This window comes from Falco biarmicus, unplaced genomic scaffold (genome assembly GCF_023638135.1).
Source record: "Falco biarmicus isolate bFalBia1 unplaced genomic scaffold, bFalBia1.pri scaffold_30, whole genome shotgun sequence".
NCBI classification, from domain to species: Eukaryota; Metazoa; Chordata; class Aves; order Falconiformes; family Falconidae; genus Falco; species Falco biarmicus.
The window spans coordinates 2,018,921-2,089,404 of NW_026611861.1; the positions used below are offsets into that span (position 1 = coordinate 2,018,921).

At 51.4% G+C, this 70,484-nt stretch overlaps 4 protein-coding genes across 4 annotated transcripts; 2 read left to right on the forward strand and 2 right to left on the reverse strand.

Annotated features, from left to right (window-relative positions):
- Nucleotides 1–20,322: 20,322 nt before the first annotated feature.
- On the forward strand, nucleotides 20,323–21,387 carry LOC130143471 (olfactory receptor 14C36-like). Its single transcript, XM_056326153.1, has one exon. It carries the CDS (start codon nucleotides 20,377–20,379, stop codon nucleotides 21,385–21,387), a length of 1,011 nt encoding a protein of 336 aa, XP_056182128.1. The 5' UTR covers nucleotides 20,323–20,376.
- Nucleotides 21,388–34,134: 12,747 nt separating this feature from the next.
- On the reverse strand, nucleotides 34,135–35,121 carry LOC130143472 (olfactory receptor 14C36-like). The gene has a single exon (XM_056326154.1). The coding sequence runs from the start codon at nucleotides 35,071–35,073 to the stop codon at nucleotides 34,135–34,137; it is 939 nt and encodes a 312-aa protein (XP_056182129.1). The 5' UTR covers nucleotides 35,074–35,121.
- A 10,847-nt stretch (nucleotides 35,122–45,968) lies between these two features.
- Nucleotides 45,969–49,620, reverse strand: LOC130143473 (olfactory receptor 14C36-like). Its single transcript, XM_056326156.1, has 2 exons — nucleotides 48,701–49,620; nucleotides 45,969–46,047 (listed from the first exon to the last, which is right to left on the reverse strand). The coding sequence occupies exons 1-2, from the start codon at nucleotides 49,609–49,611 to the stop codon at nucleotides 45,969–45,971; spliced, it is 990 nt and encodes a 329-aa protein (XP_056182131.1). The 5' UTR covers nucleotides 49,612–49,620.
- Nucleotides 49,621–53,712: 4,092 nt separating this feature from the next.
- On the forward strand, nucleotides 53,713–54,396 carry LOC130143474 (olfactory receptor 14C36-like; the record flags this gene model as incomplete). Its single annotated transcript, XM_056326157.1, has 2 exons — nucleotides 53,713–54,177; nucleotides 54,361–54,396. Coding segments are annotated over 2 exons (501 nt in total), but the record flags the coding sequence as incomplete, so codon positions are not given.
- Between the last annotated feature and the right edge of the window lie 16,088 nt (nucleotides 54,397–70,484).

Below are 70,484 nucleotides of genomic sequence, written 5' to 3' on the forward strand. Positions count from 1 at the left end.
AGTGTGCAAATTGCAGATGATTATAGACAGTGGAGGTGATGTAACGATTGTAGCTTTTCTTAAGTGGTCTAGGCGGTGGCCTCTAATGCCAGCGGGTACCGGCATTGTAGGGGTTGGTGGGACTCAAGCTACCTTTATCAGTAGAGACATAACTGCATTTATGTTCTCTGATGGTAGGGTAGTAACTACATGTCCCTACATAATGCACCTGCCTGTGGCACTAATTGGAAGAGATCAGCTGAAAAACTGATGATCCAATTTGGATTGATCAGTGGCCGCTAAAGCAAGACCGGCTGCAGATTGTCAATAATTTGGTGCAGGAACAATTAGATGCTGGGCACATCGTGCCTTCAACTAGTCCATGGAACACCCCAGTTTTTACAATCCCAAAGAAGTCTGGGAAATGGCAGCTGTTACATGACTACGAGCAACCAGTGCCGTTATGTGTGATATGGGCGCCTTACAACGCGGGCTACCCTCTCCGGTTATGCTACCGGAGGATTGGGATTTGGTGATTATCGATTCAAAAGACTGTTTCTTTACAATTCCTTTACATCCACAGGATGCTGAAAGGTTTGCTTTTACAGTGCCATCGATAAATAAAGCAGAGCCAGCGAAAAGATATCACTGGGTGGTGTTGCCGCAGGGAATGAAAAACTCACCTACGACGTGTCAATTGTTTGTTGCCTGGGCTTTAGAACCCATTTGTGAGCAGTATCCTCATTTACTTATCTAGCATTACATGGATGATATTTCGGTTGCAGGAAAACAGCTGGATTCTGAGCTGTTTTCTCAGCTGAATTTTATGTCAGCTCACGCATAGTCTTGGAAAAAGGGGGTTGAAGATAGCCCCAGAGAAAATTCAGAAGAAAGGGAGATGGTTGTACCTGGGCTGGATCATTACAAATGGAATGATTCGACCTCAGAAAGGGAAAATTAACACAGCAATAGAAACATTGTCTGATGTGCAAAAATGAATGGGAGATATCCAGTGGGTTCGTAATATCTGCGGAACTACGAACGATGATCTGAAACCATTGATGCCGCTCCTGGGAACAACTGCACAGGCTCAGGAGCGCTGTCAATTGAATGAGGATCAGCAACAGGCGTTGCAGGTGATCACTAATAAGATAGTAACAACTTATGCTCACAGTCGACTAGACAACCAAGCTCTTTCGTTGATGATAATTGACTCAGGAGGTGAGAGAGAACACCCATTAGGGATTATTATTATCCAGCTGGGAGAAGGGAAACTGCATTTACGAATTTTGAAATGGGTTTTTCTCCCTTTCCAGCCCAGGAAGACAGTGGTTACACACCCTGAATTGTTTTCACAGCTTATTATCAAAGGGAGGCAGCGAATTGCAGATATCTCAGGCCTCGAGCCGACTATTACATATGTACCTGTGTCTCAACTTTATTTGGACTGGCCGTTGTCTGCTTCAACAGAATTTCAAATAGCAGCTGCTGATTTTTTGGGAACTCTCACTAACACTTACCCTTCGGACAAACTTTTGCCATTGTTATCTCATCAGCGCATTGAACATTTGCCTTTGCGATCAGAGGTTCCTTTAAAAGGGATAACTGTTTTTACTGATGCTGGGTGAAAATCTCACAAAGCTGCAGTCACCTGGAAAGCAGGAGAAACCTGGGAACATAAACTGCTCCCTGGGGTGACCGGAGACTCTTTACAGACTTTAGAACTCCGAGCTGTTACTTGGGCATTTCAGCACTGGTTTCGAGAACCCGTTAATGTGGTATCAGACTCATTATATGTTGTGGGCACGGTACAGCGTTTGGAACATAGTATGGTGAAACCTGTGCGAAATCCTGTATTGTTTACTCTGTTGTTACAGTTGTTAACGCTTTTGAACCAGCATCGGGATGAATATTTTATTGTGCATATTCGCAGTCATCAGAAATACGGAGGTCTCACGTTAGGTAACGCTCGGGCTGAGCAGCTTGTCGCTCCAGCCTGGACAGGTCCTGTTGTTAAAACCTTTGAACAAGCTAGGTTATCACATGAGTTTTTTCACCAGTCAGCAAAAGTGTTGGCCAGGCAATTTCACATTCCTGTGGCTGATGCTAGGGAAATTGTACAGTCCTGTCCTGATTGTCAGAAGGCAGGAGCTGGCCTTGGTTTGGGGGTGAACCCTCGGGGACTCCGACCCCTACAATTTTGGCAGATGGATGTAACTCATATCCCAGAATTTGGCAGGCTTAAATATGTGCATGTTTCAATTGATACCTTTTCCCTAGCGCCCTGAGCAACGGCGCAAGCTGGTGAAACAGCATGGCATGTAATTAGACATATGCATGCTGCCATTATGGCACTTGGAGTGCCTGCACAAATCAAACCTGATAATGGCCCGGCCTACACTTCTTGGAACTTTACTCTTTTTTGTCAGCTTTGGGGTATATGTCCTATCGCAGGCATACCACACTTTCCCACGGGACAGGCCATTGTGGAATGAGTACATCAAACACTGAAAGCGCTTTTGCAAAAACAAAAAGGGGAGAGGTACTGGGTCCGGCAGAGCATCTTGTAAAAGCGATATACGTATTGAACTATTTATGGTTTACAGGTGATAGAAATGAACCGCCAGTAATAATGCATAGTTTGTGTTTGAGATCTGGGGTAAACCAGTGTGGAAATAGTGTTTTTGGTCAATACAGAGATGTCGCTACAGGAGAATGGAAGGGACCTGCGGAACTAAAAATGACGGGGCAAGGACATGCTTGCGTTTTTACAGATACCCGTGTTAGATGGATTCCGAGTCGCTGGGTGAGGCCCTGGCAAGGGGATCTTAAGAATAAAGAAGTACAGGATCCGGTTGAAGTAGAGGATCAGGTTAAAGTAGAGGATCAGGTTTGATTTCTTATGTTTTACAGGGCATGGGTCAATATCACTGGTAGCCTTATGTCCTGAGGCACTTCAACGACACCAGCATCGACTGAACTTGGTCTTGACCCCATGTGAACGCAGCTGCCCAGCTCAGAACAGATCAAGAAAATCGACACAGCTTGTAGAGAGCGTGGTCTGAACTGTCAACCTTGGGTTTTCATACATTGCACGTGGTGTGACAAGAAGACTTGGAGAGTCGCACGTGCATGTGATCGAGATAGTCTGTTTAAATGTCACTCATGTAATGATCGGGTTGTGTTTTGTTCTGAAGCGAGCAAGTTGTCTGACTTTCTAGGTGTGTTAGCATATTGGTAATGTGCTGTTAATATGGAAAGACAAGCGTGAATACTTTGAGAATAACAGTAGTTTTCTTGAGGTTTTAAGCTACATTAAGGACCTTGGGTGAAGGGTTTTTAGCAGAAATTAGTTTCAGGCTTTTAAGACGCTTAGCTTTGCAGTGTATTAATCAGAATAATAAGATAGTTGACAGGATTTGTAGAATTAGAATAAACGTTCCTCGAAGCTTGCAGTTGCATTGGAGCAGCTGGGAAAAGGAGGTAAAATGATGGCAACACCTCAGACGTAGAGCACAGCTATGTTGATTTGTTTTCCACCAGGTAGTGAGGGGATTTTTGACATTTTACCCAGAACGAATATTTGGGTAACATGGGCAAATTCAGCTGGGGTAACAGATTTTTGTCTGAGCTTGCAACAAGCAGATAACCCTGTTTGAACCTGTGTGATTGGTATGCCTTTGCAGGAGAATGAAACCGACTTTGATGGGTATTGGAATCCACGGAGCGTAAACCTGGCTAACAGAGAAAGCGGTTCTTGTTTAAGCCCCAACAGCAGATATGTTTGGCCCTCTATGCGTGGCGCAGCTTGGCAGAAAGCGGTCATTGAAAATTTAAATCAATTACATCAGTTACCTTTACAGGAGTTAGACTTATTGGCTAGCATTGTGCCTGTCCAATATGATAATGTTACTGCAACCGCAATGCCAGGTTGTAAAAGCATGTCACCACAGCTCCAACCAGTGAATGGTACAGGAGTGATCTGGTTTGATAAACCGCGGCATAGTTGGTTTACAAGGCAAGGGGAGCAGGGCCGGTATGTACGTTATCTAAATGTCACAGGGCATTCCCTTTGGAGTGACTTGAGAGCCGGAAGGTTACATGTAAGCACCACAGGGGGTTTTAAACTTCCTCCAGGAGTGTTTCTGGTTTGTGGAGATAGAGCATGGCCCCGTATTCCCATGCGACCTGTTGGTGTGCCTTGTTACCTTGGACGGTTAACGTTGTTTGCTCCTCACATGAAAGATTTATTCAATGTCAGTAGGGATCATGGGAGACCTATTTGAACTTTTGATGATACATGTAACGACAATGTACAGCTGCCATCAGTAGCACTGCTATAGCCACATCTATTTTTCTTCCAGGAGGAATGGCAGCCATGAATGCAAAAAATATACATAGATTAGCATGCTGGGGTCAGAAACAATTTAATTTGACTTCATGAATGGTAAGTGAGCTACTTACTGATGTAGAGGGTGTTAGGCATACTACTTTGAAGAATCGAGCTGCCATAGATTTTTTATTGTTAGCACACGGACATGGTTGTGAAGATTTTGAAAGGGATGTGTTGTTCCAGTTTGTCTGATCACTCAAAAAGCATAACTCAGCAATTAGCAACACTGCACGACAATATGAAGCATGTTACTGAAGGACATGATGCTTTTTCTGACCGGCTCAATAGCCTCGGGCTAAGGGGATGGTTGCAGATTGTAGTTAAAGGAGCATTGGTAGTGGTAATAGTGTTCTTGATTTTGATATTGTTACTTCCCTGTTTGTTTCAATGTTTGCAACACATAATGAATGGGTTAATTAAACAGATGTCCAGAATGGGGTCTGGATTGCTCAAAAACAAAAAGGGGGATTTCTGGAGTGGCTGGAAGAAAACGGGCATATTATGAGCAACCCAGACCGAATAACTTGGTTGTAATAACAGGCCGCAGCTCTAACAAGCTGCAGGTGTTGTGAAGGACATGTGCAAGGCCAAGGGAGACAAAGAAACTGTGTATTCACAGAGAGATAAGAGAGTTGGACAGAAAGATGATAAAAACAGGATGCCTGCACAAGGGGGGAGCAGCGTGTGGGCACCACACCGGGACCAACCATAGGGGAGGTGGAAGCGTGTGAACAAGTAGTATAACCGATCACCTTTTACATAACAAAGCGTGCGTAGTGTGAGTATTTTTAGCTGTAGAGTATAAATTGGTGTGAGTCTATTAATAACGTGGCACTAACTTGATCTCATTGGTCATATAAGTTGTGCCTGAGCCTACTGCGTCAACAACTACCATCTTCTCAATTCCCCAGGGAATTCTTGGTGCTTCCTTTTAACCAATTCACACATAATTTCCTCTGTAAATGTTAGTTGATGCGAAGGAGTCACCCGTCATCCGTGATTTGGGGTTGCTTCAGTATATTAGCCAACTGATTGTTTTCTGGTGGATCCTGTGGGCTCTTAGGCCCTAATTTCTGCCGTTTCTCTGGCAGGACTAGCAATATTTGACTTTCAGCTGCTTCTTTCCTTGCTTGATCTGCCACTTGCTGTCCTATATGCACCGAGCTATCTCCAAGGTGCTGCACTTTACAATGCATAATTGCCAGCACCCTGGGTCAACTGGTCACCTGAAATGATGGTTGGGTCTTTGCCTCATAATTTGACGGGGGATCCTTGAGACGTTCAGAGTCCTCTTTCTTGCTTTCTTTCCAACAGCCCCATCGGCATGGTCGTTTCCAAAGGCAAATTTCAAATATGTCCATACATTAAAAAAGCCTTGTCTGTTCATAATAATCCCAGTGCCCTTAGTAAGGCTGTGAGTTCTGCCTCTTGGGCCCACGTGTCAGATGAGAGGGCTTTGGCTTCTCTTCTCTCTCTGATAGTTACCACCACATGTCCTGCTCTTTGGGTCCCATTTCGCACAAAACTACTACCACCTACAAATAAGTCCCAGTCTCCATTTTCTGTTGGCGTGCCTTTTAATTCCACTCGGCTAGAATATACCTCTGCCATTGTCTTTAAACAATCATGAGTTGGTTCTTCTTTTCCACTGAGATCATGTCATTTTTGCCCAGGTGTCAGTTCCCGGGCCTCTTGCATCGGTAATACTGTAGCTGCCACCGTGCGCGGACAGGTTGGCCGTCCTTTACTGACACTGTCCAGCTGTTTGGAAAAGCTCCCCACGGCTCTGCTCCATGGTTCCAGGCTCTGGGCCAACACTCCTAAGGCAACGTGTCACCTTTCATGCACAAAGAGTTCCAATGGGTTTTCTAGATTTGGGAGGCCTAGAGCTGGAGCACTCATTCCAGTCCGTTTCCATTCCGTAAAGGCATCTCTGCACTCCTGAGTCCAGACAAGGAGGTTTCCCTTTCCTCCGACACCTTCATATAGAAGTTTGGCAATGAGTCCCAAATTCGTTATCCGTAAGTGACACCACCCGGCCATTCCCAGGGATGCTCTGAGCTCTTGTTTTCATTTGGCTTCTGGGATTTGACAAATGGCCCTTTTCCTCCAGCTCCAAGACTCTGCTGGCCCAGGCAAATTGTAAATCCCCAATTGGTTGCTTCTTCTGGGGTGATCTGAGCTCTTCCCCAGGATAGTTTGTACCCCGCTAGGTGAAGTCGGAAAGGGGGGATTTGTTACTATATTATTTTTTTTTTTTTTCAGTTTTGCAGCTGCATTGCTTCCAGGTATTGCTCTTTGTTTCAGTGGGATCAGCAGTGAGCCATTGCTAACCCACCCTCGCTGTGTAAGTTCATGCCAAGAGGAAAAGACGTCCAGAACTTGCGGTCCCTGAGGAGACCGTTGTGTGGTAACTAATGACACAAACACGGACAGTCCATACAGGGGAAGCACACTGAGCTTCAATTCAATTCAGCCAGCTGTAACCAGAGGGTCGGCTGTGTGTGAGACTCCAGTGTCTGATTGTCCAAACCACTTTTGGTGCTGAAATCTCCGTTTTTAGGCCCAAGCACTGTTTAGGATCTCAACTCCTCTTTAACCACTTTTTTAAGGCACAACTTTTTAAATTTTGGAAAGCAAAGCCTGATTTTAAAAGCCTAAAGCTTCATTTATCGGATAGAAAAGCACATTTATAGAGTTCAGCACCTCCTTCTCAAGCCCTGAAGCCCTGGCTGGCTGACACTTTGTGCAGCCCAAACCTGACAGCCTCCAAAGGGGGGGATCCCAGGGGCTCTCAGGGTGCCCTGCTGCAGCGCAGACCACCCTCTCTTTACATTCCCTCAGGCCTGGGGGAAGCTCCTGGGAGGCAGTTTGTGGCTGCTGCCTCTGCCATGCCACCTGCCACTGCAGCACAGGTGCCTTCAGCATCCCTCCAGGCAGGCAGAGCCGGCTTTTAGGCTGCCCTGCGCCCCTCCAGCGGGCTCAGGAGGCCCAGGTCCCTCAGCCCCTGCACACAGCTCAGCTGCTTTAGGCCCCTAAGCCCACCGTGACAGGCTGCCCGGGGCCCTTCTCCAGTTTCTTCACCCTCCTTTCAGAAGGAGAAACTCATGGGCTCATCCAGCATCCAGCATAATTCCCATGCCCTTCTCCCCCAGCTGTTCCTCGGCCAGTCACACCCCAGCCTGTCCCCATGGACAAGGTTGTTCTGCTCCCAGGGCAGACTTTGCCCACTCTGCCTTGTCAACTTAGGGAGGTTTCTTTCGGACGAGTCCCCAGGCATGCCAAGGTCCTTCTGGACTGAAACCCCAACACATCAGCACTTCTAGTCTGTGGGCAAGTGCTTCAAACACCATCAGAACAAGAGGAACGGGAGACCACGATGCACTACATGGAGTTTCTACCTCAGGTTGACAATTCCCACAGTAAACATCTCCGAAGTACCAGGACAGGATATAAAACAAGAAAAGCATGGCCAAGGGGGAAAGGACTGACAGGCTAGGGTGTTTTTGAGTTTTTTTTGCAGGATATTAGGAGAGTACCAGAGAAGAACTTGTATCAGGGAAAGGATGGGCTCAGGGCTGATTGTGGGCACCTATGAGGCAGCCCTGCACCTGGTGTGAGTTCCTTCAGTGCTCAGGGAACATGCGAGGGCTTTGCCTAACTGAAAAACAGGAATGGGAAGGAAGGACAGCACCATTCAGGCTGGTGGGGAACTGGGCAGGTTTCTTGATCAACCTCCTGCACAGAGCAAGGCCAGACCAAGTGACTCAGGGCTTTCCCCAAACAGACTTTGGTCCCTCTCTGGGATAGAGCCAGCACACACTCTGTGAGATACAGATTCCAAAAGAAGGCTGTCATCATTTTGGAAGACTTACTCAACTTTAGGTCCTCTGAACCTCTCTTGTTTCAGCCTATTGCCTCTTGTCCTTGTGTCTTGTGGTACGGAGATGAGCCTGACTATGTCTTCCTGGTACCAGTGCCATGCTGCTGCATGTTCCTCCAAGATCTTTTTTTCTCCAGGGTGGACAAGCCCAAATGACTCAACTTCTTCTCATTTTGCAAGTTCTCCACCTGTGACCACCATGGTGGGCCTCCACTGGACAGGGTCCAGTTTAACAATGTCTCTGGTATACTGGATTCCAGGTACGCTGGATCTATTGTATCATGTGCCGAGTAGAGGGGGATAATCACTTCAATTGTCTCTGCTCAATCTCATCGAGCCCACCATGCTGTTTGGCTGAATTTACCGATGACTCGTGCTCTGCCTGAAACACGCAAGAGTCAACAGGACCGTTCCCACACAGCTGCTACCCAGCCACGCGGTCCCCAGGCCCTCTGATTGCAGGGGCTTAGTCCACTCTGGAGAAAGGACATAGGATTTTTCTTTATCGAATACAATGAGGTTCCTTTGGAACCTCACTTTGACCTGTCTGTGTCCTTAAAGATGACAAACTTGCTTTCCAGTGCTGTGTCTGCTGTCTTGAGTGTGGTGTAAGAGTCGGTCTAAAGAGAACTATATGGTCTCAACATTGCCAACAGAGACCTGGAGATGGAATGTGGTCCTCATGGACACCAAGACACAAAGACCCTGGGAAAGAGAACTGCACGGTACGAGGAGTACTATGCCGCTCCCTGCAACCTGGGATTGAATAAGGCCGCGTCCAGAAGATGGATCACAACTGTGGTCATAACAACGAACTGGAAAACAATACAAGAACATGTCTCCTGGTCTGAAGCTACCCGCCACTGGAGCAAGATAACCTGGCTCGAGAGGGCGGAGACTGGCGGCAGTCCATGGACCAGAGGAGGAGCAAGGTGTGTTGCTTGGCATAAAAAGATGCCTTCTTAGCAACTGAACTTTGGAGATCTTCCCCACCAAGGATCACGACGACTGGAAGGACCAGCGGGATGCTGCCTGGACCTGGAACCATAGGGACACCTTGGACCCGTGGTGGTAGCTGTAATCCTCTTTCCTTTTCTTTTTACTTTTTCTTTTATTCACTTTCTGTCTTTCTACCTATCGCACGCCGCTTTACGGGCAAGCAATAAAATTGTGCTGTTGGATTGAAGCATAACCCCTTGGCGTGGTCGCCTTGATTTTTTGTGCTTTGAGATCATAGTTAACGAACCATCACGAGTCCACTGAGTGGACCGTGACATTAAACTGGTGTCACGGACAGGATCCTGAGAGACAGAGGGGTGCAGGTTGTGTGTGGTTTGTAACAGGGGAAGGACGTTTCATTCTAGCCGCACCTGGCCCTACACCCACCTGGGTGAGAGGTCTCCAGAAAGCAAGGGGGGTGACTCGAATTTCCCACACACCACACATACCTAGGCCTTAGCACTCCAAACTCCGATTGAGGGCTCTGTCTGTTGGGATCAAGCTAAAAGAACTCGAAGTGCAAAAGGGGGAAAGTGCTATAGAGGGGGGTTGCCCTCGTGTTAAGAGTATTTGACTGCTCTGCTCGGGAAAGTGAAGGGACAACCTTGTAGTAACTATAAGCTGCTTTCCTGAAGCAGATTTTTGGTCCCTTCAACCATTTGGGAAAGAGAAGGGCGACACAGCAGTGGCTGTGTGTTTGCAACTAAGTCTAGCCTCCCCTAAGTGGGTTTGGTCCCTTCGTAGTAACAATGGCCGAAAAAGCTGATAAACAAAATCCTTTGTTAATGAAAGATCGGGACATGTTTTACACATTTCTGGCAAAGTATGGGGCTCAGCCCTCTGTACCCGGAGGAGATTTGGCTCGAGATAATTGGGCAAACTTGCAGAATGTCGTGGACCAAGTGACATCCTTACAGGCTGAAGCTAAGGTTAGATCAGCTAAGGGCAAATCTATAGTCTGTGCCATTTTAGGAGCTAGCCTGGTCGCAGCAATTGAAGATCGCCTTAGAAAATGTAGCAATGAAAACAAAATTATAGAATCCCTTGAAAATTTGGTGAAAGTTCTGCAAAAAATGAATTATGACTTAGAACAACAATTAGAGAAAGAAAGGGAAGAAAATTATGACTTAGAACAACAATTAGAGAAAGAAAGGGAAGAAAACCACTTGTTAAAAACCACCCTGAAGGCAGCATGCTCTAAATACACTGAAGTCCTGAGTGAAATGGAGCCGGAAGTAGAGGAAAAGGGTATTCGACTAATTAACCCAATATACTCTCAGAAGGAGTTGGTGGGGGCGAGAAAACGTTTTGTGGACAACCCTCAAGTGAGACCCTTAATTAAAGCAAAATATACTTATCTGAATGAGGATGAGGATGATCCCCACATTACAACCAAAGAGATACCATATACTGCCACGGAGCTAGCCAAACTGAGCAGAGAGTATGGACGTCTTCCTAAAGAGTCCGAAACAGAGTATGTGTGGCACATATCCCTAACTGGGGGAGATGAAATAGAGGATGTGGGAGCAACCCAACAGAACATAATTTCACATTTGGAAAATTTGGGTTTGCAGATCCCTTCAGAAAAGGTCCAAAAGCCCTCGCAGGAAGCGAATTTCTTAGGAATCTGGTGGAAAGGGGGAATGACATGCATCCCACCAGATACCCTTGCTTCCTTAGAACAGATCAAAATGCCTGAGTCGAAAAAGGATCGGCAACATGTCTTCGGATTATTGGTGTTCTGGAGAAAACACATCCCGGACTTTTCTATCATTGCCAGACCTCTTTATGATTTGCTAAGAAAAGGGGTCAAATGGGAATGGACTGCTTCTCAGGAAGAGGCTATGCAATTGTTAATTTTTGAAGCAGCAGCACACCAAGCTCTTGGCCCTATCCACCCTACAGACCCCTTCCAGGTGGAGTGGGGGTTTGCTTTATCAGGACTGTCAGTTCACATATGGCAGCGGGGCCCTGAGGGTCCAACCCGGCCTGTGGGATTTTACTCCCGTGGCTTTAGGGATGCTGAGAAAAGATACACTGTTTGGGAGAAAGGTTTGTTTGTGGTTAGCTTGGCTCTCATAGAAGTAGGAAAAATCGTATGACAGCAACGCATTATATTGAGAGGCCCATTTAAAGTTATAAAAGCAGTCACTACTGGGACCCCTCCCCCTGACGGGGTGGCCCAGAAAGCCTCAGTACGAAAGTGGTATGCTGAGATTGAGCACTACTGTAACACTTTCTCTGTATCTGAAGGAGTTTTTAAAAACCTAGCTACACAAGAAGTAGCGAGCCTGGACGAGGGCCAAGATAAACCTGCCTCAGTCATGCAGGTTGCCCCTCCTTTTCCCTGTGAACAGTCAGTTAGTGCTTGGTTTACTGATGCTTCTGCCAAACGAGAAGGAAAAGTGTGGAAATTCCGAGCAGTAGTGCTCCATACCTCTTCTGATGAGCAAATTATAGCGGAGGGAGAGGGTAGTGCACAAGTTGGTGAATTAATTGCAGTATGGAGCGTTTTTCAACATGAAGCACAAACTGCTTCTCCTGTTTACATTTATACTGATCCTTATGCTGTGTTTAAGGGATGTACCGAATGGCTTCCTTTCTGGGAGCAAAATGAATGGCAGGTTAATAAGATTCCAGTGTGGCAAAAGGAAAAATGGCAAGACATCTCAAGTATTGCTAGCCAAGGGAACTTTGCTGTAGGTTGGGTAGCTTCCCATCAGATAGATGGGGGGTCAGCAGGAGAATGGAATAACCGGGCTGATGAGTTAGCAAGGCTAGCTCCTGTACAGAAGGACCAGACTGTAAAAGACTGGGAACACCTGTTAGAATGGTTGCATGTAAAACGCAAACACACAGGAGCTAAAGATCTGTATCATGAAGCCCCTTGCCTGAGGCTGGCCCGTCACCAGAGATATGTGTAAAACCTGTATATCAGCCTGCAAACAATGTCGAAGACGACTTGAAAAGCACCCTTTAGAGGATGACCCTCGGCATTTGAGGGAGGGTAAAGGCTTGTGGGATGCCTGGCAGGTGGATTTTATTGGTCCCTTTAAGAGATCGGGAGGAAAACATTTTGTGCTGGTGGGAGTGGAAATAACATCAGGACTAGTCCAAGTAGAAGCCTTTAACAGGGCTACGGGGGAGAACACGGTGAAAGCGCTGCATGAATGGTTTGGAACTTTTCCAGAGCCACAAGAAATACAATCTGATAACGGTTCTCACTTTACTGCTGGAATTGTACAGGATTGGGCACGAAGCAAAGGGATTAAATGGGTATTTCATACCCCGTATTATCCGCAAGCTAATGGAACTGTAGAAAGGACCAATGGTCTCTTAAAACGACTTTTGAAACCTCATGAGGGAAATTGGGATGTCCGCTTGTGGGAAGCTGTTAAAGCTGTAAATGATAGAAGGGGGGTAAACGGATGCCCCAAAATAACCGCTTTTTGCCCAACGGCTCCTTCCTTGATTCCTTCATTAAAGGGACCAAATGATTTAAAGAACCCAGCTCACTTCTCAGGACAACCCATTCTGGTGGCACTTCCTACTGTGGGAAACGTACCACTGGTACTGAAAACCCCACTGCATGCATGTGCTTGGGAAGCCTTTGATGCCCTGGGAAAGGCACATAAGAGAAACACCCGCTGGATAATCCCATCATCTTAACTCTTTTTTGCCTCAGGGAGGCAAGCTCTGTTGTTTTATTTTTACAGGAGAACTCCGAGGGACACTGAGAACATGAACTATAAATAGATGAAAATTCATAGCCCTAAATTTTAAAATGACTAATAGTAAAATTGGACTGGTACTACTTGTTTGTGTTTTCCCACTTACGCATAACCAAAAGGGTGCTGAATGGCCTTGGTCTAAATCTATTGTCGGGTATACTGCTTTTACAGGGCAGTATCCAAAGAATCACTTTCTAAATTTGGCCACTGTAGTACTGTATGATGATAAGGCCTATTCCCCACTTGAATGGGAGTGGGATAGGAAAGACTGGATCAGAACTCTAACTGGAATAATTGGAGAAAAGGTTATGGTAGGATGCAGAAAAGTGGAAGGACTTCTCTATGTAAAGGCCTCTTTAATTACCGTCTCTGGCAATCTTTTGGATCCAAATTTAACAACCAGGATTCACCCCGGTATTTCAGCAAAACTTTGTCATGCTGCTGAGTGCAAATGTGATAAGCGAGAATCCCTTATTATGTGCTGTCGCCAAAAGCACGTCGGCAATTATACCACCCTTGATCCATGTACCAACAACGTTAAGATCTCTAAGTCTTGTAAAAATGACAAGACTGACTGTTGGTATAACCTCACCTTGACGAGACCTGTCTATGTGGTGTGTAGTTGGCGAAGCAATCCGGCAAACCGATCAGATCTATTGAGTCTGACCTTCAAATTCAAAATAAATGCTGTAACTAAAACCCCAGTGATGCTTGTTGCAATAGTCACACACCATGGCATGGACACGACCCTCACGCTGAATGACAAAAATAAAGTTTTACCCCCTTTTATGGTGGCTCAGGGTGACAACATCTCCATACGATGCAGATTAATTACTGAATCCCTTATTGTGCCAACAAACAGCTATGAAATTGAACCCCATGGTTCTATTTTGTCATGTAAAAACCAAAGCCAAGAGTGCTGACTGGATTTGACTGCAATGCAGTACCCCTATAAGATTATGTGTGGCATAAACAACACGGAATACTGGGGGGAACTCAGAATAGATGTCATTACACCTACCACTCAACCAATGGCTGTACCCAATCCAAAACTTTTTGAAATTGGACCATATATAGTCAGAAATACAGGTCAACAACAAAAGTTGTTTAATCCAAAATGGTCTCTTAAACGAGTTGAGTTGTTGATGCAAGTTAATGTTTCAGATATTCAGCCAGCCTGCTCTCCTTTCCTAAAACCCTCTTATGAGGGAGGGATAACCTGGCTGCGGAGACAGACACCTTTGGGAAACGGACTCAGAGAGACCTCACTGGTGTTTTGGGAACAGGATTGGGGTTTCTGAATGGCATTGACTCAGAGATATTAATGACCAAATCGGCAACTACAGCTAATGATCTGGCAGGATTGCAACAACCTTTGCCATCTTCCCTATTGGCTCTGGGAACTAACCAGTGGCAGTTAACAGATGTGTTACCAAAATGGGAAAAGGTGAATACGGAAGATCACAAATTGATTGTAGATACACTTGGTATAATCCAAAATAACCTTTCTCTGGCTCTTAGTTGTATCCAGGCTCAATTATGGATACAATCAGTGGCTGCCTCGATTATTAGAGAAGGTGAAGGAGGCACTTTTCCCACTGAAATTCGGAAAGTAGTCTGGGACCGTGCCACCGATTTTGAGAGGAAACTCCAATCCTGGTGGAATTTGGTAAACTTTACTTATAACCCCACCACAAACAATGCCACCGCTTTTGTACTGACGATGTCACATGCGTCAATAAATGTAATCTACCCCATTATTGCCTTAGGATTGAACCAGAAGGGAACCACACTCTATCCTTTCGAGCACAGAGTATGGGCCCAAAAGGTGGATGAGAAATGGCAAACTGTAGATTTGGAACCTTGTATCGTGCAGGAACAACAAGGATTTGTCTGTGAAGGCAACACAATCAGAGCTCAGGACATTTGTTTAGACACTACACAGAGAATCTGCCATTTTGAGATTCGTCCTGACGATAACCCTGAAACAGTGCTTGTATATATTGGCAAGGGTTGTGCATGTTTGAGAACTGCTTGTAATTCTGTATCTGTAGATACGGTGATTGTAGATACTAAGAATCATTCCAATTCTTGCGTTTGCAATTTTATGAACATCACTGGATGTGACTTCTCCTATTTAGCCCCAGGCACATCCCACCAGCTCTTGAAATCTAATTATACACTAATTCACGATTTGCAGCCTGTATCCATTGGAATGAATCTCACCTTGGTAAAACAACTGTTACAGCATCAAGACTTGATCAAGATTCTGGCAAAGGTTAGAGAAAACGGACAGAAAACCTTGATAACTGTCCATCACAATGTGGAAGAAATACACCGTGTCTTGAGAAGAGTGAGAAAAGATGCAGAACACGGATGGTGGGACACACTTTTCGGATGGTCTCCGACTGCTACTGGCATCTTGAGCAAGTTGTGTCACCCTATTGTCATCCTTTTGATATTGGTCTTGATTGGTCTTGTTTTGTCAATGATATTGTATGTCTTAAATTGGAGAATGGTAAAGCAATTGACGTATCTGACATCTGTAATCAATGCACGTATCTTGTTGAATATCCCTTCCAATGTGGACATCCCTAAATCTACTGACACAAGGAAAATTGTATAAGACCTAAACAGATTTATGTTTAGTCATTTTTATGAATACCATTTGATTGTTTTGAACTGTTTGAAAGAAAGAGGATTATTTTCCCCTTCTTTTCCTGTCATTTTCTTTTCCCCTTTTCTTTCCCTGCCCTTTTTTACCCCTCTCAGAGGATTATATCGCTGCCACGTGGTCCTGATAACAATGTTGAGCCACGGGGTGGTGTAAGAGTCGGTCTAAAGAGAACAATATGGTCTCAACATTGCCAACAGAGACCTGGAGATGGAATGTGGTCCTCATGGACACCAAGACACAAAGACCCTGGGAAAGAGAACTGCACGGTACGAGGAGTACTATGCCGCTCCCTGCAACCTGGGACTGAAAGGAACAACTACACCCTGGGAAGGAGAACTGCACGGTACGAGGAGTACTATGCCATCCCCTCCCACCTGGGATTGAATAAGGCCGCATAACAGCTGTCCAGAAGATGGATCACAACTGTGGTCATAACAAGGATCGCGACGATTGGAAGGACCGGCGGCGGGACACTGCCTGGACCTGGGACCATAGGGACGCCTTAGACCCGTGGTGGTAGCTATAATGCTCTTTCCTTTTCTTTTTACTTTTCCTTTTATTCACTTTCTGTCTTTCTACCTATCGCACGCCGCTTTATGGGCAAACAATAAAATTGTGCTGTTTGATTGAAGCATAACCCCTTGGCGTGGTCGCCTTGATTTTTTGTGCTTCGAGATCGTGGTTAATGAACCATCAAGAGTCCACTGAGTGGACTGTGACTTGTGGTTTCATCTAGAAATTCTATGAAAAAACACCCTCTCATCTCCTCCAGGTTCAACAGGCAAGGTGACAGGTTAGATCCCATCAGCACCCATCTACCTGGATGCCTCCAGGCAGAGAACCAGGCACTGATCATGTATGTCAGAGACTGATGATCCAGCTGATTTAATAAATATCTACTTCTCTACTCATGCAGGCCCGAAATATCCTAATGTGGGCACCAGAATATTGTGGATGAGGGTTTTGAAAGCTATGCTCCCTTCCACTGAAAGACGACCACTGCTCTGTCTAAGTCCAGCAATCCTGTCCTTTCCTCACAGAAAGCAGAGAGGATGTCCAGGCACAATCTCTCCTGGTCAACCCACTCACCTCATTCATACACCATGAAATATTACACTAGTGGTCAGTCTCTGGGAATTTTACTTCCCCTGCTCAACCCTTGGCCCTGCGTGCCATGGGTGGGTGCTGCCAGCCCTGCGAGAGCTCTCCCCGTCTCCATGGCCTTTCCCAGAGGATGGAGAGTGGCCTCCCTGTGACAGCAGCCTGCTCGCTCAGCCCCCTGGGATACCGCCCCTCTGCTCCCACGGACTGCTCAAGGTTGCCGGAGGTCAAGGCACTTGATCCCCTCCCACTGCTGCTGCTTCTCCTCCAGAGTCCTGCCTGCAGCCACAGAGGCCTGGGAGAACTGGCCGGGGAAGGCGGAGGAGAAGAGGGCAGAGACAACCTCAGCTGTACCCACACCTGCCCTTGCTCAAGTCAGCAGCGGCCACACAGTATCTCTGTGTCTTCTGTGACTGCTCCTGAAGGAGGGAACACTCCTTCGGGTGCCCTGGAATTGCCTCACCGGTCTAAACCGCGTGGTGGATGCCTGGGCTGTTGGAGGCTGCTGTCCTTGCCGAGCAGCTGTGCTGAGCTCTGCCACCTGCCTTGGCACTGGGTTCCCTCAGTGTCACAGCTCTGTCTGCAACAGGACGGGCTGCAGCTGCCTCTGCGTGGGCCCCTGGCTGAGGGCACTGCTGCACATCTGGGCTGAAGCCCCCCAGCTGTGGCACCAGCCCAGCTCTGCCTGGCCATAAGGCAACCTGGTACCAAGTGTCCCCGAGCCCGGGGGTGCAAAGGCTTTGCTTCAGAGCAGAGACATGGCCTGGGCAAAGGAGAGCTGAGTCTTGAGCCCTCGGACTGTGCAATGAAGTGCTGAAATGGGCTCTGCAGGGCTTACTGAAGCACTGAAGACATCCTCCCTGCCCCTGCCTGCAGAACCACCAGACACACACATACACACACGCTCTTTTAGGAGTACTTGGATCCTTTGCTGCAGTTTTCCTGGTGTCCTCTCTAGTAATGGGTTAACAAAAGTTGATACTCCTGCAGAAAACTTTTTCTAGTAAGGGAATTGCCACTGCTGGAAATAAGTGTGTCCCCCCAGGAGAGGCAAGGCCCGTGAGGGATTGCCTCATCCTGCTGCCCAGCAGGTTCCCCTGCAGCCCCAGGGACAGCTGGAGGGAGCCCAGAGGGGCAGAGGAGGGAGGCAGGGAGAGCTCAAAAGCAGCCCTTGGTGGGAGGCTGCTGAGAGCTCCCTGCTGGAGAAATCTGCAGAGCCCTGGAGCCGGTAAGTGTGTGGCTGCAGGGCAATGCCTCTGCAGTTCCTAGCCGGGTCTGCAGCAGCTGGGCCCCCCCAGCCTGTGGGACCGTGTGGGAGCCTTTTGCTGTGGAGGAGGCCAGTGTGCTGCAGAGCAGGGCTTCCCTGCTGCAGCGTGGGAGGGCCAGGGCATGTGGGCTGCCTTGTGCCAGGGCCGGCTGCAGGGCTGTGAAGGTGGCTGTGCAGGCAGGGGTGCCCAGGGCTGTCCTTGCCAGCAGGGTCCCTGCAGCCCAGGGGGCTGTGTGCTGGGGCAGGGGCTCTGCCGCCTGCCAGGGGCAGCTCTCAGCCTGCCGGGGGGCTCCCGTGCGGCTGCGGGGAGAAGCTGTGTGTGCAAGCAGTGACCCCACACAAGGAAGTGCTTATCTGTTGTTAAGAGGGTGTTGTGTGCTTCAGGGCTGCTCACAGCTTCCGCTCACTGCCAGAATATTTTCCATTGGTGGTTTCAAAAATTAGTACAAAGCAAGGTTAGTGTAAAGGTAAAGTACTTTCTTGAGTCTGTTTCCGTTTTATACTCTTGGGGAATGGGTTGGAATACACGATGAAGGAGTTCTTAATAATGACAAGTCCCCTAGACTCCTGAATTGTAACTTTGAAATATCAGAGGGTTTTATTTGAGTCTTCCTATTTGCATTCAGTCACTCCTTTCCCACGGACAAAAGGAGCTTTGCCTTTGCTGGACCCACCAGGCTCAGTCTCACCTGACCATTATTCCACCTGCAAACAAGTAACCTGCGCCCAGCCAGTGCCCTGCAGAGAGGCATGTTTGTGCGGGGCCAGTGCACAGAGGCAGAGATGTGGTCTGTGAGCACTGACAGGGAAAGACCTGGCACAGGGAGATACCTCCCACAAGGAAAGTCTCCTGACATCCAGGATGTTGCAAGGACTGATAGGAAACTTCAGACAGAATTGTTGTTGAAGGGAGAATCAGAAAGCTCTCTCTGACCATGTGCAGTGCAGACCCCTTTCTCTGAGTCATCCCCCTGGCCTGCTCTCCCCCCAGCAAAGCCTCTGCCCTCAGGGCTGGGGGTCCCGAGGCGTGAGCCACCCCCTCTGCAGCCAGAGCTCCAGCAGAGCCGCGGTGCAGCTCTGCAGCCACGTGCCCCGGTCCCTCTGCAGAGCACAGGGGCTGAGAGCAGCTGCCCGGCAGTGTTGGTGTGTGGGAGGTGGCGAGCAGAGCTGGGCAAGGGCAACGCTGCCCTCAGTGCCTGGCTCGCTCGCCCTGGACACTCTTACCTAGACCATCAGTGCAATTTTACTTCTTTCTCTGCCTTTTTGGGTTAGTTTTATTCTCTAGCTCTTGCTGTCAGGCTCTCTGGGGATGGGTGTTTCAGCTGCAGAGTCACACTCTGACCTTGTGGGTCCTCTCCTGCAGGTGTGTCCATGGGAACAAGTGTCCCAGCTTTCCTCTCAGCTGTGGGGCTGTGGGCAATGCCCTATGTGGGGCTGGGCAATGGGCTGGTTCTCCCTGAACCTGATGCTCTTGTTAGGGCACTTGGCTACCTCCTTGAAGTTCCCTTCCAAGCAGCGAGTTGCCCTCCAGAGTGGAAACCTGTCCCCTCGCACCCATTAGTGATCTGAAAGCCCCACATAGAAGCATAGAGTTTCTGTGATGGAGAAAACACTGTTGGGGTGGGTGAAATGAGCTGTGTATCCTTTGCTGTGGGTGGGATGCTGAGTTCTGATGAAAGTCTACAACCTTTACTGGTCTGTGGTGGGTCAGTCCGTTCTCAGCAGTGCCTTGTGGTATTTCAGGGTAACATGGGAGTGTGGCCACCATTCATCTCAGGAAGGTGCAAGCCCACAGAAACTGGGAACCAGAAGGACAGACCGCCTCCCCTCACTGGGCACTCACCCACAGGCAATCCTCTTGCCTCACAGACCTCACTCTGTTCCACCGGAGGGCAGCAAAAATGCTCTGCTTTTCTGACATCCGAGAATACGCAACAGGAGAGATGGGGGGGAGCTGTGAAAAAAACTCAAGCTCTCTTACAATGCCTTCACCCTTCCCGTTCCTTAGCACTGGCGCTGCAGACGCTGACCAGCCCTTCTGCGTTGGCACTGGTTTCAGAGGACAAAGTTAAACACCAGGACCTGCCCCCACCCACTGCTGCAGAGTGGGGCTGGCTGGTCAAGAGCCCGTGGGCAGATGCCCTGCTCTTCATCACCCACACGGCCAGCACCAAGCAGGGCTGCAGCCACACAGCTGCAGGAAGGTCTCCGAGAAAAGAGAGGGATGTCTGTGTGTGACGGGGGGATGGTCTGTGGGAAATGGCTTTGATTTTGCTTGCAGAAGTCTCCCCTAAATTATCACTGTCTTTTTCTCCTGTGACAGGACCATATGCCCAGAGGCAGCACATGTCCAACAGCAGCTCCATCACCCAGTTCCTCCTCCTGGCATTGGCAGACACGCGGGAGCTGCAGCTCTTGCACTTCTGGCTCTCCCTGGGCATCTACCTGGCTGCCCTCATGGCCAATGGCCTCATCATCACCGCCATAGTGTGCGACCACCACCTGCAAACCCCCATGTACTTCTTCCTCCTCAACCTCTCCCTCCTCGACCTAGGCTCCATCTCCACCACTCTCCCCAAAGCCATGGCCAACTCCCTCTGGGACACCAGGGACATCTCCTACTCAGGATGTGCTGCACAGCTCTTCCTGATTGTCTTTTTCCTTTCAGCAGAGTGTTCTCTCCTCACCGTCATGGCCTATGACCGCTACGTGGCCATCTGCCAGCCCCTGCACTACGGGACCCTGCTGGGCAGCAGAGCTTGTGTCCACATGGCAGCAGCTGCCTGGGCCAGTGGGTTTCTCAATGCTGCGCTGCACACGGCCAATACACTGTCACTGCCGCTCTGCCAAGGCAATGCCCTGGGACAGGTCTTCTGTGAAATCCCACAGATCCTCAAGCTCTCCTGCTCACACACCTACCTCAGGGAAGTGGGGCTTATTGTGATTAGTTCCTGTTTAGTCTGTGGATGTTTCATTTTCATTGTGCTGTCCTATGTGCAGATCTTCAGGGCTGTGCTGAGGATCCCCTCTGAGCAGGGACGACACAAAGCCTTTTCCACGTGCCTCCCTCACCTGGCCGTGATCTCCCTCTTTCTCAGTACTGCCATATTTGCCCACCTGAAGCCCCCCTCCATCTCCTCCCCATCCCTGGACCTGGTGGTGGCAGTTCTGTACTCGGTGGTGCCTCCAGCAGTGAACCCCCTCATCTACAGCATGAGGAACCAGGAGCTGAAGGACGCACTGAAGAAGCTGATGCAGTCAGGTGTATCTCAGAAGCAACAAATTATCCATGTCCCTTCACAAGGCATTTCCACTTCATTTCTGGAAACTCCAGTGCGTTTAGCATTCTATTTGTGACAATCCTGTTTTTCTAGAAATGTCTGAATCTGTTGCACGTCGGAACCCAGCCTGTCTGACCTGGTGTTCTTTGTACATGTGCATGGGTGGACAATTAACCTTGACTCCTGGCTCACATCTCTGTAATAAAAGGAGGATTTCTCAGTTCCAGTGTTTGGACTTTTGGCACTAATTCCAAAGCCAAGCTGAGGAACAAGCTGCAGGAATTGTTTCCTGAACAACGTCTCTGATCTTGGGTTCTCCATGGCTCAGGGGAGGAGGGCATGGGGCAAGGCGTTAGGGCATGGGCCTGTGTTGAGCCTTGGCGTGTGGGGGCCCAGTGCCCATGGGAATGGTGGGTGACCAAGAGGGATGTGCCTGGGACCATCTCCCTGGGCTTTCAGGCACCGCTGCCCTGCACAGCAGCACCGCCTGCTCAGGGCCATGCCTGAGACCACATCCGTGGGCAAGAGCAGGTGTCTCTGTGGATGCCCCAGCTGGGGCAGGCTGCTGTGTCCCTGGTGCAGCAGGAGGTGCCTGGGGAGCCCCCAGGCCAGCAGCCTGGTGCTGGGGACAGGGACTGGCCCCGAGGGGCTGCCAGGAGTGGGCAATCAGGGTCCCTGTGAGAGAGGAGCAGCAGACAGAGGGAGGCAATGGCCTCTGTGTCCTCATGCCATGGCTGGTGCCAGCCCTGGGGCTGACTGGCAGGAGGAGACCCCTCTCTGCCCACCAGCATCTCCTGTGCCCTTGTGATGGTCTATGGCCATGGGGTGAGTGCCCAGAGCTCTGCAGCCCCCTTTGGGTGGGCAATTGCATGGGGCCAGCCCCGCGTGGGCTGCTGTGTCTGCCTGGGCTGGGGAGAGGGCAGGGGAGGTGGGCAGAGCTGGGGAGGGGGGGCTGGGCTGGGAAGGGCCAGGGAGAGGGAAACACCAGTGAGAGCTCAGCTGTGTGGGTGTGCAGCGTGGGGGCACACAGCAGGGTGGTCCTGGTGCAGACCCAGGGGTCATGGTGAAGCCAGCAAGGCACCAAAGGAGCGGGACTGAGGGGCCAGATCTGTGCCGTGTTGCCTGCACACCCTCAGAAAGCTGCAGAAGGGAAATTTTCCCCATAAATTCCCAAACACTGCTCATTTCCAAGCCTGGTCATATACCCCAGCCCTCATTAGGGACCACTGCTGCATGGTCACCTCTGTCCTCCTCCGTTGCCCAGCGATACCCAACTCCATCACCATTTCTAAATATAAAGGGAGCCACCTTCCTACTGACACTTGTTACACACAAGTCCCATAGCTCTTGCCACATTGGTCTCTCAGGGAAGGCCATTGTCAGACGCCTCCAACAAGATCATGTTCTCATGGCATGGTGTTCTAACAAATATTGATTGAGATCCCACCAGCTGGCCTGGGTCCAGCGCTCCAGTCTTTCATTCAGAACAATTTCTCAAATAATACTCTTGCTCTCTCAGCCTCCCTTTGCCCATAATATGCTCCAAGTCCTAACCATCCTTCTGGCCTCTGCAGGACTTGCTGTGATGTGTCAGGGTCTCTCTTGTGCTGGGGAGCCCCATTGTGGGCTCAGCAGTCCTGATGTGGTCCTGTGGTGGGTTAACCTTGGCCAGTGGTGAGACAAACATTCAGCTGCTCATTCGCTGCACTGACTCAACAGGACAAAGGAAAAAAATAAACCAGCAATGCTCATGGCAAAGATAAAGAGATCTCTTAATGATTCTTTTCATGTCCAGAGATGTGAGGTCTTGGCAAAGATTAATTTATTGCCAATTAAAAAAATGTTTGGTTTGTGAGATACTATGGCAGGAGAAACAATGGGTGAGATAATCTGGTTTATTCTGGGGGAATCAGTCTCCTTGGTGTTGACAGGACAGGTAAGCAAGGATGCCAAGAGTCCAGGGGCTTGTGGGCAAGTTCCTCAGACCAAACAGGCCACCCACTCTGATGCTCACCTGCACCTGGGTCTCCCCAAAGACAACAATCTGCTCAGGGATTTGAAGACCAGTGCCACCTTGCTTCTAGTAGTGTGCAGTTGTGGTGTCCCTGATGCCCAGGCATGTGTGGATGGAGAGCAGCAGAGCACAGCCCTGGGGCAGAAGGGAAGGAGAACCTGGCCTGCTGAGGGCACTGGCAGGTGGGATCCCATGGGGGCAGGGCCCTGAGAGCATCCCTAGGCCTTCCTGGCCCTGACCAGCCTCACCTGGGGCCTCCACCCAAAGCTTTGTCCATGGCTCCGGGAGCCCATTGAAGCCAGGCAGGAGATTCAGCCCCAGCACAACCTGTGCTGTAGGTGTGCGGGTCTCCAGGCACAACCATAGGAACAGCCTGGCCTGTCTATGGACCTTGTTGGTTCTGAATTTCAGGCTCACTTCCCAGCTTCATTCTGAATGGGGTGGCCAATGAAATGACTCCATGGCCCTCCAAGTCCTGGGGACATTCTGCTGCCTTCCTCCTTTCCTCTAACTCCCTCCAAATTATACACACCTTCCTTGTTGTAATGGGCTGTCTCCGGCCAAAAGCCCAGCAGCCACCCAGCCGCTCCCTCCCTCCTTCCCTCCCCAGTCAGGGCCCAAAAATGAACACAGTCATGGACAGGGGGTCTAACGAGGGATGAGCATGGGGACACAATCACTTCCCGCGCTCCCTTGGCAAGGCACCTCTTCATACGCTCCAGGGCACGGCTGGCTGCCTCTGCTACCAGGTCACGGGCTGGGATTGTGTTTTGCCTTCTGTCCCCCAGCACCAGCAGGGCCTTTTCTGCACAGACACTGCCCAGCCAGGCAGGTCCCAGGCCCTGCAGCTGCAGGGTGTTAGTCCACCCGAGGGAGGTGCAGGCTCTGCCCTTGGTCCTTCCTGCATCTGTGCAGCTCCTGACAGGGCGGCCACCCCACCTGCCAGGGTTCCCCTCCATGGCATCCCTAGGGCACAGGGATGGTCCTCTCAGTTTGGTGCCACCGACAGACACTGTGAGAGTTGCCTCCACTGGATTATCTTTCCAGCTCTTAAACTGTAAGCAGGAGAGTCCCCTGTGGTGCCCACACTGCCCCAGTATGTCCCAGTGGCCTCCAGGTGGGGTGTGAGCCCTTCCCCACTGCTCTCTCAGCCTGACCATCCAGCTGGTATTTTACCCATCTCTTTCTGTTCACACCCAGAGGTTCATGGCCTCGCTTGGGCAGAACACTGAGGGAGACCATGGGAAGACATTTGTAAAGCTGAGGGAAATGACATCCACTGTGGAGCTCCTCACACACAACTGCAGGCTGTCAGGTTGGCGAGGCAGGATTTACCCTTGGAAAATCCACCTGGACAGTTACCCGCTCAGGTGCCAGAAATGTCACCCAAGAGGACTCTAACTGGTGGCACACCCCTCACCACTGGGGGTCTGTGCAGCCTGTGGTTCCCCGAGCTAAAGGCTGAAGGTGAAGAAGGAGGACAGCGCTCTTGCTTCAGTCCATTGCTTCCTGTGCTCCTGCCTTGTACCACAGTGAGTTCTTGGAAACCTTGCCATAGGCAACGCAAGGCTCTTACATCCTCCCACAAAAGCCCTCCATTCTCCAGGGTGGACCAGCCCAGCTCCCTCAGCCTGATCTAACAGGGCACGTGCTCCAGCCTTGACCATCTCTGTGATTCTTTACTGAAATGGCTCCAGCGTGCCAGTGTCTCTCTGCTATTGCGGGGCACCAAAGCTAGACAAGTACTCTAGATGTGGTGAAACAAGTGGGAAGCAGAGGGGGGGAATGACTTGCCGTGGCTGTGCTCCTGGTCATACAGCCCAGGAGGCTGTTGGTCACCTTTCCTGATGGCTCCTAGTTTGCCGAATGCAAACCAAGGACCCAGCCAGGCAGTCCCTGCCCTGTGTCATCGCAGGGCCTCGGTCCACTTTAGGGGCAGGACTTTCAATTTGTCCTTCTTGGGTATCACGAGATTCATGGGTGCTTCCAGTCAAGAGGAAGTTCCTCCAGTCTCTGTGACCTTCCAGTGGGGATGGAGAATGGCCTCACTGGGACATCGGCCTGCTCACACAGCTCCCTGGGATGCCGCCCCTCCACCTCCCTGGAGTGGGAAGCATTGAATTTGGTCAAATGACTCCTGACATGATCCCCATCCACACTTGGCTGGTTCCCTCCAGAGTCCTGCCTTCAGGCACAAAGCTTTGGGACACGATGCTGGGGAAGACTAAGGCAAAGAGGACCTGGAGGATGTTCAGTTTTATCTAGACCTGCTCTTACTAAGCTCAGCAGTGGCCACACAGGGGCTTCGTTTATTTCTTAAACTGTTCTGCAAGTAGTGACAGATCCTCTTGATGCCCTTGAACATCTTGCAAGACCCCATACTAAGCAGGCTTTGGCTTCCCTGAAGACATCCCTATTTCTAAATTCCTCTTTGAGCCCTTGCATCCACCTCCAGGATGCTTCCTTTTCTCTCTGGAGATTCTTGAGGAATTCCTTCTTTAGCCAAGGATCTCTCTAGGCATGTCTGCTTGATTTCCTGCTCCTCGGTATGGACAGTTCCGCTTGGAAAATGCTTTCCTGCATGACCAGCCGTACACAGCTCTGCTGTCCTTGAGTGCTGCTGCCCATGGGACTACCACTACAAGTCCCCTGAAGAGGCTAAAGTCTTCTCCCCCTATTTCATGAGCACTACAGCCGGGGCTGACACTGGTTTTCACATCCCTCAGCAGCACTGCCTGTTTGGCAAGGACCAGATTCAGGTGAGCGTCACCTTTGTTGGCCTGACACCTGTGCAAAGAATTTGTCTCAAGAGACCCCCGACACCAGCTGGACAGGGTGTATCCTGCTGTGCTCCCCTTCCAGAAGGCGTCAGGGTCATGAAGTCCCCAATAAGAGCTGGGATCATGGACCTGCAGACTTCCTTGGCTTGCTTAGATAAGCCTTTCTCCACTGCCGTACCCTGAGTGCGGGTGCTGTGTCTCCCACCAGGATGGCACACTAACCGGCCTCTCGCTGACACTCTCCTGCAAGGGCTCACCCAACCTGCTGCACACCCCGGAGAGGAGATCCGCATGTGCAACAAGTGCCTGCACACGGAGGGCATCCCCTCCTCAGCTTCCTGGCCTGTCCCTCGTGAAAAGCCCACACCTTTCCCTGCCGCACCACTGTGACCCGTCCCACCACCCGTCATGATTTATTTCATCAATATCATGATTTACTCCATCAATATCCAGCACGATGACAGCATGTGGAAGTCCAGCTCCTCCTGCCTGAGCCCCAGTCCCAAGCCATCGGTGCGCTTCTGGGCTGCAGCACCTCAGCCGTAGCGCTGGGGCCAAGCTCAGGCTTCTCTCGGGCAAAGCTGGTACCAAGCGCCCCCGAGCCAGCATGTGCCCGTGCTGTGCTGGAGACCAGAGACCTGCTGGAGTGGGTGGCGGTGGCAATCTAAGTGCACCAGCAGAGGAAGCCCTGCCCTCTGCAAGGCCAGAAAAGCAGTGCTGGGCTCTGCAGCCCTGGCAGAAGAAGGCTTGGCTAGCTGCAGTGCTGCTGAGGCCCCTGAAGGCCTGTGGGGGAGGGGAGGCTGACCTCCAGGAGGACATGGTGCTGCTGAAAATGTGCTTCAGTTTGCATATGCTGTGATCCAGGAACACTGTGAGAACCATGCAATGGTTCTTTGATGGTATCTTCACGGGGCTGAGCAAAGGATTGTTGGAATAAGTACCAGTGGAGTGTGGGAGTAGCCAGGTGATTGGAACCCCCACTGTGATGGGCTTCCTGTTCATGGACCAGCTGGATGAACTTGGGTCAGACGCACTGCAGGGCTGGCATTCAGTTGCTGGTTGACAGAAACCAAATCTACCTGAGGTGCCACCTGGGCTTCCTCAAAGGAACCATATTCCTGACAATAAAGATTTGGATGCCCACGTTTTTATGTTGCAGAAGGAAGCCGAGCTACAGCAGATACCAGAAGCAGGTACAAATGCTGCAATACCTCTTGTATGGGCTTCAGGAACACCAGGGCAACCCCAAGCAGGGGAACCAGTAATCATCCAGTGGAAGCCAAATGGCAGACCAGCAAGTCAAAAGCTGTACCCAGTTAAACTACAAGTCAGGAAAGGGTTGCAGTCCTTAATTGAACAAATCACAGATTTTGGGTTACTAAGAGAATGCCAATCAGAACATAACACTCCAGTATTACCTGTCAGGAAGCCAAATTCAGAAGAATACAAACTGGTGCAAGATTCAAGAGCTATAAATCCAACTGTGCAAGATGTCCATGAGGCAGTAGCACCCCCGTATGCCCTCCTGACCACCCTGAAGGAGAATGAGGAATGGTTTACTGTATGAGATGGAAGATGCGTTCTTCTGCCTTGTGCTGGCTGCTGCCAGTCACCAGTCGGTTGGTTTCAAATGGGAAAGCCCTGAAACTGGTCGAGAAACCCAGCTGTGCAGGGCTGTATGACTGCAAGGAGTTAAAAATAGTCCTACAGTCTTTGGAAATCAATTAGCCAGTGAGTTGGAAAGCTGGCAAAAGAGGTAGGAAAATGTCGCCTTGCTGCAATAGGTAGGTGACATACTGCTAGCAACCAGTAGTAAAGAAGATTCTATAACAAGGACCTCCTAAACTTTGGGGGCTAGCAGGGTACAAAGTGCCCTGGGAAAAGGCAGAGACCACCCCAGAAGAAGCAACCACTTGGGGATTTACAATTTGCCTGGGCCAGCAGAGTCTTGGAGCTGGAGGAAAAGGGCCATTTGTCAAATCCCAGAAGCCAAATGAAAACAAGAGCTCAGAGCATCCCTGGGAATGGCTGGGTGGTGTCACTTATGGATAACGAATTTGGGACTCATTGCCAAACTTCTATATGAAGGTGTCGGAGGAAAGGGAAACCTCCTTGTCTGGACTCAGGAGTGCAGAGATGCCTTTACGGAATGGAAACGGACTGGAATGAGTGCTCCAGCTCTAGGCCTCCCAAATCTAGAAAACCCATTGGAACTCTTTGTGCATGAAAGGTGACACGTTGCCTTAGGAGTGTTGGCCCAGAGCCTGGAACCATGGAGCAGAGCCGTGGGGAGCTTTTCCAAACAGCTGGACAGTGTCAGTAAAGGACGGCCAACCTGTCCGCGCACGGTGGCAGCTACAGTATTACCGATGCAAGAGGCCCGGGAACTGACACCTGGGCAAAAATGACATGATCTCAGTGGAAAAGAAGAACCAACTCATGATTGTTTAAAGACAATGGCAGAGGTATATTCTAGCCGAGTGGAATTAAAAGGCACGCCAACAGAAAATGGAGACTGGGACTTATTTGTAGGTGGTAGTAGTTTTGTGCGAAATGGGACCCAAAGAGCAGGACATGTGGTGGTAACTATCAGAGAGAGAAGAGAAGCCAAAGCCCTCTCATCTGACACGTGGGCCCAAGAGGCAGAACTCACAGCCTTACTAAGGGCACTGGGATTATTATGAACAGACAAGGCTTTTTTAATGTATGGACATATTTGAAATTTGCCTTTGGAAACGACCATGCCGATGGGGCTGTTGGAAAGAAAGCAAGAAAGAGGACTCTGAACGTCTCAAGGATCCCCCGTCAAATTATGAGGCAAAGACCCAACCATCATTTCAGGTGACCAGTTGACCCAGGGTGCTGGCAATTATGCATTGTAAAGTGCAGCACCTTGGAGATAGCTCGGTGCATATAGGACAGCAAGTGGCAGATCAAGCAAGGAAAGAAGCAGCTGAAAGTCAAATATTGCTAGTCCTGCCAGAGAAACGGCAGAAATTAGGGCCTAAGAGCCCACAGGATCCACCAGAAAACAATCAGTTGGCTAGTATACTGAAGCAACCCCAAATCACGGATGATGGGTGACTCCTTCGCATCAACTAACATTTACAGAGGAAATTATGTGTGAATTGGTTAAAAGGAAGCACCAAGAAACTCTCTGGGGAATTGAGAGTTTGGTAGAAGCCTTGAAAGGGCAAGTTCTAAATGTACCATGACTGGGAAAACAAAAAGCAGAGTGAAGAAGCCTGAGTTGTACCTGAAGAATAACCCTCACCTACCCCAATGATCTTTCCCAGGGCTGACAAAGCCCAGGGGATTACTGGCAATTAGACTTTTTCCAAGTTACTGCAGCAAAATGGGTATCCGTACCTTTTAGTAATGGCAGATGCTTTTTCAGGCTGGCTGGAAGCTTTCCCTTGTCGCACCGATAAGAAATATCGTAAGTGTAAGTTCAGAGATTATACTGAGATTGGGGTACCCATAGGACTTTCTTTGGGTAGGGGTCGACACTTGGTAGTAGAAGCCCTTCACCTTTTAGCTAAACTAGGAGGGGTAAAATGGGATCTCCACACTCCATGGAGACCTCAATCAAGCGGGAAAGTAGAAAGAATGAAGCAAAGCCTGAAAAGACAGATGAGTAAAATTTGCCAAGAACCTCAGAGAGAGCAGTCAGATGCTTTTCCCTCAGCATTGCTACAGATACAGGATCCAGCGTAAACGGAAGGAGAGACTTAGTCCTTTGGAAAGGATACATGGTAAACCTTGCCAGGTGACAGAAAGGGGAGTGAATCCCAAAATAATAGAAGGGAAACATGGCTTAAAAGAGTATGTTCAGTCTCTGTGAAAGGTCCTGTCCTCTCTCCAGAGGTACGTCACTGTGAGCGCAGATCTGTCCCTGGACGTGCCTGTACATCACTACCGACCCGGAGATTGTGTGTATCTTAGAACGTGGTTGGATGAACCGTTGAAGAGAAGTGAAAGGACCTTTCCAGATTTTGCTCAGCACCTACGCTGCTGTCAAGCCTGAAGGAGTCACTCCATGGACGTGCCATAGCAGGGTTTAAGCAGCCACATCACCAGAATGGACTGTCAAGCAAGAAAAACCTTTATGCTTGAAACTACCTCCAGAATCATGAAGTTCTAGGTTCGGTATCTTGCATTATTGCCAGACAGCATGTAAGTGAATGACTGAAATGCGACCCCAGATAAGACTGGGCTGTCTACAGGGAAGCTGGAGCCTGCTACTTGTCTCTCCTTTGTAGATATATGTTGAAACATGTTTTACAGATGTATAGAATTTGGCCTGTGATGTGGTATGCTAAATCCTCAGCTTGGGTGGGATCAGGAGGAGTCATGGACATGGAATACTCATTTGAAAATTGTTGAAGAATCGATAAATGCTGTTAGGAGGAGTGATTGTTGGGTAGGTACCCATTTCCCTGAATGTCCTCATGCAGGAATGCCTGTAGCTGGTATCCCCATCCCATTGGGGACTAGTGGGAGTAACTGTGGCTAAGACCAAAATACACTCATTGGAACGAGACTGGCCTCCAGACCTGGACAACACTGAATCCACACTCAGTGTGAAGTGTGTTACTAAAATGAAGCCGAGACACACCAAAATGGAACTCTGGTCTTTGTGGGGCCCTACCCACATTGTGATTGCTCAATGCATTTCATGAAGCTGTCAGAACTAACTAGCAGTAGGTACTGGAACGTTCCACTGGGCACTGGGTGGTGCTGGATATGTGCCCTGTAGCACAAAAAGCATTACCACCAAGGTGGTCGGGTAGATGTACACGGGGAGGGATTTTTCCTGATATGACTGACTGAGACACTGGAGAACAGTCGGTGGGGAACAACTTACCTGCGGAGATACAGGCAGAATCAACCACCCCTTACAGAGAGACCCACTGGGTTTCACTCTTCTGCTGGGTGGTTTATTCCTTGGCGAGGGGCTGCTGAACTGGGGAAGGCAGTGACAAAGAGATCCACAGGAAAGGAAGAGATTGCCAAGGACACTGCAGGTGCCATAAACTGCACTCTGTACGGCACAGGCAATGGCCGTACGCAAGGGGACAACCCTTGGGTTCTCTTGGTGACTTCCAGCCTTGCCCGTGCCCTTTGCCTTCCGTCTCACGTTGTCCTACGCTGTCCCACGGCTGCTGCTTTTCCCCGGCAGGCCGCAGGCACCCATCTGGCTTCCCCACCTTGCTCTCACCCTGCCCTTGCCGCACATGCACTCACGTCTGCCCACCCTCACACGCTGTTCCTGCAAACACAGACATGGACTGATCTCATATTCCTTCTGGACGACGTCTCCCCCCACAGCACAAGCCCCTGAGAGACATTTCCTCCTCCTGACCTCCAGTCTCCACTTTCCCAGCTGCACTGGGTGGCAGTGCTTCTCCCTCCTGCTCTTCCCTACCTCCAAGGAAAGCTCCACCACCTGGGAAACCACCCTTCAGGCGGGCATCCTGACCCATCCCCCTCCTTGTGGCCTTTCCCCTGACCATGCCACGGCCTCATCATGCTCTTCCAAGGCTGCGAGCCTTTCAGCTTCTCGCATAGACACGAGCAAGCGGTGTGCCTGCTGCGGTGCTGTCATGTTCTCAGGCAGCAGCGACGTGACAAGCAAGAAAGAAGCCCCTTGGTTCTGCTGGCCTGCCCGAGACACGGGCAGATGGAGCTTAACAGCACGTGTCCCAGCCATGAGTCAGGGGCTGCCCTACGCGCTGTGTCAGGCAGAGGTGACCTCACCGCCCCTTTCCCAGGCACATTGCTGCTGGTGGCCTGTCCCCTCCGCAGGCAGAACTGGCCTCACTGCCCCCGTCACAGCCATTGGCTTCCTGCTGGAATGTGAGTCCCTGAGACACAACTCACCACGAGATACCGTCCTCAGCCGTCACCCTCCCCGTGGCCCAGCACCCAGCAGATAAAGGGAAGCTTCTGTCAGCCAATTTATCTCATGGATTTCCTACCTACCATTTGGCTGAGAGAACATTCCCCAGAGGAACTGCTTTGTTTCTACTGGACCATGTTTTGTCTCTGCTTCTGCGCCTCTGTTTTCCCTTCTTCCCCCTGCTATCCCATCCCAACAGAGCTCTCCAGGGAAGTGAGTCAATGAGTCCTAGAATATCTCAGGTTGGGAGAGGCCCCTGTAAATGCCCTTGTCCAGCCGTCCTGCTCAAGGCAGGGTGAACTGGATGGCATCGCTCAAGGGCTCTGCCCACTTTGGCATCATCCACAGGAGGGTCTGAAAAGCCACTTTGTCAACTTGTACTGGGAGACAATAAAGACATTCAACACAGTTGGCCCAACTGCTTGCACTGGAAGATGCCACTAGTCAGTGGCCACCAGGAGGACTTGACCACTGGTGACATTTGGTCTTGAGCCCCTGTGGCGTATGATGCACCGACTCTGGGAGAGGATCGAAGGCACAAAGACACTTGAAGACACCTCGAAGACACTTTATTAATCAATAATCAAGCAAGCCTTTTATACCTTTGCAGGGGGCTGACGTGTCAGCCTGTAATTGTGCTCAGCAATTTTCCACTCTGGGCTCTTTTTTTATTACAGACACAGCAGCTCAGCAACTCCCTTTATCTACAAGGCCACAAGCTCTGCAGACCACTCTCTATCTTCAAGTTTCTCCTCTTGCTCCCATGGCTTCCTTCCAACAAGCATAACTGTGTCTCTCTCCCAAGGTCGGGTTTCGCTCCCTGATGCTGTTGAGCTAGCTCGAGACATAGCCACAAGCCCCCAGCCAACTTCCCCCCACAGTATCCTCCATTTCTTCACTCCAGAAGTCACCCATCTGCCTATACAGAAAGTGCAGGAGAAAAAGTCAAAACCCTTGCAAAGGTCCAGGTACAAACCATCCCCTTCTTGCCTCAATACGTATGGGTGCAGCAAGCCCTTTGATGTCCCACAATTACCTGGAAATGGCTGCAGGAGTATTTCCACCATCATTTCCCCAGACACTAAGGTGAGGATGACCAGCCTGTATTTCTCCCAATTGTCCTTCTTGCTTTTCCTGAACAAAGGCTGGATGTCTGCCTTTTGCCAGGACCCCAGAACCTCCCTGATTGCTCGGACACATTTGAGGGCACCATCCAGAAAGGGTGCCGTGATCAGACCGAGGCCCTTGCAATGAGCCTGCCCAAGGCGGGTGAGATGAATCTCCCTGGGACAGTGGCCTTTGTTCCTGCAGTCACACACAGGAACGGCCAGGCGCTAGGAGGTGTCCCCACCTCAGCTGGCCTCATGCACTGCTGGCGTGGTTGAACCCCAGCCTCACGCGCACAGGGGTGCTCAGAGGCACGAGCCCGTCCCTGGCACGTGCGGAGGCAGAGCACTGCAGCAGGCACAGTGGCTGCCTGGCCTCCTGCTGCCCCTGCCAGAGGCTGGCAGCACCTCAGCCCGGGGGTGTCGCGCCCTGCTCGGCACCTTGCGGAGATGGCCCTCGTCATGAGCAACGGGCACGGGGACCTCGGTTCAAGGAAGCACGTTGCAGTGCTGCATTCAGGTGGTCTCCACAAATCCATAGCATTTTATGGAGGCCAGCACCGTCACAGAGTGCCCGTTGCCTGCCCCTGCCTGCGCTCACAGGACTGCCACGCAGCACGGCGGTGACCAAGCTGCCAGAGCCCTCAGGCCTTACACCAAGGCATGGGGTCAGAAGGAGAGTGTGGAAGTGGAAGAAGGACAGCACTTGAGAGCCAAGGGCTGGTGTTCCCTGGTACTGCTGCCATGCCAGGAACCTTTTCCCCTCCGTCTGTGGACACAGGAACTGTCCCTGCAGCTCCAGAAAGGCCGTGGAAGGAAGAATCCCAGACAAAATAAAGTTGCCTAATGGCCCTTTGGCTTTGTTAGATGAGGAAAGAGCAGGGCACCTTCAGAAAAGAAAATCACAGAAGGAATTAGAATGGGGATGACAACTTTATCAGAACTGAAATACCACAAGTAACTACAAAAAATTCAGAAGAGAGTCAGGGTCTGTGATGAACTACATTATAAATGCTATTCATCATTTTAATGCTTTAGAAGAACATCCAGCTATCAGTTTGCACATTGCACACTTCAGCTCCTGGTTCCTCATGCTGTAGATGAGGGGGTTCACTGCTGGAGGCACCACCGAGTACAGAACTGCCACCACCAGGTCCAGGGATGGGGAGGAGATGGAGCGGGGTTTCAGGTAGGCAAACGTGGCAGTGCTGACAAAGAGGGAGACCACGGCCAGGTGAGGGAGGCACGTGGAAAAGGCTTTGTGCCGTCCCTGCTCAGAGGGGATCCTCAGCACAGCCCTGAAGATCTGCATGTAAGACAGAACAATAAAAACAAAACAGCCAAATAATAAAGAGGCACCAGCCACAATTATCCCCACTTCCCTGAGGTAGGTGTGTGAGCAGGAGAGCTTGAGGATCTGTGGGATTTCACAGAAGAACTGTCCCAGGGCGTTGCCTTGGCAGAGCGGCAGTGACAGTGTATTGGCCGTGTGCAGCGCAGCATTGAGAAACCCACTGGCCCAGGCAGCTGCTGCCATGTGGACACAAGCTCTGCTGCCCAGCAGGGTCCCGTAGTGCAGGGGCTGGCAGATGGCCACGTAGCGGTCATAGGCCATGACGGTGAGGAGAGAACACTCTGCTGAAAGGAAAAAGACAATCAGGAAGAGCTGTGCAGCACATCCTGAGTAGGAGATGTCCCTGGTGTCCCAGAGGGAGTTGGCCATGGCTTTGGGGAGAGTGGTGGAGATGGAGCCTAGGTCGAGGAGGGAGAGGTTGAGGAGGAAGAAGTACATGGGGGTTTGCAGGTGGTGGTCGCACACTATGGCAGTGATGATGAGTCCGTTGGCCATGAGGGCAGCCAGGTAGATGCCCAGGGAGAGCCAGAAGTGCAAGAGCTGCAGCTCCCGCGTGTCTGCCAATGCCAGGAGGAGGAACTGGGTGATGGAGCTGCTGTTGGACATGTGCTGCCTCTGGGCATATGGTCCTGTCACAGGAGAAAAAGACAGTGATAATTTAGGGGAGACTTCTGCAAGCAAAATCAAAGCCATTTCCCACAGACCATCCCCCCGTCACACACAGACATCCCTCTCTTTTCTCGGAGACCTTCCTGCAGCTGTGTGGCTGCAGCCCTGCTTGGTGCTGGCCGTGTGGGTGATGAAGAGCAGGGCATCTGCCCACGGGCTCTTGACCAGCCAGCCCCACTCTGCAGCAGTGGGTGGGGGCAGGGACCAGTCCTGGTGTTTAACTTTGTCCTCTGAAACCAGTGCCAACGCAGAAGGGCTGGTCAGCGTCTGCAGCGCCAGTGCTAAGGAACGGGAAGGGTGAAGGCATTGTAAGAGAGCTTGAGTTTTTTTCACAGCTCCCCCCCATCTCTCCTGTTGAGTATTTTCAGATGTCAGAAAAGCAGAGCATTTTTGCTGCCCTCCGGGGGAACAGAGTGAGGTCTGTGAGGCAAGAGGATTGCCTGTGGGTGAGTGCACAGTGAGGGGAGGCGGTCTGTCCATCAGGTTCCCAGTTTCTATGGGCTTGCACCTTCCTGAGATGAATGGTGGCCACACTCCCATGTTACCCTGAAATACCACAAGGCACTGCTGAGAACGGACTGACCCACCACAGACCAGTAAAGGTTGTAGACTTTCATCAGAACTCAGCATCCCACCCACAGCAAAGGATACACAGCTCATTTCACCCACCCCAACAGTGTTTTCTCCATCACAGAAACTCTACGCTTCTATGTGGGGCTTTCAGATCACTAATGGGTGCGAGGGGACAGGTTTCCATTCTGGAGGGCAACTCGCTGCTTGGAAGGGAGCTTCAAGGAGGTAGCCAAGTGCCCTAACAAGAGCATCAGGTTCAGGGAGAACCAGCTCCTTGCCCAGCCCCACATAGGGCATTGCCCACAGCCCCACAGCTGAGAGGAAAGCTGGGACACTTGTTCCCATGGACACACCTGCAGGAGAGGACCCACAAGGTCAGAGTGTGACTCTGCAGCTGAAACACCCATCCCCAGAGAGCCTGACAGCAAGAGCTAGAGAATAAAACTAAGACAAAACGGCAGAGAAAGAAGTAAAATTGCACTGAAGGTCGAGGTAAGAGTGTCCAGGGCAAGCGAGCCAGGCACTGAGGGCAGCGTTGCCCTTGCCCAGCTCTGCTCGCCACCTCCCACACACCAACATTGCCGGGCAGCTGCTCTCAGCCCCTGTGCTCTGCAGAGGGACCGGGGCACGTGGCTGCAGAGCTGCACCGCGGCTCTGCTGGAGCTCTGGCTGCAGAGGGGGTGGCTCACGCCTCGGGACCCCCAGCCCTGAGGGCAGAGGCTTTGCTGGGGGGAGAGCAGGCCAGGGGGATGCCTCAGAGAAAGGGGTCTGCACTGCACATGGTCAGAGAGAGCTTTCTGATTCTCCCTTCCACAACAATTCTGTCTGAAGTTTCCTATCAGTCCTTGCAATATCCTGGATGTCAGGAGACTTTCCTTGTGGGAGGTATCTCCCTGTGCCAGGTCTTTCCCTGTCAGTGCTCACAGACCACATCTCTGCCTCTGTGCACTGGCCCCGCACAAACGTGCCTCTCTGAAGGGCACTGGCTGGGCACAGGGTCCTGCCCGCAGGGGGAAAAGGGCAGCTCAGAACGACCCTGATGGCTCCAGCAAAGGTGCTGCTGCTGCTGTTCATAGGCGGAGGAGTGGCTGAGGGCACTTCAGGAGGCTCCTGGCAGACCTTCTCATCACTCAGAGTTACAGCTGGCAGTCTCAGGGACATCTTCAAACTCGAGATCTCCATTAACATTTCTGCCTCCCCTCTCCTGCCCCCAACAACAGAAAACTGAAAACACAGATTGAGGAGAGCCCTGGATTTATCATAGCAATCCCTGCGCTGACCTTCGATACGAAAAGTCTCATCCAGACATATTCTGAGGGTAACCTATACTTGTAAGCAGCGCTCACCCTTGCGGCACACTCTCAACAGCAGAGAGATCCTTCCCTATCAGGGGTCGGTCCATACGCCCCCAGAGCTGTCGGGAGCCCCCAGCAGGCTGAGAGCTGCCCCTGGCAGGCGGCAGAGACCCTGCCCCAGCACACAGCCCCCTGGGCTGCAGGGACCCTGCTGGCAAGGACAGCACTGGGCACCCCTGCCTGCACAGCCACCTTCACAGCCCTGCAGCCGGCCCTGGCACAAGGCAGCCCACATGCCCTGGCCCTCCCACGCTGCAGCAGGGAAGCCCTGCTCTGCAGCACACTGGCCTCCTCCACAGCAAAAGGCTCCCACACGGTCCCACAGGCTGGGGGGGCCCCAGCTGCTGCAGACCCGGCTAGGAACTGCAGAGGCATTGCCCTGCTGCCACACACTTACCGGCTCCAGGGCTCTGCAGATTTCTCCAGCAGGGAGCTCTCAGCAGCCCCCCACAAAGGTCTGCTTTTGAGCTCTCCCTGCCTCCCTCCTCTGCCCCTCTGGGCTCCCTCCAGCTGTCCCTGGGGCTGCAGGGGAACCTGCTGGGCAGCAGGATGAGGCAATCCCTCATGGGCCTTGCCTATCCTGGGGGGACACACTTATTTCCAGCAGTGGCAATTCCCTTACTAGAAAAAGTTTTCTGCAGGAGTATCAACTTTTGTTAACCCATTACTAGAGAGGACACCAGGAAAACTGCAGCAAAGGATCCAAGTACTCCTAAAGGAGCGTGTGTGTATGTGTGTGTCTGGTGGTTCTGCAGGCAGGGGCAGGGAGGATGTCTTCAGTGCTTCAGTAAGCCCTGCAGAGCCCATTTCAGCACTTCATTGCACAGTCCGAGGGCTCAAGACTCAGCTCTCCTTTGCCCAGGCCATGTCTCTGCTCTGAAGCAAAGCCTTTGCACCCCCGGGCTCGGGGACACTTGGTACCAGGTTGCCTTATGGCCAGGCAGAGCTGGGCTGGTGCCACAGCTGGGGGGCTTCAGCCCAGATGTGCAGCAGTGCTTTCATGTTACGACAAGGGGTTTCCTCAGACTCTTGGTTTTTAATGAGCCTGGCAGTTTCCAAAGAGAGACGAGACCCTTGTGTCTGACCAAGCTGCCCACGACCTGTGCTTTGGCAGCCCACTGTATCCGAGGGTGACTCTACCAACCTATCCAGGAACCCCGCTGACAGCATCATTGAGTCAGAGCCCTTAAAACACCTACTCACATCTCCAGAGACTTATAGGAAATGAGCTTCAGCTGAAGATTTTTATTATGCAAGTTTGTGACAGAGTAAGGTTCAAAGAATGCCAGTAATGGTAGGCTGACTGCAAAACACGCTTAAAGCAACACACTGAGCAACAGCTACCGTGAGTTAGTGCTGGCATAAAGTTCTTACCCTATAGGCGTCCCTAGGGGGAACGACAGGTTCAGCCCATCCACTGATCCCAGAAGTTCCCATGGAGTCTCCACTCACTTATCCCCTCATTGTCCACTTTGACACTTCATAGCACGTTGCTTATTCATTTACTTACATGGGATAGGTTACAAGTTTCTCACTCGTGAGGTACGTTAGTGCTCACCCTCAGGCAGCACCACGGAAGGCTTTCACTGACTGCACACGCTCCCCAAGCGGGGTTTTGCCCGCGTTTGAGGGCTGTTTGACATGGAGGTTGCAATCTGTCACTACCACAGTTACCTTTGTCTTACTATTGACTGGGGGTTTTTTGGTTTGTGTTTTTAGGTTTTTTCGGTTTTGTTTTTGTTTTTTTTTATATGTATGAGGGTTGAAAGACCTTACCAGCTTGTCTTCGGCTGTGGCCAGAACTTCCTTGCTTGAATGCTCCTTCCTTTGGCAATGGTGTTCTTTCCACCCCTTGTTCTATGTCACTCATCCTTCCCAAGGTGACTCCCTTGGTCAGAAGTCCCTTCATTCCCAGAGAGTGGGTCCTCACTTGACCTCACTTTGTTCACAGAGGTGTTTATCAGATAGTGAACCACTGAATCATTGTGGTAATTGAGGAGTTTAGAACACCCGCCACCTCCGGACTTATTTCAGTCCTGGCCCAGTTCATTGTATTGACATTTTGGTGGAGCTTGAGTGACTCCAGTCATTCATATTGTTGTTACTGTTTGGTATCCTGTGCCCAGGGAGGTGTAGTAGGACCTTGGAGGTGGGTAACTTTGGCATGGAGGTGTGCATTGGTATTACAGGGAGATTATTTCATCTGAGGAAAGTCCTATCGCCTCAATGGTTGGCTCAGCAGTGGACAGCCTCTCGTAGCTTCTTATGTGACATCAGCTGTGTGGTACCATCAAGTTCCCCTTCCTGCAGGGAGCACAGCAGAGCTTGACGGTGGGGTCTCCACTTGCTCCACCCTCCATTACTCCCATCAGCAGGTGCTGAGATGGCAGGGTGTGTTGCTTAGGGAGCTGTGGTAGAGTAGATTCCGTCCATGACAACCATCCTAAAAGCGATGCAGTTATTTTAGCCTAGAAATCTTTCTATACTGCTAGGCTTCTGTTGGGTCCCAGTTTTCCCTAATTCCAAAGTAATGAGTAATTTTCCCAGAGGCAATTGAAACAGTAGACACAGAAAAAAGTCCCCTCAACCCCACTCTGTAGTGGGGTGAACTGGGAGTGACAATGCTGGAAAGCCCTTTGATGCCATGAGAACGTTTAATCTTTGATCACCCCAAGTTCCTCTTTCCCCCTTGCCATAAGGCAGGACAGACACCTGCAGAGCCCACAGCATAGTCCCTTGCTCCTTGGAACACCCTCAGCCAGACCAACCACAGCTCATGAGAGGGACATCCAAAGGTCTTCCAAAAATCAGAAAGGCCTTTTCAGTGCGGTTTTGATGAGGAAAGCTTGAGGGTTTGTTCAGAGAAATCTCCCCTAACTTGTCACAGTCTTTTCCCTATTGGATAGGTCCCCATTCCCAGAGGCAGCAAATGCCCAGTGGCACCTTCATCGCCCAGTTCCTCCTCCTGGCATATGGAGACCCATGGGAGCTGCAGCTCTTGCACTTCTGGCTCTTCCTGAGCACCTGTCCTGGTTTCAACTGGGATAGAGTTAATTTTCTTCTTCAGTATATGATCTGTTTGGGCTATGATGTGAGAACTATGCTGATAGCACACTCATGTTTTTAGTTGTTGCTGGGCGATGTTTATACTAAGTCAAGGACTTTTTGGTTCCTTGGGCACTGCCAGCGAGAGGGCTGGAGGGGCACTGGATATTGGGAGGGGACACAGCCAGGACAGGTGACCCAGGGTAGCCAAAGAGGTATTCCATACCATATGACGTCATGCTGAGTATATAAACTGGGGGAAGAGAAGGAAGTTGGGAACATCTGGCATTATGGCGTTTGTCTTCCCGAGTAACCATGGCACATGATGGAGCCCTGCTGCCCTGGGGATGGCCGAACACCTGCCTGCCCATGGGAAGTGGGGAATGAATTCCTTGCTTTGTTTGCTTGTGCCCGCGGCTTTTTGCTTTGCCTATTAAGTTGTTCTTATCTCAATCCTTGCGTTTTACATTCCTTCCCGATTTTCATCCCGATCCCTCTGGGTGAGGGAGGGGTGAGCAAGTGACTGCGTGGTGCTTGGTTGCCGGCAAGGGTTAAACCACGACACCACCGACCTGGCTGCCCTCATAACCAACGGCCTCGTCATCACTGCCGTCATCACCTCAACACCCGCATGTATTTCTTCCTCCTCAACCTCTCCCTCCTCGACCCATGTTCCATCTCCACCACTCTCCCCAAAGCCCCAGAGGACCTTTGGTGCAGCTGAACCTCATGTCCAGGAAGGACAAAGTGCTTTGGAATGTGTCCTTGGCAATGGTACCTGTGATCCAGGAACACTGTGGAAATCATTGGTCACCTCATAGAAATTGAATTGAAAATCATTGAGGAACACCTCAACTGCCTCAGCACAGGGATGATAATCAACGGTGCTGGCTAACTGGGGAGGCCCCAGAAGACTGGGGGTTAGTCAAAGTGGTGCCCACCTGCAAGATGGGCAGGAAGGAGGATCTGGAGAACTACAAGCCTGTAAACCCAATCCTTGTGTCAGAGAAGGTCATGGACGACAACTAGGTTGCTCAGGCAAGACTTGCCCTTGTTGAAGCCATGCTGGCTGTGCTGAATTACCTCCCTGCTCACCGTCGGCCTTAGCACAGCTTCTAGGAGGATCTTTTCCATGATCTTCCCAGGCACGGAGCTGATGCTGACAGGTGGCCAGTTCCCAGGGTTCCTCTTTCTACCCTTTTGAAGGATGCGTGCAATGTCTCTCTTTTTCCAGTCACCAAGAACTTCACCTGAGTGACTTGACATTTCCAATAGCATGGAGGGTGGCTTGGCGACTCCATCAGCCAGCTCCCTCAGGACTCAGGCATTCATCTAGTCAGGTCCCACAGACTTACTCATGTTCAGTTCCCCATGTCTGTTGTTACTGGTTTGCCAGTTGTGTTTGTTGGGGGTGCACATTTAATTTGTCCTTCATTCTCTAAGTGACATGCCTAGACCAGTCCTTCTTCTCCTTCTTCTTTGAGTCCCGTGCCATGTTCAGATCCAGCCACACTTTGTCCCTCCTGACACATCCCTACGTAACTGGGCAGCATCCCTATACCCTTTGCAGGATCCATGGCCCTCCTTCCACATCCTCTGCAATTCCTGGATGGACCTCTTCAATCGGGTACATCTGACAGTTGACGGGATGTGTCAGGAAGACTCTCAGAGTTTCTGTAATGCAGAGGAGAAGGAGATGCTCCAGAGGAGGGCTTCCTTGCCACACCATCAGGGGAGAAGGCATGGCGGCTCTCTGCTCCCAGGCACAGCTGCAGGGGTGTGAAGTTGCTGTGTGTGGAACAAGGGGTGCCCAAGGCCGGCTGGGCCGAGTGGGTGGTGGGAGACTAGAATTCATGTTGCTGGTTTGGAGCAGGCACTGAGAACCCAGCTCTCGTTAGCACTTTTCTGAGCTGCTCCTTTGGCCCTGCACACACCAGGATGGCCCTGGGCAGTGCCGTGCTGCCAGGAGGGTGCAGAAGGGCAGAGCTGAGCACAGAGCGGGTGGGATGGCTATGTGAGTCCTGAGTAGCTCGGAGGCATGGGGCCAGAGAAGCAGCTCCAGGCAGGGACAGCTCCAGGCAGCAGAGACGTGGGCAGGCAGCAAGAGGGAGCTGCTCCCAGAAACACTGTGGGAGGGGGGATTCAGGCATCTCCCTGCCATCCCCTGCAGGGCAGGCACCTTCCCTGGAGAAAGCCCCTGCTCTTCTTTACCATCAGCATAGCCTCTGCACTTAGAGCCATGGGCTCGGTCGCCTTCTCCGTGGCCTCACCCCAGAAGGGGAGAAATCACCAAATACCCTCCCAGCTGCCCCATCTGCCTCCACTGGTAGCAGCGCTGCAGCGTTTGTCCATCTTCCCCCCTTCTGTCTCTGCTCCTTGTGCTCTTATCACTCAACTTGGATGCGGCGTGGGACTCAGAAGCACTTGAGAGACCAGCCTGAGGGGTCTTGCCATACAGGTTAGCCTATGGCAGTAAGGTCTCCCAATCGCCTCCTGATACCTAAGCTCCCAGAAGTCCAAAAGAGACACCTCTCACTTCAGGACACCCCACCTTCAGGAGCTGGGTGGCTGCAGGCTGCGCTCCAGAAGGGCACAACTCTCCGGTGGCATTGCTGTGTGATCAGGGAGCCCCATGGAGAAGACACCCCAGGAATGCTGCTGGGTAGCTGTGCACAGGCAGCTGCAATGTGCCCTCTGTGTCCCTGGCTGCAGGGGCAGAGCGGAGATCCTTCTCAGGTATGATGAGGCAGCATGAGGAGTTTGCAGATCGGTACTTGGAAACTGGATGCCTCTGCTCTCAGCAGCGTCCAGTTCCTTCTCTGGGAAGCACTGGGGGTGATAGTCCTGCAGGTCAAGGAGCTGCCAGCACAGGGCAGCTGAAACCAGGGCGGGTGGACAGACTGGCTGTCCTCAGTCCGCACAAAGGGACTGTCTCTTTGCCTCTCAGGGCCCACCTGATGGCACCTGGAGTGCAGCAGGAATGGCAGTGCCAAAACCACTCCTCAGCTGTGGTGGGGCAACCGGAACAAAATACACCGAGAAAAATCCCCTCAACTCCGCTCCATAGTTGGGTGAACACGGGGTGGCAATGCTGTGAAGCCCTTTGATGCCCTGAGTGTATTTAATCCTAGATCACGCCACGTTCCTATTTCGCTACTGCTGTAGGGAAGGACTGACTCCTGCAGAGCCCACAGCAGAGTCTCCTACTCCCTGGAGCACCCTCAGCAAAAACCAACTCATGAGAGATCTAGTAAAGGTCTTCGGGAAAGCAGAGAGGCCTTTTCAGTGGGGTTCCTCTGAGAAATATGTTAGGTTTTGCTCAGCAAAGTCTTGCCTAACCCTTTTCCCTCTCAGACAATCTCTATGCCAGGAAGCACCAGATGCCAAGTGGCGACTCCTTAACCCAGTTCCTCCTCCTGGCATTGGCAGACACGCGGGAGCTGCAGGTCTTGCACTTCTGGCTCTCCTGGGCATCTCCCTGGCTGCCCTCATGGCCAACAGCCTCATCGTCACCACTGTACTGTGCAATCACCTCCTCCACACCCGCATGTCCTTCATCCTCATAACCTCTACCTCCTCGACCTGGGCTCCATCCCCACCATTCTCCCCAAAGCCATGCTCAGTTTCCTGTACGACCAGAGCCATCTCTTACTGAGGATTTGCTGCCCAGCACTTACTGATTCTCTTTTTCATTTCAGCAGAGTATTTTCTTCTCACTGTGATGGCTTATGACTGCTTATGAGATTTGCCATCTACCTCGCAAACCTGACAGCCTGCAGTTGTGCGTGAGGAGCTCCACAGTGGATGTCATTTCCCTCAGCTTTACAAATGTCTTCCCATGGTCTCCCTCAGCGTTGTTCTGCCCAAGTGAGGCCATGACACTCTGGGTGCGAACAGAAAGAGATGAGTAAAACACCAGCTGGATGGTCAGGCTGAGAGAGCAGTGGGGAAGGGCTCACACCCCACCTGGAGGCCACTGGGACATACTGGGGCAGTGTGGGCACCACAGGGGACTCTCCTGCTTACAGTTTAAGAGCTGTAAAGATAATCCAGTGGAGGCAACTCTCACAGTGTTTGTCGGTGGCACCAAACTGAGAGGACCATCCCTGTGCCCTAGGGATGCCATGGAGGGGAACCCTGGCAGGTGGGGTGGCCGCCCTGTCAGGAGCTGCACAGATGCAGGAAGGACCAAGGGCAGAGCCTGCACCTCCCTCGGGTGGACTAACACCCTGCAGCTGCAGGGCCTGGGACCTGCCTGGCTGGGCAGTGTCTGTGCAGAAAAGGCCCTGCTGGTGCTGGGGGACAGAAGGCAAAACACAATCCCACCCCGTGACCTGGTAGCAGAGGCAGCCAGCCGTGCCCTGGAGCGTATGAAGAGGTGCCTTGCCAAGACAGTGAGGGAAATTATATTTTTTCCACATTATCATCACTCATAACACCACATGTAGACCGCTGTGTTAATATTTTGGCCTTGACTGTGGAGGGAAGGAGGGAGGGAGCGGCTGGGTGCTGCTGGGCTTTTGGCCGGAGACAGCCCATTACAACAAGGAAGGTGTGTATGTGGGAGGGAGTTGAGGAAGGAAGGGAGGCAGAAGAATATCCCCAGGACTTGGAGGGCCATGGAGTCATTTCATTGGCCACCCCATTCAGAATGAAGCTGGGAAGTGAGCCTGAAATTCAGAACCAACAAGGTCCATAGACAGGCCAGGCTGTTCCTATGGTTGTGCCTGGAGACCCGCACACCTACAGCACAGGTTGTGCTGGGGCTGAATCTCCTGCCTGGCTTCAATGGCCTCCCGAAGCCACGGACAAAGCTTTGGGTGGAGGCCCCAGGTGAGGCTGGTCAGGGCCAGGAAGGCCTAGGGATGCTCTCAGGGCCCTGCCCCCATGGGATCCCACCTGCCAGTGTCCTCAGCAGGCCAGGTTCTCCTTCCCTCCTGTCCTGGGCTGTGCTCTGCTGCTCTCCATCCACACATGCCTGGGCATCAGGGACACCACAGCTGCATACTACTAGAAGCAAGGTGGCACTGGTCTTCAAATCCCTGAGCATCTTGTCCTCTTTGGGGAGTCCCAGGTGGAGGTGAGCATCAGAGTGGGTGGCCTGGTTGGTCTGGGGGACTCTCCCACAAAGACCTGGGCTCCTGGCATCCTTGCTTACCTGTGCAGTGATCACCAAGGAGACTGATTCCCCCAGAAGAGACAGGCTCTGTGATCCACAGGTTTCCTCAGGTCATTTCAAGAAGACATTGTTCATGCCTCACCCTGACTGTATGACCTGTCGCTCTGTCCTGGCTCGGGCTGGCATGGAGTGCATTTTCTTCACAGCAGCCCTTCTGGTGCTGTGCTTTGCATCTCTTCCCAAGGCAGCGCTGACCACACACCAGTGTTTTGGCCACCGCTGCAGAGTAATCACCAAGGCTTCTCTTTCTCGCACTCTGCCTGCGCTACAAGGAGACTGGGGGGATGCAAGGAGCTTGGGCGGCTGACCCCCAGTGACCACAGGGATATTGCATATCCCAGGACGTTGTGCTCATCAATAACAGCTCGGGGAACGGAGGATGAAAAGAGGACATTTGTGGTCATGGTATTTGTCTTCCCGTGTCACTGACAGATTGCTGAAGAGCAGCTTTTCTGGGGATGGCTGAACCCCTGCTGCCCATGGCAAGGAGTGAGCGAATTGCTCATGTTGCTCTCCTTGCAGACAAAGCTTTTGCTTCTCCTGTCGAACTGTTATTTTCCTGACCTGTGAGTTTTCCTCTGATCCTCTCCCCCATCACGCTGGGCATGGAAGGGGTCAGTGAGCAACAGATGCTGGGCATTTGCGTGCTGGCCAGTGTCAAACCACAACTAATTCCTCCCTCAGTGCCACCCTGGCTGCTCTCCCCTTTGATCCACACTCAAGCTCTCACCCAACCTCATTGCCTGTCCAATACAAGAGCTCCATGTATCTGAGCTGCCCTGAAATCGCACAGAGCGTCCCCCTCCCCTCATCTTTCCCGTAGGTCTCCCCCACAGACCTTGTGTCTCCATCCCCTACCAAAGGCGTGGGAGCTGCCCTGCCCCTCCTCAGCGCTTACGCCACTGATGTCACAGCTCTGTGGTGGCACAGGGGTCTCCTGCTGCCCGCGCCCCAGGCGGTGGGCTCTGGGGCCCATGTGGGCTGCAGTACCTCAGGTGTGGCACCAGGGCCAAGGGCAGGCTTGTCACACGGACACCGGTACCCAGGGATGGGAGCCCTTGTGTGGGAGGGGTTTGCTGCCCAGCAGAGGATGCTGGAGCGGGTGGCAGGGGGCAGCAGAAGGATGAAGGACGTTCCCACCACGAGAGCAAGGCCTGCAGTCCCCGAGGCCAGAGGGCAACAGGCCTGGGCTGCGCAGCCCTGGCAGGAGAGGGCTTTGCTCTCCCAGGTGACTCTGTAGCACCCTGCGGCCTGTGCCAGAGCTGAAGCTCATCTCCAGGATGGGCAAGATGCTGCTGCTGGTGCTGAGCGAGCCCCTGGGGGAGGCCAGCCCGTGATCCAGCCCTCCTGGGGCTATCCTGCTGGTGGCAGGCTGGCCAGAGAGCAGCTCTGCAGAGAAGAACCTTTGGGTGCCAGAGGACAAGCAGCTGAGCAGGAGCCATCGATGCACCCTCATGGCAAAGGCCAACGGCCCCCTGGGCTGCATTAGGAAAAGCATCGCTGGCTGATGGGGGGAGGTGACCCTTCCCCTCCTCTCAGCACTGCTGAGGCCACATCTGGAGTGCCGTGTCCAGGGCTGGGCTTCCCAGAGCAAGGGAGTTGTTGACCTACTAAAGTCCTGCAAAAGGCCACCAAGCTTCTTGAAGGGACTGGAACATGGCTCCCAGGAAGACAGGGTGAGAGATCTACAACTGTTCAGTCTGGAGAAGAAAAGGCTCTGAGAGTCTTATTAATGTATGCAGCATTCCATGTGAGCCAAGGTAACACTTTTTGAACTGAGGATGTTCAACCACTGCAGGTAGTTGCCAAGAGTGGTTATGGAATGTCCACCCCTTGACATATTCCAAACCTACCGAGCCAAGGCCCTGTACCACCGGCTTGAGCTGGCCGTGCCTCTCCTAGCAGGTTTCACTGGGTAATCTCCAGAGGTCCCTTCCAATGTCAACGTTCTCTGTCATCCTCTGAGTTTCAAGGACACAAGCAAGACAGAATGAAATGAACAATGCATACCCTTGACCGCAAAGATGGCAGGGTCTATGGAGAGGACCCACGCTGGAGCAGGGCAGAAGTGTGATGAGGAAGGAGCAGCAGCGGTTTCCTGTGCCATCAACCCTCTTCAACATCCCCCCTACACCTCTCAGGGTGTGCTTGTGTAGGTGAATTGGGATCAATGGAGTAATTTAGCCCTGGGAGAAACTGGGGAATGGTCTTCAATGTTTTGGTCATTCTTTCTCACAATTAACATCTTGTTTTAATTGGCAATGAATGAAATTGATCTTTGGCAGGACAACAAATCTATGGCTATGACAGGGATCGGTAAGTAGTCTCTCTGCCTGTACCTTGACTCAGAAGCATCACTGGTTTATTTTCTCCCTTTGTACTGTTGAGTCAGGGGAGCAGATGAACAGCTGGGTGGCTGGCTGGGTGCTGGCCATGGTTAACCCTCCACAGGACTACCATGAGCCTACAGTGGGGCTCCCCCGCACAAGAAAGACCCTGCCAGACTGGAGCAAGTCCTGCAGAAGCCAGAAGGATGGTTGGGACCTGGATCATGTTATGGACAAGGAGAGGCTGAGAAACTGGGTTTTATTTGAGATAACATCGAGAGTGAAAGACTGGACCCAGGCCAGTTGGTGGGATTACTGCAGTCAGTGGTTTACTTCACTATTTGTCAAAGCAAAGCCGTGAGGACATGATCTGGCTGGAGGTGTCTGACCACAGCCTTGGCTGAGTGGCCAACTGTGGCAAGAGCTATGGGACTTGTGTGTAACCAGTGACAGTAGGAAAGTGGCTCCATTTACATTTAGAGTTGCAATGGAGTTGGGTATCACTGAGCCACTAAGGATGACAGAGCTGACCATGCAGCAAATGTTCCTCGTAGCGACTGGGGTGTACAACAAGCAAAGGAAACGACTGATGCTTAGGACATCTTGGGGCACCTGGGGCAGCTTCCCCTGGGTATCCAGGGAACATAGCACTGAGCAGAGCCCTGTGTCCCACCCGATTACTGCCTTGCTTCCTTCACCGTGACCCAAGGATTTGCACCAGGACACCCTGCCGTGTGCCCCCACCCTGTTATTTGCCCCAACTTTGCACACTCACACAGCTGAGCTCTACACGGGTGCTTTACTCTCCTGGGAAGTTGATAGATATCTCCACTACACAAGCCCCTTAAATTACAGAGATGTGACACAGGAGTCCAGCTGCACCATCCTGGATGCAAACGTACAAAAGCCAGGCTGGTCAGGCAGGCTGGGTTCATGCTATTGAGAAAGTGGAGTGCATGCAAACATTCTAGGAGAAACACAATTGTGACATTAAAAGCGCTAAATGCACAGGAAGTTCCAGAGATGACCTGCAAATGCCTTGTGAGGAGATTCAGGCAGTTCAGTGCTGCTGAGAGACACCTGACTGCATCAGCTTCTTCAGTGCGTCCTTCAGCTCCTGGTTCCTCATGCTGTAGATGAGGGGGTTCACTGCTGGAGGCACCACCAAGTACAGAACTGACACCACCAGGTCCAGGGATGGGGAGGAGATGGAGGGGGGCTTCAGGTGGGCAAACATGGCAGTGCTGAGAAAGAGGGAGACCACGGCCAGGTGAGGGAGGCACGTGGAAAAGGCTTTGTGCCGTCCCTGCTCAGAGGGGATCCTCAGCACAGCCCTGAAGATCTGAAGGTAGGACGGAACAATGAAAACGAAACATCCACAGACTAAACAGGAACTAGCCACAATAAGCCCCACTTCCCTGAGGTAGGTGTGTGAGCAGGAGAGCTTGAGGATCTGTGGGATTTCACAGAAGAACTGTCCCAGGGCATTGCCTTGGCAGAGCGGCAGTGACAGTGTATTGGCCGTGTGCAGCGCAGCATAGAGAAACCCACTGGCCCAGGCAGCTGCTGCCATGCGGACACAAGCTCTGCTGCCCAGCAGGGTCCCGTAGTGCAGGGGCTGGCAGATGGCCACGTAGCGGTCATAGGCCATGACGGTGAGGAGAGAACACTCTGCTGAAAGGAAAAAGACAATCAGGAAGAGCTGTGCAGCACATCCTGAGTAGGAGATGTCCCTGGTGTCCCAGAGGGAGTTGGCCATGGCTTTGGGGAGAGTGGTGGAGATGGAGCCCAGGTCGATGAGAGAGAGGTTGAGTAGGAAGAAGTACATGGGGGTGTGCAGGTGGTGGTCGCACACTACTGTGATGATGGTAAGGCCATTGGCCATGAGGGCAGCCAGGTAGATGCCCAGGGAGAGCCAGAAGTGCAAGAGCTGCAGCTCCCGCGTGTCTGCCAATGCCAGGAGGAGGAACTGGGTGATGGAGCTGCTGTTGGACATCTGCTGCCTCTGGGATTTGGAACCTGCTCAAGGAGGAAAAGTAGTGAAAAGTCAGGCAATTCTTCTGTTAAGGCAAGTGAAAGCCGTTTCTCCTAGATGCGCCCCTGGTGCCACATGTCCCCCCTCTGCCGTTCCTAGGAGAGCTCCCTTCTGAGCCGTGGCTGGAGCTGTGCTGAGTGATGGCCGAGTGTGCTGTGAGGAGAGGGGCTGTGCCCGCTGGCTGCCCAGCAGTGAGCCCTGCTCTGCAGCAGGAGCTTCATGGGAACCGTGGGGGCAGGGGCCAGTCCTGGCCTTGCACTGGCTCAGCCCAAATTGCTCCCAGCGCAGAAGGGCCTGTCAGCATCGGCTCTGCCCGTGCTGAGCAATGGCCATGGCCAGAGTCAGGTCAGGAGGGCTTTGTGCTGTGCTCAGGGAGAGCAGAGTGAGTGCTGAGAGGCAAGGGGACTGTCTGTGCCTTAGGGCAGAGGCAGGGACTCTGCTCTCTCCATCCCTCTCCTTCCCAGCTGCCCGGCAATTGCTCCTTTCTTAGATGGAGAGTGATCACACTGCCATGTTACCCTGACAAGCAGCCAGGCACTGCTGAGAGCAGAGGGATCCACTGCAGAGAAAAGAATGCCTCATCCCTTACCGAAGGCTCAGCACCACACTGCTATCCAAGGACACCGAGGGCTCACCGTGTGCCCTGGAAGCAGCATAGACCTTGGGTGGACACCCCAGAGAGATGTTTAAAGGGTTCCGACCATGTGAACTTCTTGAAAGAGAGTCAGCTCCTTCCCCAGCCTCACAGACTGCATTGCCCACAGCATCACAGGTTTGGGGAAAGCTGGGACACCTCCTTGCCGAGGACATGTCTGCACAGGAGGACCCACAAGGTCTGCGCCTGAGCCGGCAGCTGAAACCCCTATTGCCAGAGAGCCTGTCTGCAATGCCAATAGCATCTGAGCAAGGCCAGGAGAGAGACAAAGGGACACTCGGGAACTCCTTCCCCTTCCCCAGCCCGGCACACCACCTCCCACACAGCAGCAGTGCAGGGCAGTCACCCTCAGGCGGTGCTCAGCGAGAAATGGCACCGTGGCAGCAGGAGAGATGCACTTCATCCCTTCTGCTGCTCTGCTGGACCAGGAGCTGTTGAAACACATGGAACCAACGGTCTAAAGGCTGTGCTGGGTGGGAGAGGAGAGCAGAGGTGTGTTGCTCAGGGAAGGCACCTGCACGGCAGACCATGGCCAGGAGGTGCCCCTATCTGCCCTGCATCAGGGTCCCCCTCAGCATCTCCCCCCCTCCCTGCCCAGGGCTCTGCTGCCTGCAGCTGTCCCTGCCAGCAGCTCTTTCTCTGGCCCCAGGGCTCTTCCCTGCCAGCGCTCACAGAGCCCAGCTCAGCCCCTCTGTGCCCAGCTCTGCCCTGCAGCCGCTCTCTGTCTGCACAGCTGGAAGAACAGCTCCCCCAGAGCCTGAGGGAAAAGGAGAGCTGATGCTGGTTTCATCTGCAGCGTGCTGGGGAGGGAAGGCACTTGCTCAGCTTCCTCATCAACCTTCTCTGTGATGCTTTCAGCATCTCAGCCGCGGCTCTGACCTGCACAGCTGAGTTTCCATTGCCACCAAGAAGAGACACAGAAAAGCGGCAGCAGAGATTCAGGCAAGCACAGAGCCAAGCAGGAAAGCCCTGCCGCGAACGTGCTCATGGAAAGTCCCCTTGGAAATGACCTGGAGATGTGAACAGCTCTGATATATGCAGCACCAACACAAAATCAGTCAGACCTTCTCCTGCTGGGGGTCGGTCCTTCCACACATCCTCTGTGCTCTGGCCCTACACAAACCTGCCTGTCTACAGAGCACTGGCTGGGTACAGGTTCCTTGTTTGCAGGTAGAATAATGGTCAGGTGAGACTGAGCCTGGTGGATCCAGCAAAGGCAAAGCTCCTTTTGTCCGTGGGATAGGAGTCACTGAATGCACATAGGAAGACTCAAATAAAACCCTCTGATATTTCAAAGTTACGATTCAGGAGTCTAGGGGACTTGTCCTTATTAAGAACTCCTTTATCATGTATTCCATCGCATTCCCATAGAGTAAAAAACTAAAAACAGAGACTCAAAAAAGTACTTTACCTTTATATTAACCTTGCTTTGTACTTCTTTTTGAAACCACCAATGGAAAATATTCTGGCAGTGAGCTGAATCTGTGAGCAGCCCTGAAGCACACAACACCCTCTTAACAACAGATAAGCACTTCCTTGTGTGGGGTCACTGCTTGCACACACAGCTTCTCCCCGCAGCCGCACGGGAGCCCCCCGGCAGGCTGAGAGCTGCCCCTGGCAGGCGGCAGAGCCCCTGCCCCAGCACACAGCCCCCTGGGCTGCAGGGACCCTGCTGGCAAGGACAGCCCTGGGCACCCCTGCCTGCACAGCCACCTTCACAGCCCTGCAGCCGGCCCTGGCACAAGGCAGCCCACATGCCCTGGCCCTCCCACGCTGCAGCAGGGAAGCCCTGCTCTGCAGCACACTGGCCTCCTCCACAGCAAAAGGCTCCCACACGGTCTCACAGGCTGGGGGGGGCCCCAGCTGCTGCAGACCCGGCTAGGAACTGCAGAGGCATTGCCCTGCAGCCACACACTTACCGGCTCCAGGGCTCTGCAGATTTCTCCAGCAGGGAGCTCTCAGCAGCCCCCCACCAAGGGCTGCTTTTGAGCTCTCCCTGCCTCCCTCCTCTGCCCCTCTGGGCTCCCTCCAGCTGTCCCTGGGGCTGCAGGGGAACCTGCTGGGCAGCAGGATGAGGCAATCCCTCATGGGCCTTGCCTCTCCTGGGGGGACACACTTATTTCCAGCAGTGGCAATTCCCTTACTAGAAAAAGTTTTCTGCAGGAGTATCAACTTTTGTTAACCCATTACTAGAGAGGACACCAGGAAGACTGCAGCAAAGGATCTAAATACTCCTTAAGAAACCTGTATCTGTGTCTGCTTCTGGTGGATTTACAGTCAGGAGTTGGTTTTACAGACAGGAGCAGGTTTTACAGAGAGGATGTCTTCAGAGCTTCAGTAAGCCCTGCAGAGCCCATTTCAGCACTTCATTGCACAGTCCGAGGGCTCAAGACTCAGCTCTCCTTTGCCCAGGCCATGTCTCTGCTCTGAAGCAAAGCCTTTGCACCCCCGGGCTCGGGGACACTGGGTACCAGGTTGCCCGGGAACCAGAAGGACAGACCACCTCCCCTCACTGTGCACTCACCCACAGGCAATCCTCTTGCCTCACAGACCTCACTCTGTTCCACCGGAGGGCAGCAAAAATGCTCTGCTTTTCTGACATCCGAGAATATGCAACAGGAGAGATGGGGGGGAGCTGTGAAAAAAACTAAAGCTCTCTTACAATGCCTTCACCCTTCCCGTTCCTTAGCACTGGCGCTGCAGGCGCTGACCAGCCCTTCTGCGTTGGCACTGGTTTCAGAGGACAAAGTTAAACACCAGGACTGGTCCCTGCCCCCACCCACTGCTGCAGAGTGGGGCTGGCTGGTCAAGAGCCCGTGGGCAGATGCCCAGCTCTTCATCACCCACACGGCCAGCACCAAGCAGGGCTGCAGCCGCACAGCTGCAGGAAGGTCTCCGAGAAAAGAGAGGGATGTCTGTGTGTGATGGGGGGATGGTCTGTGGGAAATGGCTTTGATTTTGCTTGCAGAAGTCTCCCCTAAATTATCACTGTCTTTTTCTCCTGTGACAGGACCATATGCCCAGAGGCAGCACATGTCCAACAGCAGCTCCATCACCCAGTTCCTCCTCCTGGCATTGGCAGACACGCGGGAGCTGCAGCTCTTGCACTTCTGGCTCTCCCTGGGCATCTACCTGGCTGCCCTCATGGCCAACGGACTCATCATCACAGTATGTGACCACCACCTGCACACCCCATGTACTTCTTCCTCCTCAAACTCTCCCTCATCGACCTGGGCTCCATCTCCACCACTCTCCCCAAAGCCATGGCCAACTCCCTCTGGGACACCAGGGACATCTCCTACTCAGGATGTGCTGCACAGCTCTTCCTGATTGTCTTTTTCCTTTCAGCAGAGTGTTCTCTCCTCACCGTCATGGCCTATGACCGCTACGTGGCCATCTGCCAGCCCCTGCACTACGGGACCCTGCTGGGCAGCAGAGCTTGTGTCCACATGGCAGCAGCTGCCTGGGCCAGTGGGTTTCTCTATGCTGCGCTGCACACGGCCAATACACTGTCACTGCCGCTCTGCCAAGGCAATGCCCTGGGACAGGTCTTCTGTGAAATCCCACAGATCCTCAAGCTCTCCTGCTCACACACCTACCTCAGGGAAGTGGGGCTTATTGTGTCTGGTGCCTCTTTATTCTTTGGCTGTTTTGTTTTCATTGTTCTGTCCTATGTGCAGATCTTCAGGGCTGTGCTGAGGATCCCCTCTGAGCAGGGACGGCACAAAGCCTTTTCCACGTGCCTCCCTCACCTGGCCGTGGTCTCCCTCTTTCTCAGCACTGCCATGTTTGCCCACCTGAAGCCCCCCTCCATCTCCTCCCCATCCCTGGACCTGGTGGTGTCAGTTCTGTACTTGGTGGTGCCTCCAGCAGTGAACCCCCTCATCTACAGCATGAGGAACCAGGAGCTGAAGGACGCACTGAAGAAGCTGATGCAGTCAGGTGTCTCTCAGCAGCACTGAACTGCCTGAATCTCCTCACAAGGCATTTGCAGGTCATCTCTGGAACTTCCTGTGCATTTAGCGCTTTTAATGTCACAATTGTGTTTCTCCTAGAATGTTTGCATGCACTCCACTTTCTCAATAGCATGAACCCAGCCTGCCTGACCAGCCTGGCTTTTGTACGTTTGCATCCAGGATGGTGCAGCTGGACTCCTGTGTCACATCTCTGTAATTTAAGGGGCTTGTGTAGTGGAGACATCTATCAACTTCCCAGGAGAGTAAAGCACCCGTGTAGAGCTCAGCTGTGTGAGTGTGCAAAGTTGGGGCAAATAACAGGGTGGGGGCACGCGGCAGGGTGTCCTGGTGCAAATCCTTGAGTCACGGTGAAGGAAGCAAGGCAGTGATCGGGTGGGACACTGTCACAACGGAGGGAAGACACAGTCACTCATTATGAGTGATCAGCAGACTTCGTTTATTGTCTCTTACAGTCACCTTTTATGCCTTCTTATAATTAGCTCATACATATTACAAAAGTTAAGCTCATTATTGGTTAGTTGCCTAAATACCAAGTCCGCCCCTAGTTTCTCTTCTGTAGTTATCTGTTCCCACCTGCAACATTCTTTTCCCACCGAAATCTTCCTGTTATTGTGTAACAAGGACAGCCAAAGACAGTGTATTTTGCTTTACTTCAGATAAGCTGAGAGCGATGTGCATTTTTGTCCAGCCAGCTGGACTATGTCTATGTGACCCTTTTCAGCTAGCCAGTTATCCACAGGACACAGGGCTCTGCTCAGTGCCATGTTCCCTGGATACCCAGGGGAAGCTGCCCCAGGTGCCCCAAGATGTCCTAAGCATCAGTCGTTTCCTTTGCTTGTTGTACACCCCAGTCGCTACGAGGAACATTTGCTGCATGGTCAGCTCTGTCATCCTTAGTGGCTCAGTGATACCCAACTCCATTGCAACTCTAAATGTAAATGGAGCCACTTTCCTACTGTCACTGGTTACACACAAGTCCCATAGCTCTTGCCACAGTTGGCCGCTCAGCCAAGGCTGTGGTCAGACACCTCCAGCCAGATCATGTCCTCACGGCTTTGCTTTGACAAATAGTGAAGTAAACCACTGACTGTAGTAATCCCACCAACTGGCCTGGGTCCAGTCTTTCACTCTCCATGTTATCTCAAATAAAACCCAGTTTCTCAGCCTCTCCTTGTCCATAACATGATCCAGGTCCCAACCATCCTTATGGCTCCTGCAGGACTTGCTCCAGTCGGTCAGGGTCTTTCTTGTGCGGGGGAGCCCCACTGTGGGCTCAGCAGTCCTGATGTGGTCCTGTGGAGGGTTAACCACAGCACCCAGCCAGCCCTGCAGCTGCTCATCCGCTCCCCTGACTCAACAGGAAAAAAGCAGAAATTATACCAGCAATGTTCATGGGTCATGGCCAAAATGTGTCATATTAAAATTCAATTTAATTTATTGCCAATTAAAAAATACATGGATTTTGAGAAACCAGGACTGAAACATAAAGACCATTCCCCTGACAGTTTCTCCAAGGGCCAAATTACTCCATTGTTCCCAATTCATCTACACACCAACACCCTGAGAGGTGCAAGGGTGCTGCGATGGAGAGACAGGACACTGCTTGATGCAAGCAAATGTTGATTTATTGTATACAATCATGAGTTTATATATGTTACCAGAGGCCGCGTGCTTTAAACAGATTGGTTCCTTAAGCTAAGCATTACATACTAGGCAATCCCTGTTTGGTTAACTACAAACAAAGGACACTTTAAGTAAGTTTTTACAGTCATCAATTAACAGCAAAGTGTTACTTCTCCCTGGCTCCATCTGTTCCTCATCTCCTTACCTTTTCTCGGCCTGACTCATCTTGTTGGTTGTCATCTATTCACCCTCCTTATCCTCCCAACGTTTGTGGCCTACAAGCTGGAGCACGTTCCTTTCAGCTAACTGATTGTTACTTATGGTCCTGATTTCCAGGCCCCCTCCTACATCTCCCCCTTCTTGTTTTTGAGCAATCCAAATCCCGTTTGTTTTAAACATGCATTCGATCAAGTTACTCATCACTCCTTGTAAGCGTTGAAACAAACAAGGAACACATAATACTACAACCAACAATACTGTCAATACCATCAATGCTCCTTTGATTATGGTTTGTAACCAGCCCCCTAACCCAAGGCTTGAAAGCCAGTCAGAAAAAGGATCATGTCCTTCAGTAACATGCTTCATATTCTTGCGCAGTGCTGCTAATTTCTGAGCTATGCTTTTTGAGTGATCAGACAAATTCATACAACACATTCCTTAACGATGTTCACTACAGGCTACTCTCTACTGTTCGTGCTGTTTCCTTATCTTCTACAGGTGACATCACATCCATCCCTTGTTCTGTCTCATCCTAGTTTCTTCTCATACTCCCTCAAAGTTATTTAACTCTTTGCTGCAGGATTTCAGCTGCACATCGTCAAAGCAAGGCCAAAGCTGCACTTTATCTATGTCAAAACAAACCACTGTCTCTGTTCTGTACAATTCTACAATTCCCCCTTTTTGTTTTTGAACAGCTAGTACCAGGTTTGCCGTGTTCTGCGGGGCGCTGGATAACATGACAGCAACCAAGGCAATAGCAAACAAACAGTACTGCACATTGAGTGAATGGATGCCAAAAAGGCTGACATTTCCTCAGATTTTGATAACATGTTGCTGCAGTGGGGCGCCTAAAATCCACACAGCACGTACCATCAAAATCCTCACAGCCATGTCCTTGAGCCAACAACAAAAGCCAATAGTTGCTCTGTTTTGTATGTCATAGTGGCAAATTTGACTCACATTCTTAACTGCCTACCAAACAAGGTGATTTAACTCTTTAATGCTTTCCCTGCTGTTACTTCGGGTAAGAGAAGAACCGCTGCAATACATTCCCATCATAGCCTCCTACTACATTAGCATCTACATAAAGACAACTATCGACATTCCAAGTGCAAACAATATCAACTTCTTTTGGATTAACATTACACAGAGGTAATCAATTGTCCCAAATATCAAGGCTTTCAGTAAGATTCTTCATTCCCCACATACATTCACTTTTTTGCAACAATGTCTGCAAGTCAGTTTCAAGGAAGGGCACACCAAAGAAGGACTGGTTCAGTCAAAACGTTCAAAACATAGCATGCTTTCTCTGAACGTGCCTCTGGGGTCATTCCCTTCATTCCCTCTCTTTTTTTATGCAACCAGAGACACTTTCCCATAACAGAGAAGCCCTTATTTACATCTCTGAGCCTGGACACAAACCGCAGCTGCATGCACCACCAGGCTCAGGGCAGAAATCATTCAGCAGTTACATAGCTGTATATCACTACCCGCATGCAGACACCTATTTATCACTAGATAACCGTGTTTATCTTTCCTACTCTCCTTCACAATACCCAGCTGTTCTCTCATCTCTTGTTAGGTCAAATATTCTCCAGCTTCCTCTCCTACATCTCTCTCCAGACATTCTCTATCCTCCTCTTTTTTGCTTGTTAATTCCAAAGAGGCAAAGGGTGTGTGTAGCTGGGTGACCATGACCTGATTTATGTTATAATCAATTAAACACTGAATACAGGAAAAAAGGCATGGGAGATATAAGGCAAACATCAATAAGGCGGTTAAAGATAATTATAATAAATCCTGTAATACTTTTGAGTCATGGCCCAAAGTTTCCCAGCCACGAGAAGAGACCAATGGCATCCCGCCCCTGGCTCTGCTGCAGATTTTTGTTTAAGGCTTTTGAGTTTTGTATGCTTTTGTGGATTGATTCAGAGTGGTCACTCAGATTCACATAGCACATCCTATCAAAGTCTTCACACTCGTGTCCCTGTTTTAATACTAAAAGTTAATAGCAACTCGGTTCTGTAGCAAGATATGACGGACAGAATCAACATCTGTTAAGAAGCCAGAAAAAAAAAAAAAAAAAAATAGTATTTGTGGTATTACTTTTTTTAGCAAGCTAGCAGCCTAATTTACTAAGCAAGTTAAGAGTGTGTACTATTCTACAGAAGAGATTAGAGAAGCAAAAAAATGTGTTATGCTGCATTGCAGAGCACAACCTGAGAGTTACAGTCAGCTGTGAGCTCTGCGTTATAATCATTTTGACACATGTTGGCGTTGTGATTGTGAAAGTTGCCATTTACAGTTTTCATTGGCATTATCATAGCTGGTTGTTTAAAAAAGCAACCCTTGAGCTTCCTCATGCTCGACTTGTTGCAAAATATTCTGAAGCCGATCAATAAAGTTAGTACATGACTCTTTAGGACCCTGCAAGACTGTGGCGAATGACTCGCTAGAGGCTCGCCCAGACTCCCCCATCCTGACTGCCTTAATAGCCATCTCCTTCATCTGCAAATAGTTGTCCCTGGGATACCTTGCCTGGGTCACAGAATCAGCACAACTATTTTCTCCAGCCAACTGCTCACAGTTAACAGCAATTCCCCAATTAAGGTTTTCAATCAAGGCCACTACAGGTAGCTCACAAAAATCAGATAACCCCATCATAAACTGTGTCAGAGTTAGTACCATACAAAGCAATGACTTCCAGTCATGCAGTGTGAGTGTATAAGGCTCTGCCGTCACTTCAAGAAGGGACATGGCAAAGGTATTATGAATCCTCCCTTCCCCCACTGCTTTAACTCTTTAACAGCCTCGTATTGCACAGGCTGCCACTCTCGAGGTTGCTTTATCTGACAAAATACTGAACATGCCATAGTGACTTCCAAAACCCCTCGCTTAAGCACTTCCCACTTGCATTCCTGCCACCAATCCCTCAGACCCCCTTTCACCCTCCCCGAAAGTACAGTCAATAAATCGGGAGAGGCGGTGGGGGGTGGAGGGGGGAAGGTCTAATTCCTTGTCCAGATCTATAGGACCTGGATCAAAAGGTTTATCAGTGTCAATGACATCATTGTCCGAGTTGTCCTGTTCCTGCGCTTGGTCCTGTGTTGTGAGGGTCGCTGCAATCAGTGACAGGAGCTTTGGGGGCAGAGGAGGTGTGGACAGAATCGCCATCGCTGACGGTGTGTTGAGAAGAGTCTTGCTGTCGGTGGAATTTACAGCTTCCTGTGGTCTGGCTCCGTTAGTAGAATTAGTCCATACTTGGCAAAGAGTAGTTGGAATTTGCCACCAAGGTGCTAAATGCATTCCCGATGCAGAGTCCCCCTCTGCGGCAGCATCATACAATTTTCTGCTGAACACTTTCATTTCTTTGAAAGTCTCTAAAGTTTTTTGGCTGCTCACCTGTCTCGATGCATACAGGTGTTATCCTCGGGGTTTAGGTTGTCTGCCTGGTCCAGCCAGCAAGACGATCGTTCAGCCAAGACGTCTCCTCTGGAACGCAGCCCTCTTCCACGAGCTGTCTTTTTTATCGACCAGTTCCGTCCTTATTCTTCCAAGGCTTGGGAACACCACCATAGGGGTCACCATTTGAGGAGATTGAGGCATGGGCTCCCGGATCTGACTAGAAGACCCTTTATGAGTCCATATACATCCCTCATAGGGGAAGACACTTGATTCCCATGTTTCCCACAGCTCACCTCTCAGTTCCAGAGGGACTTCAGTTGCCGGTTCCTGCTTCCTTTCAGCAGCTCATTCAACGTTCTGTGGGACTTGCAGCCTGCCGCTCAGCCTGGCGGTTCATAAACCCATCACGTCGGGGTCACCGGGTTGCTGCAATGGATAGACGGGATGCTGTTTGATGCTAGCAAATGCCGACTTATTGTACAGAAGCACGAGTTTATTTATGTTATCAGAGGTCGCGTGCTTTAAACAGTTTAGTTCCTTAAGATAAGCATTACATACCATGCAATCCCTATTTGGTTAACTACAAACAAAGGACACTTTAAGTAAGTTTTACACTCATCAATTAACAGCAAACTGTTACTTCCACTTGGCACCATCTGTTCCTCATCTTCTTACCTTTTCTCGGCCAGACTCATCCTGTTGGTTGTTATCTATTCACCCTCCTTATCCTCCCAGGGTTTGTAGCCATCCCCCCAAGGTTCGTGGCCTAGAAGCTCGTGCACATTCCTTTCAGCTAACTGATTGTTACTTATGGTCCAGATTTCGAAGGGCCCCTCCTACACAGGGGCGATAGTGAAGAGGGGGTGATGGCACAGAACATCTCTGTTGCTCCAGTCTGGCAGGGTTTTCTTGTGCTGGGGCGCTCCATTGTTGGCTCAGCAGTCCTGATATGGTCCTGTGGTGGGTTAACCACGGCCAGCACCCAGCCAGCCACCCAGCTCTTCATCTGCTCCCCGACTCAACAGGACAAAGGGAGAAAAAAAACCAGCAATGCTCCTAGGTCAAGGTACAGGCAGAGAGACTACTTACCGATCCCTGTCATAGCCAAACATGTGTTGTCTTGCCAAAGATCAATTTCATTCATTGCCAATTAAAACAGATGTTGATTGTGAGAAACAATGACCAAAACATTGAAGACCATTCCCTAGTTTCTCCCAGGGCCAAATTACTCCATTGATCCCAATTCACCTACACAAGCACACCCTGAGAGGTGTAGGGGGGATGTTGAAGAGGGTTGATGGCACAGAACACCTCTGCTGCTCCTTTCTCCTCACACTTCTGCCCTGCTCCAGCGTGGGTCCTCTCCATAGACCCTGCTATCTTTGTGGTCAAGGGTATGCATTGTTCGTTTCATTCTGTCTTGCTTGTGTCCTTGAAACTCAGAGAATGACAGAGAATGTTGACATTGGAAGGGACCTCTGGAGATCATCCAGTGAAACCCCCTAGGAGAGGCACGGCCAGCTCAAGCCGGTGGTACAGGGCCTTGGCTCGGTAGGTTTGGAATATGTCAAGGGGTGGACATTCCATAACCACTCTTGGCAACTACCTGCAGTGGTTGAACATCCTCAGTTCAAAAAGTGTTACCTTGGCTCACGTGGAGCTCTCAGAGCCTTTTCTTCTCCAGACTGAACAGTTGTAGATCTCTCACCCTGTCTTCCTGGGAGACATGCTCCAGTCCCTTCAAGAAGCTTAGTGGCCTTTTGCAGAACTTTAGTAGGTCAACAACTCCCTTGCTCTGGGAAGCCCAGCCATGGATACGGCACCCCAGATGTGGCCTCAGCAGTGCTGAGAGGAGGGGAAGGGTCACCTCCCCCCATTGGCCATCGATGCTTTTCCTAATGCAGCCCAGGGGGCTGTTGGCCTTTGCCATGAGGGTGCATCGATGGCTCCTGCTCAGTTGCTTGTCCTCTGGCACCCAAAGGTCCTTCTCTGCAGAGCTGCTCTCTGGCCAGCCTGCCACCAGCAGGATAGCCCCAGGAGGGCTGGATCACGGGCTGGCCTCCCCCAGGGGCTCGCTCAGCACCAGCAGCAGCATCTTGCCCATCTTGGAGACGAGCTTCAGCTCTGGCACAGGCCGCAGGGTGCTGCAGAGTCACCTGGGAGAGCAAAGCCCTCTCCTGCCAGGGCTGCGCAGCCCAGGCCTCTTGCCCTCTGGCCTCGGGGACTGCAGCCCTTGCTCTCGTGGTGGGAACGTCCTTCATCCTTCTGCTGCCCCCTGCCACCCGCTCCAGCATCCTCTGCTGGGCAGCAAACCCCTCCCACACAAGGGCTCCCATCCCTGGGTACCGGTGTCCGTGTGACAAGCCTGCCCTTGGCCCTGGTGCCACACCTGAGGTACTGCAGCCCACATGGGCCCCAGAGCCCACCGCCTGGGGCGTGGGCAGCAGGAGCCCCCTGTGCCACCACAGAGCTGTGACATCAGTGGCGTAAGCGCTGAGGAGGGGCAGGGCAGCTCCCACGCCTTTGGTAGGGGATGGAGACACAAGGTCTGTGGGGGAGACCTACGGGAAAGATGAGGGGAGGGGGACGCTCTGTGTGAGGTCAGGGCAGCTCAGATACATGGAGCTCTTGTATTGGACAGGCAATGAGGTTGGGTGAGAGCTTGAGTGTGGATCAAAGGGGAGAGCAGCCAGGGTGGCACTGAGGGAGGAATTAGTTGTGGTTTGACACTGGCCAGCACGCAAATGCCCAGCATCTGTTGCTCACTGACCCCTTCCATGCCCAGCGTGATGGGGGAGAGGATCAGAGGAAAACTCACAGGTCAGGAAAATAACGGTTCGATAGGAGAAGCAAAAGCTTTGTCTGCAAGGAGAGCAACATGAGCAATTCGCTCACTCCTTGCCATGGGCAGCAGGGGTTCAGCCATCCCCAGAAAAGCTGCTCTTCAGCAATCTGTCAGTGACACAGGAAGACAAATGCCATGACCACAAATGTCCTCTTTTCATCCTCCTTTCCCCGAGCTGTTATTGATGAGCACAACGCCCTGGGATATGCAATATCCCTGTGGTCACTGGGGGTCAGCCGCCCAAGCTCCTTGCATCCCCCCAGTCTCCTTGTAGCGCAGGCAGAGTGTGAGAAAGAGAAGCCTTGGTGATTACTCTGCAGCGGTGGCCAAAACACTGGTGTGTGGTCAGCGCTGCCTTAGGAAGAGATGCAAAGCACAGCACCAGAAGGGCTGCTGTGAAGAAAATGCACTCCATGCCAGCCCGAGCCAGGACAGAGCGACAGGTCATACAGTCAGGGTGAGGCATGAACAATGTCTTCTTGAAATGACCTGAGGAAACCTGTGGATCACAGAGCCTGTCTCTTCTGGGGGAATCAGTCTCCTTGGTGATCACTGCACAGGTAAGCAAGGATGCCAGGAGCCCAGGTCTTTGTGGGAGAGTTCCCCAGACCAACCAGGCCACCCGCTCTGATGCTCACCTGCACCTGGGACTCCCCAAAGAGGACAAGATGCTCAGGGATTTGAAGACCAGTGCCACCTTGCTTCTAGTAGTGTGCAGTTGTGGTGTCCCTGATGCCCAGGCATGTGTGGATGGAGAGCAGCAGAGCACAGCCCTGGGGCAGAAGGGAAGGAGAACCTGGCCTGCTGAGGACACTGGCAGGTGGGATCCCATGGGGGCAGGGCCCTGAGAGCATCCCTAGGCCTTCCTGGCCCTGACCAGCCTCACCTGGGGCCTCCACCCAAAGCTTTGTCCATGGCTTCGGGAGGCCATTGAAGCCAGGCAGGAGATTCAGCCCCAGCACAACCTGTGCTGTAGGTGTGCGGGTCTCCAAGCACAAGCACAGGAACAGCCTGGCCTGTCTATGGACCTTGTTGGTTCTGAATTTCAGGCTCACTTCCCAGCTTCATTCTGAATGGGGTGGCCAATGAAATGACTCCATGGCCCTCCAAGTCCTGGGGACATTCTGCTGCCTTCCTTCTTTCCTCTAACTCCCTCCGAATTATGCACACCTTCCTTGTTGTAATGGCTTGTCTCTGGCCAAAAGCCCAGCAGCCACCCAGCCGCTCCCTCCCCCCTTCCCTCCACAGTCAAGTCCAAAATATTAACACAGCGGTCTACATGTGGTGTTATGAGTGATGATAATGTGGAAAAAATATAATTTCCCTCACTGTCTTGGCAAGGCACCTCTTCATACGCTCCAGGGCACGGCTGGCTGCCTCTGCTACCAGGTCACGGGCTGGGATTGTGTTTTGCCTTCTGTCCCCCAGCACCACCAGGGCCTTTTCTGCACAGACACTGCCCAGCCAGGCAGGTCCCAGGCCCTGCAGCTGCAGGGTGTTAGTCCACCCGAGGGAGGTGCAGGCTCTGCCCTTGGTCCTTCCTGCATCTGTGCAGCTCCTGCCAGGGCGGCCACCCCACCTGCCAGGGTTCCCCTCCATTGCATCCCTAGGGCACAGGGATGGTCCTCTCAGTTTGGTGCCACCGACAGACACTGTGAGAGTTGCCTCCACTGGATTATCTTTACAGCTCTTAAACTGTAAGCAGGAGAGTCCCCTGCGGTGCCCACACTGCCCCAGTATGTCCCAGTGGCCTCCAGGTGGGGTGTGAGCCCTTCCCCACTGCTCTCTCAGCCTGACCATCCAGCTGGTGTTTTACTCATCTCTTTCTGTTCCCACCCAGAGTGTCATGGCCTCACTTGGGCAGAAGAACACTGATGAAGACCATGGCCAGAGTTTTGTAAAGCTGAGGGAAATGACATCCACTGTGGAGCTCCTCACGCACAACTGCAGGCTGTCAGGTTGGCGAGGCAGGATTTACCCTTGGAAAATCCACCTGGACAGTTACCCGCTCAGGTGCCAGAAATGTCACCCAAGAGGACTCGAACTGATGGCACACCCCTCACCACTGGGGGTCCGTGCAGCCTGTGGTTATTTGAGTGGCTTTTCTGGACTCTTCATAAATGTTTGTAACACCTGCTCATCCATCCTCTCTCACAGGAGACCTCTGCCTATAAAAGGAGGTTTCCAAAGGGATATTCCTAAGAAATACCAATTTTCCTCCAGAATGTCACTACCACTAATCCTTTATACCATCTGTCCTTAATTTCTCTCATCTTCTACATATTTGCACCTGACTAGGAGACAATAACCACTTCTAGAGGATGTCTTTTCAGCAGACTGTCTCGACAATGTCTTTTTCCATTATCCTTCAGGTTTCTCCTCCTTTTTTTCTTTGGTCCTACAGGTGCCTCTCACCTCTGCAGCTCGTTTCAGCTTCCAGGAGAAAAAGTATATGTCTTCCCACAGCCCATCTGTCCCCTATAACCAGATATTTCCTTGTGATTAGATCTATCTTTCCGTATCTGCCAACCTAAAAGATTTCTCATAAGAGTGTCCCTTGCAGAAAGGCACCTCATCAGAGACAGCTTGGACTTGACATATTCTTGTGGAGTGTGTTTTCCTATTGATGACACTTGATCATTCTTCACAGTGCTTGCAGATAGAAAACAATTTTCTTCACCAGTGTGCAGCCAGTCCTCTAAGGCAAACAGGTGGGGATGGTGCAAAGGAGCTGCAGCACCCACCTTCAGAATTGAGGGGAGAAGTCTGACGTAAGGAGAAGGGATGTGAGTCCCAGGGGACAATGAGAAAAAGGGTGGTCTTGGGGACAGTCAGAGCAAGGTTGTCCATCTGGTGTCAGACCTCAAGGGACTGCATTTCCTACCAGTCCAGACCTGATGAGGAGATCCTCTGCATCATTATCACTTGGAGATTGCTGCTAGAACCTCCCCTCTAGCCTAAAAAGTAGCAAAATACAACCTATGAAATGAAAAATAATTATTTTGAAGTGCACTTTGAAATCCTCTCTCTTATCTACATGAATGGAACAGATTCAATTAGCTGCACAGGTCTTTAAGACTTGAAGGAAAAGAGAAAAGGCAAATACCTCATTAGGGCCTTGGGGGCTCCTGCCATGAACCTGAGCTACTGAGAGCAGACTGAACCAACCACTGAAGGAATGTAAGTCAGAAGCAACACTGAAAATACCTTCAAACATTGATGGGTCCCGCTGAGGGCCATTGCTGACAAAGCGTCCCCATGGACTCGTTAGAGTAGCTAATTAGAGGCCAGACCTGCAGGCAGGCAAAGGTACTGTGTCAGTGGCTGTAATGCTGCAAAACACATTTGGATTTTTTTATGAAGCAGAAAGACCAAGCCCTGACCCCCAGGCTCTTGGAGGGCAGAACATAAGACCCTCCAAATCAAGTTCTATGTCACAGGCCTTGGTGGGAGAGGCAGCTGCCATTGCCAGGGGGACAGAGGCCTCATCCCCCTGTGGGGCCATTCAGCCTCGCTGCAGCCCTGGGCCATCTCCACTGCAAGTTGCCCTACACTGTCCATGTGGCACCTCTTTCCACTCTGGGGGTTGACTCTTCCTTGCTTTCCTACCCAGCATTCACATCCACATTTCTCTGCCTTTTCTGGAGTTTCTCCCCTCATCCCTGCTTGTTCCTTGAAACTCAAAGCCGTGGGACAATCCAGGCTCCCTCTGGGTGAACTCTGGCATCAGAGGGCAAACCTCAGAGAATACCAGTTGTTGCGTATACGTAGATCAAAGTGGGAGAAATTCTAGAGATACAAAAAAATTTGGAATCATCCTAATATTTGTCATGAGTCCCAGGAAGTTCACACCTTCTATGAAATTGAAGAAAATATGCTGATGTCCTGGTTTCCTGATTTACAGCTATTGGTTAAGAAGTTCATCTCCAGATGCCTTTCTCATCTTCCTCTTTGATCACTCCAACCCATTCTACCTATGTAGCTTCTGCTTTAAGGTTCAGAGTGGAAAATTTGGACTGTCTTTCAGTAGTGTCTCTAATATTCCCTATGGTGTCGCAATAGACCTCATGGGGATTTGCTTGAACTTACAATACGACAGCTGAGAAATTTATTTTTATTTATTAATTTCTAACCCACTCCCCCAACACACACCCTCATAAGCAATCCCTCTTTTATTCCTGTTTACACCCTCTTCTCTAAAGGAAAGCAGCCAATAATTACTGCCAAGCACTTCCTATATTCACCTGCAGAGCTGGTTGGAGAAGTCAGATGTCAAGTGATGGAAGTGCCATGGGGCTGAGGAGATAAACGGTGGGGCTGGGGAGGTGAGAAGTCAGGCTGTCCATGCAGTGTTTAGCTCCAGGGACTGCTTTTCCAACCTCTGCACAACTCCTCAGGAGGCATGCTGCATCAGTTGCCATTAGAAAAGTCTTCTATCACTTCTCCATAGTGGTCATTACCTGCCTTCCTCTTTAACTATACTTCTGAAACTTATTAAGTGTTCAAGCCTTGAAGACCAGATGTCCCTGATGGAGGAGACAGGGCTCGTCAGGGCGTTCTCCCTTGTCATGAGCCCAGGGTGTCTTTGCTGCTGTGGACTTCAGGTGTTCAGAGGAGCCTGAAGAAACCTCTCAAGAACACCAAGTCCGGAGCAAAGCCCACAGTCCCTGGAAGCGTTAATGGGCCCCACTGAGGGCCATGGCTGAGAAAGCCTCCCCATGGCCTTGTTAGAGCCCATCCTTGGGGGCTGTGAGTGCAGGAAGGCAAAGGCGCTGTGCAGGCAGCTCTGCTGCTGAGCAAAGCCTTGGCTTGCTTGATGAAGCAGAAAGGCCAAGGCGTGACCTGCAGCCTGTGGGGAGGTCGGTGCTGTCCCTCACAGAGGGCTCAGGGCTCTTCCTGGGGACCATGGAAGGTGGGCATCCAATGCCCAGTGAAGGACAGCAATGGCACAGCAACTTCCAGCTTCCCCATGGGGCTGCAAGGAGGCAACGATGCCCCGTGCCGTGAGGACATCATGTCTTGACATGACCCTCAGAGGCAGAGACAGCTGCCACAGCCAAGGGGACACAGACCTGGGTTCTACTGGTGCCTTCCAGCCTTGACAGTGCCCTCTGCCCTCTTCACCACAGGCTGTCCTACATGGTTGGAGCCCTGCCCCTGTTGCCCTGCAGGCTGTAGGCACCATCTCGCTGCCCTGCCTTGCTCTCACCCCAATATTGCCATACCTTCACTGAGGTACCTCCACTCTCACCGGCTGTTCCTTGAAACACAAAGCCATGGGCTGATCCAGGCTCCCTCTGGCTGAGCTCTTGCACCGCAGCAGGACCCCTAGAGTGAAAGTTCTTCCTCCCGATAGCCACTCTCCATTTGCAACATTACACTTTGTGAAATCTTTTCCCCTCTCCTCTTTTTTCCCACTACCCAGGAAAGCTTTACCACCTCAGGAACTGCCCTCCAAGTAGGGAACCTAACTCAAAAGCTATTTTTGGTGGTCTTTCCCCTCAAAAAAGTGAAGTCACCTCCACATGGTCTTCTAAACCACATGGCTGCTGCTGGCCTTTCAGCTTCTCCCAGAGACGTGACCAAGCCACATGCCTGCTGCTGTCCTCTCATGTCCACAGGCAAAATGGACATGACAGCCTGTACCCCAGCCCTTTTCCTGGAGAGGTCCTATGCTGTAGCTTGGCAGAAGGACTTTCCCAGCCATGTTCCTGTTGCCGGCCTGCCACCTCCAGAGACAGAACTGACCTCACAGGCCCCTTCACAGCCAGGCATGTCCTCCTGCATGAGGAGTTCCTGAGAATCAGCTGTCCTCCTCATAACACACCCCTCTGTCACCCTCATTCTAACCCATGACCTGGCCACAGAAAAGCAGCCTTGTTTCGTTCAGATTTCTCAAATGCATTTCCCACAGGCCATTTCTATGGAGAAATATTCTTCACATGAACTTCCCTAGTTGTGTGGACATTTTTTATATATGCTTTTATAGCTCTATGGCTTCTTTTTCCAGGTTGGACTGACCTCTGGAGATCGTTGTATCCAGCCCTCCAACTGAAGCAGGGTGACCTAGACCAGCTTGCTCAGCAACGTGTCTAGGTAGGCTTGCAATAAATCACGGAAGCATAAGAACAGAGAATCATTTAGGTTGGAAAAGACCTTAAAGGCCATCAAATTCAACCATTACCTCAGGACAGCCAATTCCGTCACTGAACCATGTCCCGAAGCACTGTGTCTATGTATTTCTGAAACATCTCCAGGGCTGGTGATTCCACCAGCTCCCTGGGCAGCCTGTTCCAATGCTTGACCATCCTTGCAGTGAAGATGTTTTTCCTCATATCCAATCTAAAGCTCTCCTCTCTAACTAGAGGCTATTTCCTCTTGTTCTGTGACTTGTTATGTGGCAGAAGAGACCTACCCCCACTCATCTACAACCTCCTTTCAGGTAACTCTAGAGAGCAGTAAGATCCCTCCTGAGTCTCCTCTTCTCCAGAGTAAAACCACTTTTCAAAAGAAAACCGTCTTTTCAGACACTCTTCAACAGACCAGGGCTCCAAACCCTTCACCAGCTTTGTTGCCCTTCTTGGACGTGATCCTCAGCGTTTCTCTTGCAGTGAGGGGCCCAAAATGGAAACACAGTGTTCAAGGTGTGGCTTCAGCAGTGCCGAGTACAGGGGGTCCATCACTGCCCTGGTCCTGCTGGCCACACTGTTTTTGATAGCAGACACGATGATATGGGCCTTCTTGGCCACCCGGGCACACTGCTGGCTCTTGCTCAACCATCTGCCAACCTGCACCCTCAGGGTACTTCCCCACCAGCCTGCCTTCCAGCTACTCTGGCCCAAGCCTGTAGCGTTGTGGGGGGCTGTTGTGACCCACGTACAGAACTGGCACTTCTCCTGGTTGAACTTCATACAATTGGACACATCCAAATGGTCCAACCCGTGCAGATCCCTCTGCAGAGCCTTCCTGCCTTCAAGGACATCAGCACTGCTACCCCACTTGATGTTGTACACAAACTCACTGAGGGTGCACTCAATCCAGACCATTGATGAAGTTCTGAAGCAGGACTGGCCCCAGCACTGAGCCCTGGGGAACACCACTCCTTATGGGCCGTCACCTGGATGTCACTCCATTTACTACCCCTCTTGGGGCTTGGCTGTCCAGCCAGCTTTAACCCAGCATGGAGAACACCCACCAAAGCCATGAGCAGCCAGTTTCTCCAGGAGAATGCAGTGGGAGATGGAGCCAAAAGGCTTTCCTAAGGTCCAGGTAGACAGCATCCACAGCCTTTCCCTCATCCACTCGGCAGGTCACCTTGTCCCAGCAGGAGATCAGATTCATCAGGCAGGAGCTGCCTTTCATAAACCCATACTGGCTGGTCCTGACCTCCTGGTTTTCCTGTGGCTCCTGTGTGATGATGCTCAGGACGATCTGCTCTACAACCTTCCCTGGCACTAAGATCAGTTTGACAGGCCTGTAGTTATCCCGATCCTCCCTCCTACCCTTCTTGTAGGTGGGCAGCACTTGACTAGCATTCAGCCTTCTTGGGCCTCCCCAGTTAGCCAGCACTGTGGAAAGTCACCCCTGTGGTGAGGCAATAGAGAAATAGACCAATGATTTTCAAAGTGTTCCTGCATCACGGGATGTCCATTGTCAAGGACACATTCAAAAGCACCTTGTCCTTTCTGGGTATAAGGTTCACCGGAACCACATGTCCACTGGGGCTGCAGAGGCATCACTGGCAGCAATGCCTTCTCCTGCAGCACTGCACAGTCCAGCCCTGCGTGTCTCTGGTCCCAAGGACAGCATGGATTGCTCTCCTTAGGGACATCTCATTTCACCTTCACAGTGACCTCTGCCCACCACCCCAGCATGCTCTGCAGCAAAATATTTTGCTTGCGTGTGACCTTGGACACTTGGTACCCATTATTATTTTTGTAGTTACATGTCTGAGCTTGGCCCAGGTGACACGGGTGTGGTTCAGGGTAACTGCTCTGAAATAACCTAAATCAGGGAGAGGAAGGGGAAAAGTCTTATTTAAGCAGCATGAGGAAGCCTTCGGATCAATAACCTCACATCTTCTTGGGGAATTTAGAGATCCTGTGGGTTT

Coding starts and splice junctions, on each gene's coding strand:
- LOC130143471 (XM_056326153.1), top strand. CDS start 20,377: ATGTCCAACAGCAGCTCCATCACCCAGTTCCTCCTCCTGGCATTGGCA.
- LOC130143472 (XM_056326154.1), bottom strand. CDS start 35,073: ATGTCCAACAGCAGCTCCATCACCCAGTTCCTCCTCCTGGCATTGGCA.
- LOC130143473 (XM_056326156.1), bottom strand. CDS start 49,611: ATGTCCAACAGCAGCTCCATCACCCAGTTCCTCCTCCTGGCATTGGCA. Junction 46,048..48,700: donor GCACTGAAGAAGCTGATGCA/GTCAGGTGTCTC, acceptor AGATACATGGAG/CTCTTGTATTGGACAGGCAA.